This window comes from Crocuta crocuta, unplaced genomic scaffold, assembly GCF_008692635.1.
Source record: "Crocuta crocuta isolate KB4526 unplaced genomic scaffold, BGI_CrCroc_1.0 scaffold67, whole genome shotgun sequence".
In the NCBI taxonomy this organism is placed as follows: Eukaryota; Metazoa; Chordata; class Mammalia; order Carnivora; family Hyaenidae; genus Crocuta; species Crocuta crocuta.
The window spans coordinates 409,532-481,057 of record NW_027531896.1 but is presented as its reverse complement, the minus strand read 5'-3'; the positions used below and the strand labels follow the sequence as shown (position 1 = coordinate 481,057).

Genomic DNA, 71,526 nt, shown 5'->3' with positions numbered 1-71,526 from the left:
TCTCTCTCTCTCAAAAATAAATAAGCATTAAAATTTTTTAAAAAATAGTTCATTTCTTTCTATTGCTGAGTAGTTTTTCATTTTACAAATATACCATAATTTGCACGTTCACTCAGCTGTTGATGGGAGTTGGTTTGTTTCCAGCTTTTAACAATTATGAATAGAGCTATGATGAAAATTCATGTACAAGTCTTTGTGTGGATGGATGTGTTCATTTCTCTTGGTTAAGTAGCTAGGACCAGAATTGCCAGGTCATATAATAAGTATATGTTTAACTTGGTAACAAACTGCTGTAGAGTTCTTCGTACAGCTATACCTTGTTGTATTCCCTCCAGTGATGTGTGAGAGTTCCAGTTGCTCCATATCTTGGCCAACACTTTTTATTTTATTTAATGCTAGATATCAAATTCAGCATATAGAGAGGTCTCATTGTGGTTCTAATTTTCTTTTCTCTGATGACTAACGGTGTAGAGCATCTTTTCATGTGCTTATTGGCCATTCACGTATCTTTTTTGAAGTTTCTGTTCAAATCTTTCATCTATTTAAAAAATTTGGTGGTTTGTCTTATTGTGTTGGAAAATGCGAGGTAATAAAAAATATTTATATTGGTCTCTGCTCCTGATTCCTGGCACACAGCTCCTAAAGCCCTTGAAAATTCCTTGTAAATAAGAGAACTAGGAACATCTTTTGTTCTATTGAGGCTACTCTGTGTGGACTTCTAAATGAGGATTGGCCACTAGAAAGGCTTGTCATGAGAGAGGGAAGAGGAGCTGGAAACAGAGTTCATAACTGATATGCCTATGTGAGGATGCCTCCATAAAAGCACAATAGCTCAAGGTTCTGAGAGCTTCCAGGTGGGTGACCACATCCACACTGGGAGAGTGATGCACCCCAACTCCTTGGGGACAGAAACTCCTGCACTCGGGACCTTCCCAGACCTTGTCCTATTATCTCTTTATCTGGATATTCATCTGTATCCTTCATCATAACCTTTAGTCAACTGGTAAATTTGAGTAAGCGTGTCCCTGAGTTCTGTGAGCCACTCTTGCAAATTAATCAAACCCAAGGAGGGGTCATGGGAACCCCTGACTTGTAGCCAAGTCAGATAGAAGTTGTGGGTAACCTGGGGACCTACTATTTGTGACAGGCATCTGAAAGGAGCAGTCTTGTGGGTCTGAGCCCTTAACCTGTGGAATCCAACATTATCTCCAGGGAGATGTGCTAGAATCGAATTGAATTATAAGACACCCAGCTTGTGTTATAGAGACTTGCTTAGTGCATGTTGCTTGGAGGAGGATTACACTGGGTCTTAGAATCATCACAAAAGAGTTCTGTATTTATTTTTTATTCTTTATCTATTTTGCATACAAGTCTGTTGTCAAATATAATAAGATCTGTCTTGCCACCCCATAGGACTGGTCAGATAAGATAATGAGCAGGAAAATGGGCTGCAAATGGGGCAACACAATGCATATATTATTCATTCAGGGCATATGATCCTTCCGGTTGTGGTCACAGAGCTGCTTCTCCTTGCTTTTTATAGACCAACACTGTGGAGTCACCCAGGCCTGTGTTGGCTGCTGTTAATCAGAGGGTTTTGTTTGTCTTTTCTTGCCATGTCACTCCAATTTGTGACACACAATCAACCGTGATGTGTGTTTTGGCCTCGGAGGCCAAGAAGTGATGTGAAGTGGATTTCCCTGATTTTGCAACAATTGTGTGTCCTGCTGCTCTTATGACACCATCTTCTTTTAACATGAATTCATGGAAGTGAAACATCTGGCAAGATACCTTGAAGATGTTCTCCCCTTCTTCATGAGTCTGATTTCTCATAAATGTAATGTTTCTTTGTTTCTTTTTTCTTAAAAGCAATGAGACACATTGGGAAAATTTGGAAACATAGCATAGAGGGGAAAAAAATGTCCATCCCCCAAACCCCTACTGTCTTCTCACATTAAGTATAATTTCTGGCCTTTTCTGGAGGCACCTGGGAGTCCTGTTAGTTAAGCATCTGACTTCAGCTCAGGTCAAGATCTCATGGTTTGTGAGTTTGAGCCCCTCGGGCTCTGTGCTGACAGCTCAGAGCCTGGAGCCTGCTCTGGATTCTGTGTTTCCCTCTCCCTCTGCCCCTCCCCCACTAATGCTCGTGCTCTCTCTCTCTCTCTCTCTCTCAAAAAATTAAAATAAACATTAAAAAAATTAAATAATTTAAAAGTTTCTTTTCTGCCCTGATTTTCATGTTTGTGAATGTTGGTCTTTTTAAGTATTTGGATTTGATCCTGGTTATCAAAGTAATATAAGGCCTTTGTGGAGATTGGAAAGTATGGAAAAATGAAAGAAAATCATCACAACCCCAACTTTCAAAAGCAACCACTGTTAACATATTTCTAGACTGTTGTATTATTTCTTCCTTCTAGCCATTTGAACAGGAATCCTCAGACCACAGTCACACCTTTGAGTTTTAACCTTTCTTAGATGATAATAATCTTTACTGAGTTGCTCTTGCTAAAGAGAATTGTGAAATAAGAACTTAAAGAGTGAAAATTTACAAAAGAATCATTTTAATTAACACTGGATTTGGGCCTTGTGGCAAGTTACTGACAAGAGGTGCTATTAACTCATAAGGGCTGAAGGAAATGAGGAAGCTGATGTTTGGAAAAAGGCCAGAGATGGGGTTACATTTCCCAAGTGAACCCGAAAGGCAAGTTAGCAGACAAGCAAACTTTGGGAGTGTTCAAACTAGCCACACACCTGGACTACGGTGGGGGGTGGGGGGAGGCGAGAGCAGAGCTCCTGTGCACTGATTGTGGCTGGGATTCCTACACACAGGCCAGAAAGGAGAGAAAGCTCTTCATAACAGCATGTGGAGGAGGCGGAGTCAGCCTGCAGGAGAGTGTGATGAAACAGCAACCTCTAGAAATCTCTACATTTCTGGGGGTGACTTTCTTTGTCACTAGGGTGCTGGGTGGAACGGCAGCCATGCAGCCCAATTCTGGTCTCCCCACCCAAGCCTGGAATCTTCTTACCCCTAAGATCTTAGGTTATGGTGTCCTGTCTACTGGAATTCAATCAATGGATACATGTTGAGTAACTACCATGTACTACACACTTTATTTAGTGAAGCTTCTGGGGTAGGATTTGGTGGCTGAACTCTACTGTATGTCTCTCCTTCCCTCTTGTGTTTCCTGTAAAGGAATCTATATGTGCAAATTATAATGGCTTGACAGAGAACAAAGGACTAATTCTGTAAATGATTGGACAAGCATCCGATGGCACTTGATACAGGGCTCTCTGTGCTGGAGAGGCCCATGGATTGGCTCAAGGCTGGAGAAGAGCCTCACTCAAATTTCCTCCCTCTGAATCTAGGTGGTTCGATGGGTGAAGTAATACAAGCCAGCCACACAGATGAGAGTTGTTATGGAGAAAGTGTGATGGACAGCTGGGCTTCCTTCTAGAAGTCTCTGACCAGGTCCATTTACTACCTGGGAGAGGAAACAGAAAGAAGAAAGGAGGATGGTTGGACCTTCTCTCTTGAGGGAGAGTATGGCTAGACTCTGTCATAGGAACCATGGCCTTCCTCACAGTACTCCGGGATGGCAAGATGGCCCTCTTGGCCTGTTCAGGGAATGAGTGGACATGGGCATAACCATGGGCCATTAGTTCACTCCCTGGTCGAAGGCACCCCAGTGGATGTCAGTGCTCCTGATTAGCAACTTCTCCTCCCTGAGGTGTGGTATCCAGGGATGTGGTGGGTACTGAGCACATTCTCAGGGAGGAGCCCTGTGGGGGCATAATGAGGACAGCCTTCCTCGAAAACCCAACATGTGAGCTGGGACCTGAATGACAAGCTACAGAGGGCTGGGAGATCTTAAGGGTCCCCCAGACCATGGTGGCGGGGTGCTGAGGACTCATTTTAGGCCATCTGGTTGGAAACTGGGTCTCAGTCATTGGCCAGAGGTTTAGGGGCTAATGATGTTGAATATATATTTCATGTGTTAACTTGTCATCTGCATGTTACCTTTGGTGGAATGTCTGTCCATGTCTTTTGCTCATTTTCTTTTTTCTTTCTTAAGTTTATGTGTTTTAAAGAGAGAGAGAGAGAGAGAGTGTGTGTGTACATGTGAGCAGGGGAGAGGCAGAGGGAAAGAGAGAATCCCAAGCAGGCTCTGTGCTCTCAGCGTGGAACCCAAAGCAAGGCTCAAACCCACAAACTGTAAGATCACGACCTGAGCTGAAATCAAGAGTTGAACACTTAAGGAGCTGAGCCACCAGGCACTCCCTTTGCCCATTTTCTAATTGCATGGTTCATATTTTAAATGGTGAGCTTTGAGAGTTTTTTTGTAGATTCCAGATACAAAAGTTCTTTATCAGATATGTGATTTGCAAATATTTTCTCCCAGGCTGCAATTTGTTTTTCATCCTTTTAACAGGATCATTTGCAGATAAAATATTTTAATTTCGATGAGTACCAAATGACCAGGTTTTCCTTTTGCGGATCATGTTCTTGGTGTCAAGTCTAAAAATTCTTTGTATAGTTCTAGGTACCAAAGATGTTCTCCATTTTTTTTCTAGAAATTTTATAGATTTATATTTTCTCTTTAAGTCCATGATCCATTTTGAATTAATTATAAATTTTTAAAATGTTCATTTATTTTTAAAATATTTATTTATTTTTGAGAGAGAGAGGCAGAGCATGAGTTGGGGAGGGGCAGAGAGAGAGAGGGAGACACTGAATCTGAAGCAGGCTCCAGGCTCTGAGCTGTCAGCACAGAGCCCAACAGGGGGATTGAACTCACACACTGTGAGATAGTGACCTGAGCTGAAGTCAGATACTTAACTGAGCCACCCAGGTGCCCTGAGTTAATTTTTACATATGGTTAAGGTTTAGGTTGAGTTTAATTTTTTGCCTTTGGATGTCTAATTGTCCAGCACCATTTATTGAAAAGAATATCTTTTCTCCACTGAATTACTTCTGCTACTTTATCAAAAATTAATTGGACATTCTTGTGTGGATCGATTTCTGAGTTCTCTATTCTGTTTCATTTATCTATGTGTCTGTCCCTCTACCAATTCCACATTGCCTTAATCACTGTGGCATTATAGTGGCTTTAACATTGGGAAGAGTGTTTCCTCCTATTTCTACCATTAATCATGATCAGAAAAATTCCTTGGACTGTGTGGCAGTTTTTTTGTTGTTGTTGTTTTGTTTTTTGGGTTTTGTTTTGTTTGTTTGTTTGTTTTGGTAGGGGGAGGTTTGGGGAAAGAGATTCCATTCTTATGTTCACAAACTAGTTTTTTTCCTCCAAATTATTTTCATCCCTGAACAAGAAAATCTGATTGGGATAAAAGCTTATAGAACTGTGTGTGTGAAATAGAAGTAAATTGGCCAAGTGTGATGCCTTTAGCTGGAGGAGGTTGCATGGACTTTATGTCCGTTCTCTTGGCTTCTTGGAGGCCTTTTCCATGCCTATCAGGTCTTAGAGGATCTTCTGGATAGTAGAGGTTATAGTAATCCTGACCTGTATGTAAATGGAGTGACTTTAACCTTAGTAAAATAGCTTAAACCAAAGGAGAGGCCTTTAGGATCCATGAACTTTCTAAACAAAGGCTGTTGTAGCCACCCAGGCCGAGATCAGTGAACAGAATACAGGAACACAGATTGGGGTCATATACATTTCTTTATTCAGCGCTGGGCATGCTTGGGGAGCACCCAAATCAAGCAGCCCCAAGTAGCAGCAGGGGAGAGCTTATATTCTTGAGCTTATCAGGCTGGGACTAGGTTCCCAGGCTTCTGCATGACTAGGACCTGTTTCTCTAAGATACAAATATTGCCTATAAGGCAAGTAGGCTACAGAGGCAGACAGCACAGTTATTGTGCTACCCTCTGGCTTCCTGCCTTTTTGGTGTAGTTCTTGAGAAACTTACCTTGCAAGGGTGAAGCTAGCTTGCTGTGTGCAGTGTTCTAATCTCCTAGTTCTTTATGTAGTGGCCATAGGTTATAAACAGGGGAGGGGGCTATAACATTGTTATACAAATACAGCACCTGGTAGGCATGACTGGTGATATAATTGAAAGAAGTGGGTTGGAATAAGAAAGAAACCCAAGCACCATCTGAAGGGGGTATTTACCACTCTGCTCTAGCCCTCTGTGGAAACAAAGCCTTAGTATTGCCAGAGTTTTAAAAAGATAGCCAAAAATCTAGATTTTTAAAAATGTGAACCCTCTTGGCTTTGAACGTGGGAATCACTCCGTATTTCATCTGGGTGGGCCAGATGAACTTGTCTGTGACTCTAATCTTTCCCAAGGGCGGCCAATTTGCAACCTTTGCTACTCATCTGGGTCAGCGGACAGTGTTTTGTTTGTATTGCCAGCCATGAAGGGAATGTGTGATTGGTCGAGCAATTATGTGTTCAGTGTCTAGTCTGTTTCCAAAGAGTCTGAGGGTGCGTAGAAACAGTTTATTTGCCCATGCAGATCTTGCAGTCTTGTTTATGCTGTTCATTTACTTTGCGAATCTTTCATGTTTTGTTTTAAGCAGCCAGAGCTGAGGAAAGCTTTAGCCCAGTCTCTTTCTAATGATCCATTTATCAGACTGTGTGGAATTTGATTGTCTTGTATTGACTGAGAGCCAATGAGTGTGATTCCTTTTCTAGATGTGGTGAAGAGCCAGGGATGGAGGCTGACAGGGTGTGTGTGTGTGTGTGTGTGTGTGTGTGTGTGTGTGTGTGTGTGTGTGTGTGTGTGCGCGCGCACGTGCACGCATGTGCGCATGCAATGTTGGGGAAAGGGGGGTGCAGAGGGCAATACTTAGGTGTAGAAAGCTTAGTCTAAGGCAGCATCAGGAGGTCCATGAAGTCAAAACTATTTTTATAACAATTTAAGACATTGTTACCCTTTCTCCCTCTCATTTTTAAATGTGTGTCCAGAAAGTGTTCCAGAGGCTCTATGACGTATGATGAGATCATTGCTCTGATGGCTAATGAAAGATGTGTATATACGTTTTTGTGTTTTAAAACAATTCTTTATCATCTTAATAATATTTGTAAAAAGAGGTCTTGGGATTCAAGAGTTTAAGGGCTGCTGGTCTAGGGCAGTGGTTGGTCAACCCTGGCTCTGTATTAGACTCATCTGGGGAACTTTAAAATTAGGACTTTAAACTGATAAGAAGAGATACTGCACTTGATCTTAGCCAAAAGGCTGAGAAGTGATTAAATTTGTACTTTAAATTAGTACTTTAGGTTGCCTGAACCTCATCTCAAACCAATTGATCAAGAATCTCTGTAGATGGGAAGTTATCATTATTGCCATCCCCACACCCACCCCCTTCCCCATCATCATCATTATTACTATTACCATTACCATCACCATCATCATCATCACTATTTCCACCACCACCATCATCATCATTGGTATTTCCATCACCATCGTCATCATTGCTGTCATCGTTATTATCATCCTCAACATCATCATTATCATCATCATCATCATCATCATCATCACCATCATTCCACCTACGAACTGTCCACCATTGCTCAGGCCCTGTGCTACATGCTGTACCTCTGATACAATTGCCTGGAGAGGCCAACGTGATCTTACTTTACAACAGGAGAAGTTTGGGTTGGAAAAGCTGAGGTGAGTAAGTTCACAGAGCTGAAGCAGAAGCCAGGATTCAAAACAAGTTCTTCCTGCTTTATCCGTGTTCCCTGTCTTTGCACTACTGAAACTTGTTGAATTATGCTTTTATTCCTCCAACTCAACAGTATATTGTGATAGATTTTTATAAACAGACTATGAAGCAATAATTAGTTTATGTTTCAAACCATGTGTTAAAACCATACAATGGTCGGTCATGACTTCTGCTTGGTACAAGATCATCAGACCACACAGCACAAAGCTGATGCAATTCCACCTCAAAACAGACAGATATGATCTCAGGATTCACTTGAAAGGCCTTCATGTGGTTGGTTAAAATATGTATTTTTCCCTGACATTTTGCAAGACTCTACTCAGTATCATGACACCTCCACCCCACAGCTCCTACCTTGATGGACGATGTCAAGCTGAGCACAATTCATGAGTTGATGAAGGGAGAAATAGGAAACCTTATGCTTTTTGCTGAGCTCTGAGCAGAGAATGCTCTGGGTGTGCCCAAAGCCTTGCCTTGCAAATAGATCTTCAGGAACAATTTATTTTAGTTTCTGTCAGGGAGCTGGCTTTATGGATGCCAGAGAATGGAGTGGGGGAGGAAAGAAGGTAGGCGCCACGAGCTCTGTCTCTGGGGCAGCAATCCTTTGCCTCTATGTGGAAGGAGAGCATGGTGATTAAAGGCACACAGAGGAGGTGTCAGTAAGACATGCTAACCTGCCAGATACACAGACGCAGTGGTTCTCACGGTCCTCATTTCTCTGCCTTTGCTCTGCTTTTGCTTATTCTAACATTCACAGTGAACATTATGACCCCCCAGAGAGTTGCTACCTCCTCTCTTGGGCTGGCTAAACCCTGTGTCCTCTTTAGATCTCAGTTCAAGAGTCGCTTGCTCAGAGAAGCGTCTCTCCCCTGGCCTAAAATCCCTATGGTAAGCTGGGCCCTTCTCCCTCACAGCACTTGTCCTAGGAGTTGTTCATTTGCCTGGGTGGAACGTTGACTACAATTCCCCCAGGGGTAGGGGTGGTGCCTGCATGTGTCACCATCTTTATTTCCAGCAGTTAGCTCGGTGCCTCATGCAAATAAGTTTTTGAAAATGAAATGAATGAATGTGTGAATGAATGAATTTAGCAGTAGTGAAAATGCAACTACGGTTTTTTGTGTTGTTGTTTGGTTTTGTTTTTAGTATTGGATTCCTCCCTGATGCTGTTGTTCTCCATGTTCGGGGTCATGTCACATGTATAATGGTTTCAAGGCTATTCACTTGTGTTCCATACTCCATGGAATACTTTACCATCTGCGTGCAGGGCCCGTGCACAGTTTCTTTGCCTTTGGTCTTACACACTTCACTCATTTCCAGAGTTGCCTCAGACCAGCCGCTTTCTCAATCACTCCATTCAGTGACGTTATTTCATACCTTCCTAATACACTTGGATTCTTTTTACTACAGTGTGCATTCCAACCTGGGATCTAAAATATAAAGTGAAATAAATAAAATAAATTTAATTAATTTAAATACTTTTATATGTAAATTTTATGTCTGATAAATTTAATTTTATATTTATTTAATTTTACACTTTAACTCCCTCCAATATAAAAAGACGTACAGCTTTGAAATCATCGCCACTCAAGCAGTTAAATTTTTGAGCACACATTTTTTAATGCTTGCTTTTTTTAAAGTTGTATAGATTTGGTACTTTCTTACTGTTATATAATTAGACATTCTAACAGTTTCTTCCCATCTACCTGCTGTGTGTGTGGGCCCCTCTTAGGGAACAAGGGCTACAGGCTCCCTGAAGTTTCCAAAAGCTCCTATGTGAGTGAGTTTGGAATGTAAGATGCATTTTCTGACAAGAAAAAAAATTTAATACATGATGATTGGCTTCCCAGTCTCACCCACAAAATCCCACTCACTTCCTTATTTATTCCCAGCTGCAATAGTGGCATTTAACTCCAACTCCATGGAGAAGACTATCTCTGGGAGGAAAAATCCAAATTCCACATGAGTTTTTAAGACTGCCTTTTGANTGATGGGTATGGAGGAGGGCACTTGTGGGGATGAGCACTGGGTGTTATATGGAAACAAAGTTGACAGTAAACTATTAAAAAAAAAAATACTGCCTTTTGACAGAGACTGGATGTTCCTTGAGGCAAATGGTAGGACATTGGGACCTGCAGAAGTATCTTGATACAGACAGAGAACACGCCGGAGCTTCCCTTCTGGTAATAATGAACTTGGCAATTTGGGAATGAAGGCGAAATAAGCGTATTTCCAGCTAAAGGAAAACAGAGGGTGTTCACTGCTGTACGGCCTGCAGGAAAGGAAACTGGAGATAAGCGCTATCAATATAACTTTCAGAGATGAATAAAATGTCCTCTATATTTGCTGTGCTGTAGCCATTAGCCACTTGTGGCTACCAAGCACTTGAAATGTGCCTCTAATGAGGCCAAGGAACTGAATTTTAAATTTTATTCAGTTTTACTTACTTTATATTTAAATAACCACATGTGGCTGGTGACTATCATATTAGACAATGTGGTCCTAAACATCTTCAGGTATAAAGAAAATAATCCCAGGTGGAAGATATAGAGATAAGAAGAAATGAAGAACAAAGAAGATTACTAAATACATGGGCAAAAGGAAATTAATGCTCATGCTATGAAATAATAATAATAATGATAATAAAATATCATGTAGTTTTGAAAGTATATGAAATTAAAACATGACAGTAGAAGCATATAAATTGGGAAAAATTGGGATGTGTGGGTGGCTCAGTTGGTTAAGCATATGACTCTTGATTTCTGCTCAGGTCATGATCTCACAGTTCGTGAGTTTGAGCCCCATGTTAGCCTCTGTGTTGAGAGTGTAGAGCCTGCTTGGGATTCTCTCTCTCTCTCTCTCTCTCTCTCTCTCTCTCTCTCGCTCTCGCTCTCTGCCCTTTCCCTGCTCACGTGCTACCTCTATCTCTTTCAATATAAATAAATAAACTTAAAAAAAATTTAAATTGGGCAAAGTTGAGGTAAATGGAGGTGTTCTGTCATCCTTGAATTGTTTGAGAGGAGAATAAAGTTATTCATCAGCAGTAATCTTTTTTTTTAATTTTTTTTAATGTTTTTATTTATTTCTAGGAGAGAGAGAGAGAGAGAGACAGCATGAGCAGGGGAGGGTCAGAGAGAGAGGGAGTCACAGACTGAAACAGGCTCCAGGCTCTGAGCTGGCAGTCAGCACAGAGCCCGACGCGGGGCTCGAACCCACGAACCGCGAGATCATGACCTAAGCGAAAGTCGGACGCTTAACCGACTAAGCCACCCAGGCGCCCCTCATCAGCAGTAATCTTAAGGATACATGGGGTACTTCTAGGATAAGCACCAAAAGAGTTGAAATAAGTATAGAGGTATATACATTTCACACTAGTAGAGAGAGAAATTGGATGATAAAAAATATTCAAGCCAAAAGAAAGCAAAAAGGGAGAGGAGAAACAGAAAGGGAGTAATGAAAAAAGCACCATAACAGCAGCAGGTTTTTAAACCCAAATGCTCTATTTCATTGATTTCAAGACATACAAGGGGTGCCTGAGTGTCTCAGTCAGTTGAGCATCCTACTTCGGCTCATGAGTTCTCGAATCTCATGGTTCAAGAGTTCAAGCCCCATGTCAGCCTCTGTGCGGACAGCTCAGAGCCTGGAGCCTGCTTCAAATTCTGTGTCTCCCTCTTTCTCTGTCCCTCCCCTGCTTGTGCTCTGTCCTTCTCTCTCTCCCAAAAATAAATAAACATTAGGGGTTCCTAGGTGACTCAGTTGGTTAAGCATCTGGCTTTGGCTCAGGTCAAGATCTCATGGTTAGTGAGTTCGAGCCCCGCATCGGGCTCTGTGCTGACAGCTTAGAGCCTGAAGCCTGTTTCAGATTCTGTGTCTCCCTCTCCCTCTGCCTTCTCCTGCTCACTCTCTGTCTGTCTTCCTAAAAAATAAACATTAAAATTTTTTAAATAAATAGATAAATAAACATTAAAGAAAGACACACGTGTACTCGTATTTTTACATTTCTGAAATTGGGAAGCATGTGACAGGCTGTGGCATCATATGAGCTCTGTCAGATTGTGCTAACTTGTCAGAGTTCTTTTTCTTGGTCATCAGTTGAGTTTTGTGGATCATTGTTATTACATGTGTTGAGTTTAATTTCGGCTGAAAACATTTCAGAAAGATGCCCTCTGACTTGGCATGGAAACTGAGTAGTGGGGTAAACAGGTCATTTTAGTGAAGCAATTTTTCTTTTTTGGAAAATACCAAGAACTTTCAGAGACCCAAAAAAGAAGCTACCCACAAGTAGATGGAGCTCTTTATATTTTGTTTCTGAGATATGTGTAATGTAAAACAAGAGAAATGCCAAATCCCTTGGAATTAAAAGAAAATTTGATATGATTGATCTGTGCCCTTGATAGGGCTGTCACTGAGATGTTGTGTCATGGTTTAATTGGTGGCACTTCTCTTATTGATCTATAAAACTTTGGCGTGTCTTATAATCCATGATGTTTTAGAGTTGACATAAGTGGTTTCTACGATAATGTTGATTACGCAAAGCAGAGAGAACTGAATTATATGCTGTTTGCAAGACATACATCTAAAGCATAAAGGTGGAGGGCATTGAAAGGAGAAGGATGAGAAAGGATACACCACAAATACTAATTAAAAGGCTTCTGTAGCTGACAAGGTAGACTTTAAGACAATAACCATTCCTAGAGATAAAGAGGATTTCTCCCTAGAGATAAAAGTCTCAGATCACCAGAGAGATATAAAAATTATACATTTGTATGCACCTAATTAACATGGCTTCAAAATGCCAAAATCAANATCTCTCAGGTTTTGTAAGGTTTCCAATGGCTTCAGATCTTTTCTGTGTGATGTATGGGCGCGAGTGCAGGTACGGAGCTCCTTACTTCTCCGCCATCTTGCCCTCTCAGGCATAGTAGGAAATCTTAATATCCCCCTTACATAACTGATAGAACAAAAGATATCAGTGAAGGTAGAGAACATCTGCTGAATAGAATGAATACATCTGACCTCATGGTCATGTGTAAATTACCGTACATACATAACAACTCCAGAATACATGTCAAACATTTATATGCAGACATTGGTGGGAAAAACGTCCCATCTTCCCCCCGAAATGCTTACAGACACAGTGCATTCCCATGCTCCCTTGGCCACTGTGCCCTGGACTGCAGGCTGAATATGTCCTGTGGACATCTGCAGTTGGCTCTGTCCCTCTAGCACTGTCCAGCTCCACAGGCCTGGCTAGTTCTATAGCAGGGAATCCCCTGGCTGCCTCTCCTGCTGTATGGGCTTGGGAAAACCATGAGAAGTGCCAGCATCCTGTGGTGATGCAGGTTGGGGGAATCAAGCTGATTTCAGTAATATTCGAATCCTTTGACTGTTGGATGACAGAATTTATACTCGCTTGGGTTTCCCTTTTTTTTTTAATTTCATATTTTCCTTCACAATCTCATCCCTATCTCAAAGGCTTATGAAGAAATTCTCCAAAGATCTCTCTTTATTAGGCATTTACTAGACAAATTAGAGATTTCTATTCCAGCTATCAAGGGAATAACATTTTTCAGATCTTTAGACCAATAATGAAATACCCTGCGACAATTAAAAATAATGTAGAAAAGTAATGATGAGATGAAGTGCTACTTGAGATATCACCAGGACTAGGAAAGGCAGGATGCATTGTAAATAGGAAAGGAAAATAATCTGTCAGAAATATTTCTGTCATTGCAGGTTATGTAGATATGAGCATAGAAGACGATCTGAAGATAAGACCCTAGTTTGTGCCCACATTAAAAAATTTTTTTTGATATTTATTTATTTACATAGAGAAAGACAGACAGAGTGCAAGGAGGAGGGGAGCAGACAGAAAGGGAGACACAGAATCTGAAACAGGCTCCAAGCTCCGAGCTGTCAGCACAGAGCCAGATGTGGGGCCCAAACACATGAACCGTGAGGTCATGACCTGAGCAGAAGTCAGATGTTCAACCAACTCAGCCACCCAGGTGCCTCTGTGCCCACATTTAAAAGATGGAGCTGCAACGTTCTCCGAAAGGCCTGGGCTGCCCAGAACTTGGTCTGTGATCTCCGGGAAATTGCTTAACCTCTGTAGACTGCCTTGACTTTTGCAGTGGAAGCTGGGAGGACAGCCCCAGCCCCAGGATCAGCACAGGATTTGGGGCCATAAGGAATGCAGGGGGCTTAGCCCAGCCCTGGAGTATGGAGAGCACGCTGAGGGCCACAGCGGCCATGACTGTTGCTCCTGTGTGTTGTGCTGTTGCTGGTGACCAGCAGCTATGACCTTGCTTGGTCATGTAGATCTTCCTCTGCCTGCACCAGCTGTTTTTAGCATTGTAAAACACAACCATACTTATTAGCTGACAAGAGCAAATGCAATGCAATGCAAAAAAAGCAAGTAAATAGCCAACAGGCTGTAGGAAGAAGCCGATTCTTGGTGGCTTGATCAAGGAAGGCCCCCTGAGATGTGTTGCACATCACCATTGAAGAAGAGCTAACAGAAGATGTGGACGGGGTGTCGGTGATGTTCTGGAGTGCTCTTTAAGGAGAGATGAGAGGACCTTGCTTTTCTCTGGGACATGGGGCCCCAGCTGGCTGAACTCTGTGACTGGGGTCAAGAACCACTATGAGGACAGGGGCTTGCCCACACCTCCCAGGCTCGGTGTCTGGCCCGCATGCCACATCTCCCCTTTCCTTTCCTATACCTTCGCTGTTGGACTGGACTGGCAGTCACACAGCCTGTCTCAAGTGCCCTGAAACGTGTTCAATAGATGTGGCACGGTCCTTGGCAGAGTGACACTACTCCACAGGAATTTGTTTATTCCCTTGGGTGGAAATGGCAGGCCATGAGTAATGACCGACACCTAAGATGCTGCTTATTATTGGATGAAGGAATGAGCTGTTACATTTGCATATACACTCCCAAACCGATCCTTCAAAATGAGGACCAGAGCTGGCCCCTCCACCTCAGAGGTACTGAAGGGAGAAGACAAGCAGAGCTCTGGGAGTCACAGAGCGTGGGGATCCTTGGCTCAGGTAAGTGGTACTGACTCCGGTTCATGAGGCCAATTGACAGAGATGCAGAATAGCATAAGCTTGCCTTGCTTTTTTCCACTAGAAGCATGCCCATCTATGGATTTCTTGACTTTCTCAATGTTATCTCTGACACCTGCCTAGACCACCTTGCTCTCAGCCCCCAAAACAGTCTTCCAAGAGGGCTTCTGCCCATCAGCAGGGCATTGCTGGAGGGCCATGCACACACCGTGCTTAAGAAACTTGCCAGCCTTGCTAGTGCCAGCCTTCTCCACTTTCAGAGTCTAGGGAAGAAGAATCTAGAAATTACTGGATTTCAGAAAGGAGACTTTGGAACCCTCAATATTTTGAGTGTTCTCAGGTGAAAGGAGATAGATCTCAGATGGCTAAATGCACTGCTTTTCTCGGGAGCTCTGGGGAAGCCACGTGCATTTATGGTGACCCAGGTGGCAAATTCCAGTAGCAGCTCACAGGGATCTCCCAAACACGTCAGCCTGTGGGCATCATTCTGCCCCCCATCAGGATTACCACTGTCTTCATGTATTTTAGTACCTACATTTGTGGTAGGCATTTCTTATTGTGGTATCATGTGGATGCCAAATTCTCTAGCCTCTCAAGTGCCACCCATTCCCTGTGTCCCTTGATGTAGCCCCAAACTGCTAAGAGATTTGTGCTTGGTAGATGTGGGGAATGCAGCCAAATAGCAAATAACTTAAACTCAAGTAGTGGCTATCCACGCCCTTAAGGATCTGTCAGGTGTCCCCACTCCCTAGAGCCACCTAGTGGCCATCCTCCCCTATCATCCTCTGTTCTTGCTGCCAAGCCCCAGAGCCATTCCTCACCATTTTTTATTTTTGCAAAACCATTTAGCTTTTTGTCCCGCTCCTAAGCCCTTCTCAAGGAATTGGGTCTCCACACAATCTGCCCATCTCTGCCAACTAAAAGTGGTGTGACCTTTGAGAATTCACTTACCTTTGGGGTTTTCATCTACAAAATGGGGATAACAGTTGTTGCCTCACTTCCTTCTCTGTGTTGTCCTGAAGTAATGTTGGGAAAAGTTCTTTGTGAAGTGAGATGTGACTTGCAGAATTGAGGGGTGTTTAGAAACCCCTCTCCTCCAAGTCCTCCCAGTGAAGAGCTCCTGTGTCATTCTTTCCCCAAGACACTAGGAGTTGAGCCTCCTGGGACCTTTGGAAGCTCCATTTTCTATGACAAGAGGCTGCAAAGAAACTGCCTTTCTTTGCAAAGATTAGACTACAGCAGAGGGTTGGCAAACTTTTCCCATATATGTTGGGACAGCCAACATTTCAAGCTTTGCTGACCAGATGATCTGTCTTTCAAATATTCATCTCTGCTATTGAAGCTAGAAAGCAGCCATAGACAACATGTAAAAAAGGACATGGCTGTGTTCCAATAAAACTTTGTTTAAAAAAATAGGCAGTGGGACAGATTTGGCCTGCGGGCTGTAGTTAGTTTGGTAATCCCAGGAGTAGAGCAATACACTTTGAGCTTTCTGTTCCATTTTTATCAAATGTTGTCAAGATCCATGAAAATGATATTGTGACCCACAGCTTGGAAACTGTTGCTTTGGAGGGGCAAAAATCAAAGAAGGAGTGATAGAAGCATGGTCCATTCTTACAGGGCCTTTCTGGACATGGCAAACATTTCTGAGCTGAGAGCAAGGCTGATGGCCTACTAGGCACTAGTGCCCAGCAAGGTTTCCTGGGTTCAGAAGTGTCATAACTGATCTCTTTCCTGCCTTTCATCCCAGGCTCCTGTTGAATCATTTCATTGTGTTCAAAATGTCATTTTTGGAGGGCTCAAGTGTGAAAATGGAGTCTGAAGACCAGGAAGGAGACGGGTCCCAGTGCTGCTCAGAAAGTAAGATTCTTGCAAGCATCCATACTGGGACCAAAAGATAACTCCTAAAGCAGGACCTTGTAGGTCTGTGCACAGACTGGTTCCTCTCTGTTGACCTTGCATGTTAAGTGACCTTTGAGAACTTCTCAAAGGTAAATGCTGGTAAATGCATTAGACAAAAGAAGTCCTAGAAGGGAAAGTGAAGCTCTGTCATGTGGGTGTAGGTGCATCAGGCATCTGATGAGGTAGAGAAACAGATCACCTTCACCCGAAGATCTGGGGCTTTGAAGTCCTGACTCACCAGCTGGGTGGTTCTGAATCCTCCAAATGTATCTTTTTCCTCCCAGCCTTCCCAGGGAGAGAAGGGCCTGCGGTAGAAGGGGTTATCTGGGTCTTGGGTGGGAAAAGGACCCCGGCTCAGGACTTTTGACCACCCCATGGAGACAGGCACTCTGGTGTTGGCTCAAGGGGTATGAAAAGAGGAGGCTTTTGACCCAAATGACTGTCTAGTGCATGGAGTCTGAAGGGAGAGGCCCATGACAGGGGACTTCAACTCACACATGGCAATCAGAATTCCCAAACTAAAAATAAGACATTTGTTTGACAAATACAGGCCAGCCAACAGACAGGTTTGGAAAGCCCTGCTCCTGCTCTTGGAACACGGGCTGTGTGGTGGCCACCATGCACCTTCTGTCCCTTAGACAGCAGGAGTGGACACCAGGAAGGCCCAAGCACCAAATACTGTAATTACATGCAACCTTGGGGAACTCCAAACGGTGATATCAACTCCTAACTCTGTCTCGTTGTTAGTGGCATGTGTGGAAGTGGAAAAGGCTTCCTCTGGCTTCCAACACAGTCCTTGAGAGTCTCTTTCTGAACTGAGCCTGGAGTCTCCCATCTTCTGCCATCTTTTCTCACCAAGGTGCAGTCTTCCTGCTTCTTAGAAGTATCGACTGTCAGAGCTGGCAGGACAGACAGGGAAGAGAGGGCTCAGAGCAGTGATAGACAGTCAAGTACACTACAAGTGAAGTCACTACAGCCAAGTAGTGAGCATGGCCAAGACTGGCTTCATAACAGAGCACAGCATTTGGGTTTTCTTCTTTCCTAGGTGCTATGTACTCTCCATGTGCAAAGGCTGTTTGGATTGTGACTGAGGATCTCATTCAGGCATTTCTCAAACTTAATGTTTTATCAGATAGAAGCTTCCAGATTACTCTCAGAGTACTGTGAGCAATGTATCCTATAGCCCCTGAATTAATACAATGCATGTGTTTTTAATAATTACGGCTTCTAGTTCTGCATTCAGAAACTAAGTTCTATTTCATCTCCATTTCTACCATTTTTGACCAGGAAGGCTATTTTTTATGTCATTACTATCTTTAGTGTTTCTCAAAACATACAAAAAGAAGTGAAACAGGGGTGCCTGAGTGGCTCAGTCGGTTAAGCATCCGACTTCCGCTCTGGTCACCATCTCACGGTTTGTGCGCTCCAGCCCCGCATCAGGCTCTGTGCTGATAGCTCAGAGCCTGGAGCCTGCTTCGGATTCTGTGTCTCCCTCTCTCTGCACCTCCCCTGCTCATGCTCTGTCTCTGTCACAAAAAGAAATAAACATTTAAAAATTAAAGCAAAACAAAACAAAAATAAGTGAAACATTAAATGGCCCCTGATGTTCCTAAATCCCTGGGAAATCCCAATTACCATGGGCTAACCTCACTGTCTCTGATTCCAGACTCAGACAGAAGCCCCCAGGATCCAGACATGAGCTACACCTCAAAAAGCTTTCCATATTCAAGTAAGGCCCTTGGGTGAACCAATGAGGGTGGCAACGGATGAGGGTGGGCACGAGGCTGGCGCCACGATGTTCTCTTAGGGGAGTCAGAGGATTGAAGGCTGGGGGTACCTAAGGGTGCTGGGATGAGGCCGAAGCTTTTCCTTGTGGAAACGGATCTCCAGAGCGTCAATAAGAAAGATGAACCCTGGGGGGAGGGGGGAGGGGCTCAGCTACTGAGTGGCCCAGGAGAAGAAAGGTTTTGAGCCTTGGAATCTTCCTTGTCCTTCTGACCTTTGCCATAAGGCTGGCAAGCCTGGCCTCCTCAAATGATTTGCGAAAACCAGAAACTTGGCCAGCAGAGGGCGCACACGAAACCCTCCCCTTGGAGGGTGCCTTGGCAGCCCTCTCTGATCTGGATCACAGGCTCCAGCCTGAACCTGACAATAACCTTAAGAAAATTCAAGTGCAGAAACTGAAGGAGTGAGGGAGGCTGCCTGCCCCAGGGGACACAGGTGGTACCGGTGACAGATGCTGGAATTTAAAGGTATGGAATTTAAACTCTGCCCAAGTCAGGTTTAAGGCTCCCCTGTCACCACCCTCTGCACAGGCAGAGTCGGGAGGCCTCAGCCTGAGCCCCAGGTCTACTGCGGGTGACCTTCCTCCCTGGCAAACTGGCAGCGAGTGCACACAGGGGCACGGCAAGCCCCCCGCCACTCTGTGAGGGAGGTTGCCTCAGGCACTCCTGGCCGCTGCCATGGCTGCTGTTGCTCCCGCTGTTGTGATGACGGACTCCCCAGAGGAGATGGTTACCAGCACGTTAAACACGGACACCTCTGCTGTGGCCTTGAGAAGGCAGTCTGAGCAATGCACGTGGGGTCAGGAATGATGTGCGAGAACACCGGTTAGGAGGATCTGGCACAAGCCAGTCAGGGTGTGATGGGAGGGAAACAGGAGTAAAAGAAGGACAGGTTTGGGAAATATTTAAGAGACAGACATCCCAAGGCTAAGGCTGGAAATGCAACTTACACAGCATATGTGGGTGTCGCCCCAGAACCAACCAGAACCTCAAGGCAGTGGGGACCAGGCATCCATGGCCATAAAATGTCACCTATCAAATGGTTTCCTGTGTATGGTACTTGGCTCCTAGGTACTTCCTACCTAGTTTCTCACTGTCCCCCTTACTTTTCCACGGGCCCTCCAAGGGTCTGTCCCACCCAGGCTTTGCTGACAGCATGATGCCCCCAGTGATAGGCTACAGGAAAGAGCATTACGAAGAATAAAGGTCAACGTGTTCTGAGTCTTTTATACAGCTCAGATACCTGGCAAAGTGCTACTCGTTTGAATAAGCCTTTTAATCTTCCCAATACCCACTCCAGGTAGGTGCTGTTATTACCCCCTTCTCACAGATGAGGAAGTTTAGAGAGATTCAGTAATGTTTCCTAGGTCCTAAAGCGGTAAGCGATAGGAACTTGGATGGAACCTATCTGTGAAAAAGGATAACCCATGTGCTTACGTTCATGCTAAGCTGCTTGTCCAGAGCAAGGTGGAAAGCCTGGAGTAGGAGAAAGCTTGAATGGTCTGTGATGTTTGAGACCACAGGAAAGGGGAGGGCTGGGGCTGGGACCCTCGCATGTGGGCTAGAAAGGATTGCCTATGAAAGGGCAATCTCGGAATGTAATCTGTAGCAAGAACAGGAACACCCTAACCAGAGATTCCTTTCATAGCTGGTCACTCCTCCTGCCCCCATCCAAGATCCTGGGGTAGGGTGAGTCAGGTGAGGCAAAGAGGAAGGTGTTTTGGGAGTAGAAGGAGAAGACTCTTAACTGTCCCGTATTCTGCTTGGCAATGAGTTACCTGCACAGAGATAATAGCCTTAGGAGTGGTGTGCTCCAAGCATTTTGGATCCCAGTTACCCCAGTCTATTAAACAAAACTGAGGACACATCTTTGAAATGTGGGCATTAGTCCATTATGAAACTTATGCAAATGTAGAAAGTTCACAAAAACTAAATAAAATAGGAACTGGCTTTTAGTGGTTTCTTCCGCCATTCCAGTGGATTCTCTGGCTCTCCCAAGGGCAGCGCTCCACCCCCATCCCAACAGACCCGCACCTAACGAAGTGCTGGCAAGAGTTTGGCAACCAGTTCTCTGGGGTTGGGTGGGAGTGAGAGGGAACTCTTCCTTGGACATTTGGGAAGAGAAACTGCTTCATTCTTTACATGGCCCCAAAGCAGAACCGGGCCCCTGATCCGCTTTCTGAAACTGTAGCCATAGCCTACATATTACCAAAGACTGCAGAGGAGAGGAAAAGCAAGGCAAATTTCATAATGTTAGTATGTGCTAATTCCTTCCTGGCTCAGTCAGCAAAATCCTTTAAGAGAAAGATGGACTCAGACCAGCACTCACCGGATGGCAAACAAAGATGGCAGGAAAACACTGCTCTGCTAAGGAAGGGGGCTGGTCTGCTGCCTGCAGTCTAGTTCATTGCAAATCACCCCCACCTCTTTTTTTTTCTTTCTTTTTTTTTTTAAATATTTTTATTTATTTCTAGGAGAGAGAGAGAGAGAGACAGCGTGAGCAGGGGAGGGTCAGAGAGAGAGGGAGACACAGACTCTGAAACAGGCTCCAGGCTCTGAGCTGGCAGTCAGCACAGAGCCCGACGCGGGGCTTGAACCCACGAACCGCGAGATCATGACCTAAGCGAAAGTCGGACGCTTAACCGACTAAGCCACCCAGGCGCCCCTTTTCTTTCTTTTTTTTTAAATTTTATTTATTTATTTTTGGGATCTCTGCAAGGCCGAGAAAGCCAACTGCTTATACATGGAGCATAGAAGCTGCAAAGTGGCAGCTTTCATAGTAGATAGGATTGGGGCCCCATATCTATATGAAGCGTGGTCCTTGAAGAATAAATTTATAGGTATATTTATTCCAATGTATCAAGTATGGCCCCATAAGAGTTAGGTCCAGTTGGTCTGCCAGCCAGTATCAGACTAAGGAAATGTATGGTCTCATCTGAGCCCATTCTGAATTATCTCAAGGCCACATAATGAAATTGAAGGACCTCTCACAACACACATCAGTGGCTTGATGCCACTGCCAAACAAGAGGTATCAGTCGTTAGAACTCCCAAATTGAAAATAAATGCAAACAAAACACATTAAATATTAGTTAAGTACTTATGCAATCATCAAAGTGGAGAATTTTTGAAAATATTGTTAACTACAAAGTAACTTTGATTATACATTCTCTTCGAGTTGTAGTCAAAGAAAAAAGTTAGCTGAATTGGTAAATATTGCTGTTCATCAAGTCACTTTATTTTTAGATATTAGTCATGTTGTTTTGGACTCTATATCAACAGATAAATCAAATGAGTAAGCTAATTTTGTAAGGACCAAGATTTGCAGTTAGACAGTAATTGTGTAGCTCACTGAATTATAAAGGAAAGGCATAGTGTTTCAGTAAACTGGTGACTTTGGTCTTAAGATGACACAAACAAGCTTTGTCTTTCTAAAGGATATGAGGTGAAAGATCAACAACAGAACAAAAGGAGTCATCAACCTCCAGACCCCAAATTTTCACTAGGTTTTCCCAGTGCAGATCACAATTTCTGAGCAGGTAAGGATCACCCAGACTTTAACCATTAGATCTGTTACATGCAGCCTAGAAAAAACAAAATCCGTATAAGCCTCCAACTCCCTCCACCTCCAAATTTGTACCTGGCTCCTGAGTTTCTATCCTGATTGCCTACCTGACAGCCTGACCCCACTTTAGCATCTGGACCTTGCCTTGCTTTGGACCTAAACCCAGATGAGTCATGAGGGCCCTGTGCCTGCCTTCAGGTTTCCCAGATGCAGCTTCTCCGGGTTCTTTGTTATTGGTTCCTCCTACCTGTTAACACCCGCTGCCCCATCTTCCTCCACGAGGACTCATGGACAGTACCTTGCCATACCCCTTGGACTCTGGACCCCGTTGCACCTCTCTCAATGCACCTGCAGCTGGACCAGCTTTCCTAGAGTTCATCCAGCATCTACGCTATCACCTATTACAGAGGTTGCATCATCCAGGCTGGCCTCCTGGAGGAGATAACCAGTATAGCCTGGCTGTGTCTTGAGAAACAGAAGCCCCTGCGTGAGATTGGGCATGTTTAGGAAAGCAGCAAACCCACAGGCACTGAGATCATCACTTCCCAGAAATTTATTATACCTAGAACTTTGTAATTAACCACAGTCTACTTTTTATAGCCCAAATGACATACACTTTACAAAAATGCTGATTCAAAGGGGTGCATGCACCCCAGTATTTACAGCAGCACTATCAACAATAGCCAAAGTATAGAAAGAGCCCAAAAGCCCATTGACTGACAATGGACAAAGAAGATGTGGTATATATATATATATATATACACACACACATATATATATATATACAATGGAATATTACTCAATGACCAAAATGAATGAAATCTTGCCATTTGCAACAGTATGGATGGAACTAGAGTGTGTTATGCTAAGCGAAATAAGTCAGTCAGAGAAAGACAAATACCATATGCTTTCACTCATATGTGGAATTTAAGAAACAAAGCAGATAAACGTAAGGGAAGGGAAGGAAAAATAAGATATAAACAGAGAGGGAGGCAAACTGTCAAAGGCTCTTAAATACGAGAACACCCTGAGGGTTGGTGGAGGGGTATGAGGTAGGGGGATGGACCAAATGGGTGACAGGCATTGAGGAGGGCACTTGTTGGGATGAACACTGGGTGTCATATGTAAGTGCTGAAGCACTGGGTTCTATTTCTGAAATCAATACTACACTGTATGTTAACTCACTTGAATTTAAATAAATAAATTAAAAGATAAATAAAGGGACAAATGACACTGAGAGCAAAGCCCACATGCTTACTGGCTGAAGACAACATGTTATGGGAGAAGATATGTTCTTAATTGCTATTGTCAATAGAATAAACAAATGTTGACACAAAATGAGCAAACCTTTCAGAATCTCTAAAAGAAAGAGAATTTTATTTGAGCCCAAGTTAGGACAGTTGCCTGGGAAACACCCTCTTGTAGGGAAAAATGTACTCTGGAGGATGAACAGTTTTTACAGGGTTATATTCTTTTTATTTTAGATTTTTTAAATGTTTTTTATTTACTTCTGAGAGAGAGAGACAGCTTGAGCAGGGGAGGGTCAGAGAGAGAGGGAGGTACAGAATCTGAAGCAGGCTCCAGGGTCTGAGCTAACCATCAGCACAGAGCCCAATGCGGGGCTTGAACCCACGAACCGTGAGATCATGACCTGAGCCGAAGTCGGATGCTTAACCGACTGAGCCACCCAGGCGCCCCGAACGGTTTTTTATAGGGTTATATTCTTATTTACAGCTTGAAAAAGCTCAAAAGATAACAGATTAACGTACAGGCAGGAATCACAAGTTTCAATGTCAAAGAATGCAGGGAGATGGAGATCTTAAGGACAAGGTGGTTTCCTTTGGGCTACATATTTACAGGCAGGTGTACAATGTATATTTGGTGGGCCATAAATCAGGCTTTTGGTTGAAACAAAGTTTATGTACAGTCATGCTGACTTAGAAAGAAAGCTAAAACGGCTTCCTGTGTATATCAGGACTTTAGAGAGGGTCTCATCATGAAGGCCACTCAAGGGAGAACATGCAGCAGCTATTGATTCAGAATTTGCTGTAGCAAAGGAGTCTAGCCTTCATCACTTGCACTTGGCAGTGATTCAAAGGCAGACAGAGGAGTGGGTAAGCTTTATGGTGAAAAAGGTGCCTATTGACAGGAGTTGCTGTGTGGGAAGCTGGAGTTGGGGCATCCTAGGTGCTTGGTTTGAAGAGCATACTTGGCTTTCTCTGGTTGGCCCTGAGTTGGAAGTGAAGACAGACATAGAAAAGCTGGGAGTCGCTGAACATGTCTGACTCTGGGCCAGTTGCTACAGAAGCGGAGGGTTAGAGCTCTGGTGTCACAGGTGGGCTGGCCATTTCCATTTGCATATTCAGTCTCCTCCTGTATTGAGAGTCACACAGTGTTTTCACATTTGAATTGAGTGCTTTTTTCTTATACTAGAGCTTTCCTCGCTCCCACAGTTTGTCAGTGTGTGTTGGAGGTATAGATGAAGTATCTGGGATGCACAGCTGACTCCAAAGTGAAATAGGAACCACAAACTCTTCCTTTAGAAAGGCGAAGGGATCTTCACTGTTCAGTGAGTTCAGTTCTTTGGTGTTCTTTTTCTGAAATACGATGGAGAATTTATTCGGTGGTCAGGCTACATTGTGAAGGAAAGAAGGAAAGACCAGGCAATCTTTGCTCAAGTTTGGGTTTTCAGCCTTAGCAGTGAGGCTTCCCCCCTCCCTGAATTGGGAGGACAGGGGACAGATCTGTTACCCAGAGTCCCAGATCTCTTACCTTCAGTTACAATGAGAGATGCTTTAGGTCCTTGACTCTATCACAGGAAGGACAGGGCTCTACTTTAGAGACAGCCAAAAAAATGTGATCTTTCTTGGTATGAGCTTTTCTGAAGTATGAAGTTGATATATAAAAGGTCTCTGGAAAAAGTCAGAAAACTGGGTCAGCCATAGTAGTAGAAAAATGATTTTTTAAAAATATTTTTTATTTATTTCTGAGAGAGAGAGACAGCATGAACAGGGGAGGGTCAGAGAGAGAGGGAGACACAGAATCCGAAACAGGCTCCAGGCTCTGAGCTGGCAGTCAGCACAGAGCCCGACGCGGGGCTTGAACCCACAAACTGTGAGATCATGACCTGAGCCGAAGTCGGACACTTAACCGACTGAGCCACCCAGGTGCCTCAATTTTTTTTTCTCTTGACATTTCTGGTCCAACGCGCTCTTTCCTTTATCACCATCGTCAAATTCTTACACCTGGGTTGGCCCAGGAGCCAAGAATATCCCCATTCTTGGAATTTCCTCCTCCCTCTGGCTCCTTCTTTCTTCCAACTCTTCCAGGTAAACTTTTTTTAGATCCAGAACCCCCTTGGGGCCATCGCTGTTGCCCACTACCAGCTGGTCTTTGAGGCTGTTCCCCAGGAGGCAGCCCTTTGCCCATTCCAGAGAAGACAGAGGGTGAGGGCTGCGTGGGGAGAGGGGCTCTATACAGGCCAGGTGGGAAGTGAGAGAGAACAAGAACCATTTCTGCTGAATAAAACAAGGTGGAGAGTCACCTGGGGTTGTGGTGCTTTTGTCTGGAACTGCTTTGAGGACCCAGACTTCTAGAAGCAGAACTTGCTGGTTCGGGTCTCGAATGGTATGCATCTCTAAGGTTATGGATTTTATTTTTATTCCTGAAAAACAGTGCCAGAGATTGTGAACAGTGAACATGCCTCAGTTCACCAGCTTTGGGTCCCCACTTTGCCCATTGGGCTCAGGAAGTATGTATTCCTCTTATTGGTTTTTATTTTACCCCAACTCATTAACCCATTCTTAAGGGAACTGTGGTAACTAACCACACCACTCTGGAGTCAGACTCAGTTGGAGCCAAATCTCTGTTCAGTCACTTGCAATTTGAACAAGTCACTAAACTTCTCCAAATTTCATTTTGCCCACCAGTAAAATGGGGATAATAAAAGCTATCTTACATAGGATTGATGTGAGGAATAAGAAGGGATTCATGAGAGTTCATTAGTAGTAGTAGTAGTACTGACAACATCCAATGGAAGTTCATCATCCATCAAATCATTATTAGTAATCATATTGATAACATCTACATGAAAGTTCATTATTATCAGTAGTAGTAGTAGTAGTATTGATAACCCTCTCTTCTGCACCCTTTCACTGATGGGCCCATGACATCAGCAATTCCCAGGTGGCATGGGTCTCTGCTGTGTTGGGCACCAGCTAGACTGATGGTGAGGACAGTGAAAGGGTATGGGTCATGGGGTGAGGCAGGAAGCACCCAGGAGCAGCAGCTTTGTGTCAGGAAGGGTCTGGAGAGGGAAGGAGTCTTGAGGAAAATGCAGAGGGGTTGTGCCCACGCCAGTGGAGCCTGTATGAGTGAGGAGAACCAGACACAGCATTGGCCAGGGATCTGCCTGATTATGGGGTGGGGGCGCGATTAGGGATTCAGTAGATCAGCCCTGCTTCTGAGAAATGGGGGGTGCCGGACAGTTCTAGACAAGGAACTTTTCCCTATGCCACCTCTGATTGGAAGGTGACCAAATATCAGTAGTTGAATTCAGGCTTTGCATGGGGGAGGGTATGAGCCCACATATAGGACTGATGATTGAGTCTACTTCAAGCAACACATATAAAATGTGATTGATGTAATACATTATCTTGTAGATTAGGATTTATACTATATAATTATACATAAACATAAACAAACATAGCCTTTTTTCTGACTCCATGAACATGACACCTTTAGCAGGAATCTATGGTGTGTGTCTTCATCCATGTTACCTACTGACCTTAGATCACCTGAGGAGTTTCAAAATTATAGATCTGGGTCCCATCCCCAGTGACTGCCTCAATTGGTTTGGGGGTAGTGCTCAGGCATTGGTATTTTTTGAAAGCTCCCAAGTGATTTTAATGTATGGCCAGCATGAAGAGTCATTGTGCTATAGGGTTGGGCTCCTAATTAGAAACAATTTGCATGATCAGGCAATACAGTTTCTGATAGTAGGTAAGCTCCCCTCCTAGATTTTCTGATACAAGATGAGTCATGTTTACAAGTGTGTATCAGCAGAAGAACTACTTTCCTGAACTTGTGTTTTTCTCTTACTATCCTAACTCCAGATTTCTTGGAAATCTCATTGGGAGATGATTTAGACCAGGGATGGGCAACTTGTTCCATAAAGGGCCAGACAGTAAATCTTTCTTGTTTCCCAGGCCATACAGTCCCTGTCTTGGCGACTCAGCTATGCCACCGTAGCACAAATGCAGGCATACACAATGTGTAAATGCTTGGGCAGGCCATAGTTTCCCTGATTGAGATGATGAGGTCATCATCAAGCTGATGGATATCAAGCTGATGCCTTAACTGGATGAGACTTTGGGAACCCTTGGGTGGATATAAGTGTATTTTGCGTAAGTGAGGAAGAGAAACAAGGCAGACTAGGATAGATTAAAAATCAGTGCAAATTCCTTGACATTTCTTTCACGGAAAGATTGCATTTATGTGTACTCTTCTTGAGTCAGTGCAGGTTCTGTGATTGATCAATAGAGTATGACAGAAACAAAGTATTGCCAGTTTCTGGGTCCAGGCCTTCAAAGACTAGCAACTTCCACCGTCCTTCCACTCTACTAGAGGTCAGAATACTTGATCTTGGACCCCAGCTGCCATTCTGTAAAGAAGCCCACACAGTCACAGTATGGGATATGTGAGACTTGTGGTTCGGCACCATTGACTTAGAAATGGGCCCATGGGACACAGTCTGTTCCTAACTCTGGGATCATGTGTGCCTTTTTATTTTTATTTTTTTTAATGTTTATTTTTGAGAGAGACAGAGCATGAGCAGGGGAGGGGAAGAGATAGAGGGAGACACGGAACCCGAAGCAAGCTCTAGGCTCTGAGCTGTTAGCATGGAGCCTGATACGGGGCTCAAACTCATGAACCACGAGATCATGACCTGAGCTGAAGTTGGATGCTTAACTGACTGAGCCACCTAGGCGCCCCAGTCTGAAATGAACATTTTAGCTTAATATTCTATTAGTAGTTGTTATTTGAAAATGGAACCTTTTCTTTTTGCTCCATCGGTCTACAACAGTAACAGTTTTCATATAGGCTGGTTAAGGGACTAATTCTACCACTGCATGAGGGATTTGCCCTAAATAGTTAACTGCATCATTTTGTGACGAGCTCTGGTTGTAACCAAGCTCACAAAATCATTGTTTCTTATTTTACATTTGTGGACACTTTGGGAATCTCCATTCACCTTACAAGGTGTCCCTACAGTTTGTTTCCTGCTCCTGGTGGTATCTCTTTCATGCAAACAAGATGTTTAAACTAAGGAAGATAATTATTTGGAGCATGAATCCAAATATGACATAATTGTTATTATGTCTCCTATAAAACAAGATTTAGGCCCAAAATGGAGTTGTTCATGCTAAGCCGCAGGTCACCAAACTGAGGCTCAATTACAGTCTCAGCTCTCTATGAAATGGAATCTGAAACCTGTGGTAAAAAAAACCCAGTGAGTCAGGAGTCACCTGATCAACATTAGGTAGCTAATCTGCCTGAGACCCCTGTTGTCCCCTATGGGAAAGTAAACTTGCAAGAATCAATCACCCACCCATTTCCTGCCAACTTTGACTTCCTTGTTTCCATTGCCTTCTGCCTCTGAAATTCTCATTTTGCACAGCTCCTCAGGGCTCCTCTCTATCTGCTGGATCGGATGCTGCTTGATTCGAAGTAATTTCTGCTCAAATAAATTCTTAAAAATTTCAATATGCCTTAATTTATCTTTTAACATGTTGCAGAGTTGATGACAGTTTTACTCCTACAAATCCCTACAGTCATTTTTATCTGAATGACTCATAAATCAGATACCTTTCTAGTTTTAATTAAAATGTCACACTCCCTTTTCCCCAGAAAATAAATAACTCATGAAAATCTGGTGTTTCATTTTAAGGAGGCTGTAGGCCTTTATGACCTTACACAGTCAAATTGTCTTAATATTTTATGTTACCTACATTTTTAAAAAGTGTATTTATTGATTTTCAGAGAGAGGGAGACAGAGAGAGAGAGAACAGGAGCAGGGGAGGGGCAGAGAGGGAGAGAGAGAATCCCAAGCAGGCTCTGCATTGACAATGCAGAGCCCAATGTGGGGCTTGAACTCATGAACTGTGAGATCATTACCTGAGCCGAAATCAGGAGTCGTAAGTTTGACCAACTGAGCCACCCAGGTGCCCCTGTTACCTACATTTTAAAGAGTGTTTCAAAATCCCAAAAAATTAAATGCAACAAGTAAAATAAGATATGCCGATGTAGTAAATTTCATGTATTCAGTAACTAAAAATCTGAATATTTCGCCAAAAAAGCCTTCAGTTTTATAAAAGCAAATTATTTAAAACACTAATTTGCTGAAGGTATAAACACCAAAAGTCCGCTTTAATTAGCTAAATTTAATTTTGTTAAATTATTTTTTATTTTTTGAAAATTCATTTCATTATTGAAATTCCATCAGTCAGGTTTTGGTGAGTTTACATTGCAAGTCGATAATAAATTTACACGTATGTATGAACTGGGTTGCAAAGTAAAATGTATTTCCAACTGGACTGCAGTAAAAAAGAAGTTTGGAAGCAGGATTCTAAGCTTTCTGCAAAGGTCTTGCCTTCAGGCGCCACGCTGAATTCAGCGTTCCAGCAGTCCCCCTCCCGGGATGTGGTCTCCAGAGGCTTGGCCATTCGATGGCTTTCGATGGCATTCGATGTCACGCGCCCTCTGCTGGTCCCAGGACGCACAGCTGCCAGCTCAAGCAGAGCCTAGCTCCAAGTTCTTGAAGGTGTTCTAGGGGGACAAAACGTTGGTCTTTGGGTTCCTTGGCAGCCAGGCCCTCTCTGTGGCAGCACCAGGGACAGAGGACGTCGCTTGAAGGTGGTTGTGATGAACCAAACACTTGCATTCGTGAAGTTATGGTGAGCGAGGTAGTGAGCTGAGTCAGCTCATAACAGGTCTTGGGGTCTCACTACAGAGCTTACTGGGTAGAGAGTGAAGAGGGTTTTATTAGGGGGAGTGGTGTCATTGGGTCTGAGTTTTAAAGAGATTTTTAAACATTTTATTGATTTTTAATGTCTATTTATTTTTGAGAGAGAGAGAGCTGGGGAGGGACAGAGAGAGAGGGGAAGACAGAGATTCCAAAGAAGGCTCTGTGCTGCCCAACCTGATAATTCTCCTTTTCATTAGTCTAAACACCTTATTTGTGTGGAAGAATTATCAAAGAATCAACAGTACCAAACCAACCACTCTAGCAGTTTACCATAAAACATGTATGAGTATGGTGAGATCATGACCTGAGTCAAAGTTGGACACTTAACCAACTGAGCCACCCAGGCGCCCCGAGAGAGATTTCTTGACCAGTGAGGTGGACAGCCTGGAGCGGGAGAGCCTGGAGGTGGGTGGGCAGTTAGGGGCTGAGGCAGGAACCCAGGTGGGTGTGTCCCACGTCTCCACCTGTTCTGGCTGCAAGACTGACCTTGTGGGCTGCTTCAGCGGTCTCTTGTCCTCTGTCTCCTGCTTAGGCTGAGGCAATGGAAGATCAGAGGGAGGGGGAGAGTTTGGTTAGAGTAACCCCCCTTCCCCACAATTCTCAGTAGCTGCTTTCCATCCTGATATAGAAGCCACAACTTCAGCTCTGGGTATACTAGTCACTGGCAGGTCCCCCTGCCCCTTCTCCTCCTGGGGGCATGGGGATAGGGGGTTCCAGCTGTTGGCACACCTTTCCCCCCACTCCCCGTGATTCACTGTCTCCTGTTGCTTTCTCTAAATCTGCCTGCAATTTTCTAAATACCGCCTTGCTTACATTCTCCCTGGTGTGCACCTTCTGGGTCTACTTCTATCCCTTGTCAGGTCCCAAGCCATGCCAAAGAGCTTGAACTTTATTGTTTAGGCAATGGGGAGTCATTGAAGGTTTTAGAGAGGACAGTAGCAAGAGCAGATGTGTATTGGGGAGAACCTGTCTGAAGGGAGCAGGACCGACCTCCCAATCAGTGAGGGTTTGACGCAGGTAAACGGAGCCCCTGAACCCCACGTGGTTGGGTCTGGGAATGAGAGAGGGAAGCTGAGGCATTAGATGTTTGTGCCATTAGATTATTTGGTAATCAACTTTAAAAACCTGTACATTTAATGTTTGGGTTTTTTTGGGTTGGAAAAAATGAGTATGTCAAAAGTATTACAACAAAATGTTGTGCTTTGCCTTGCTTGGCTCTCAGCCCCTGCCCCTTCCACGTGGGCTGGACCAGGTGGCTGTCCCTTCATTGCTGCGGTACCTCGGTATTTCTGGCACCCAAGCTGCATCTTTAGACTAGTGTCCAACCAAAACATACTGAATGGTGAGCCACAAATATGGCCACATATGGAATTTAAAATTTTCTAGCAGCCATATTAACAAAAGTAAAAAGACATAGGTGAAAATATGCAAAGATCTCTTAACATTCAATAATCTGAGAACAAACAACCCAGTGAAAAATAGGCCATCTCTCTCTCTCTCTCTCTCTCTCATAATAAGTAAACATTAAAAAAATTAAAAAAAAAAAAAAAAAGCCTGGATGACTCAGTCGGTTAAGCGTCTGACCCTTGATTTTGGCTCAGGTCATGATCTCATGGTCCCTGAGATCTAGCCTCGTGTCAGATCAGGCTCTGTGCTGACAGCTGGAGCCTACTTGGGATTTTCTCTCTCCCTCTCTCTCTCTCTCTCTGCCCCTCCCCCCACTCATGCTCTCTCTCTCTCTCTCTCTCTCTCTCAAAATGAATAAACATTAAAAAAAATTTTTTTAAACATAGACCCCAAATCTGAACAGACACCTCACAAAGAAGATATACAGGTGGCAAACAGGTATATGAAAAGATGTTCCACCACCATATGTCATTAGGGGATTGCAAGCTAAAACAACAATGAGACAGCGTTCCACACCTATGGAAATGGCCAGATCTGGAACACTGACAACACCACATGCCGGTGGGGATGTGGAACAGGAGGAACCATTGCTGGTGGGAATACACAGTGGTACAGCCTCTTTGGAAGACAGTCTGGCAGTTTGCTTTTTGTTTTGTTTTTCTACAAAGCTAAATGCAGTCTGACCATATGATCCAGCAATTGCATTCCACACAAAATTTACACCTGAATGTTTATAGTAGCCTTTAGAGCTTCAGAATATCATATCCCATCCCCCAGTATTAACCAAGATGTTGTATTTTTATCTTGTGAATATTTTAGAAATTCAATTGTTTAATAAAACAAATTTGTTACCAAGTTTTTTAAAGGTTTATTTATTTATTTTGAGAGGGAAAGGGGCAGAGAGAGAGAGGGAGAGAGAGAATCCCAAGCAGGCCCCGTGCTGGATCTCATGAACCCAGAGATCATGACTTGAGCTGAAATCAAGAGTGGAATGCTTAACTGACTGAGCCACCCAGGCACCCCTATTACCAAAATTTTAATTTATTAAGTATTTCACATTATTTGTTTTGAAACATCCCTAAACACAAAGGTGACCTAAAGTTTTAAGAGTTAACTCTCTGGACTCATAAGGCCTTTATGTATTTATATATAAATAGATTAATACTCTATGGAGTTTCATTTTTGGGGCCAGCATAATAATTTTGATTAAAGGTGAGAAGTCTCAGACTGACAAGACAAATGTTTGTTTTGTTTGGGGAAGTGCAAACAAGAAACTAAGTTTAAATCACCAGTTAGGCAATGTGCTAACGAACGCCTCAGTTTGGATTTGCCCAACCTGCTAATTCTACTTTTCATTAGTCTAAACACCTTATTTGTATGGAAAAATTATCCAAGAATCAACAATACCAAACCAGCCACTCTAGCAGTTTACCATAATACATGCATTTTTTTACTTTTCTCTTTAACTTTTTGTTAGAAAGAATAATAGAAAATGTTGAAAAAATGTACAGGGAATTTACACATTTCATTAACCTAGCTTCCTCTAATGTTAGCAACTTGAATAACCATCATCACCAGCCCAGCGAGATTAGCTACCAGTGAATTCTTCTGGAGACTAGAGTGCCCCTCACCACCCCATTTGCTATTGGTCCCTCGGGTCATCCTCGGGGAAGGAGGGGGGAGTAGATTAATGGGCAGCTAACTAGGTTAAACAGTAGATGTATTCCAACACCCTCACCATCTTCCCCAGCCTCCTGCACAGTAGTGGCTCATCCTGGGCGCCATATGTATGTAGAACATCAGCACACTGGGGCAGGGACTAATTCACCCTAGGGTTTCTAGAAATGAAATAGATGGAGATGCTTCTGAGGTGCTGCTTCACATCTATGAGAAAAAATATCTTGGTGTGATATTCATTCTTACCCACTTTCCAGATTTAAGGAAGACCACAGACCTGAAGCCCTTTGAGGCAAAGGCCAGTTCCCTTTGAAGAAGAATTTTGCAAAGTGAATCATAGACTGAACAGCTCTCATCCCACCCCCACTCATATGTTCAATCTCTAACTCCCAATGTGACTATTTTTGGACATAAGGCTTTTAAAAGAGTGATTAAGGTTAAATGAAGTCATTAAGAGTAGGGCCCTAATCTGAATATGACTGCTGTCTTTCTAAGAAAAGGAAGAGGCACAGGGATGCGAGTGCACAGAGGCAAGGCCATGACAGGGCACAAGCAAGAAAGAAAGAAGCCCCAAGAGGAACCAAAGCTGCCCAAACCTTGATCTTGGACTTCCAGCCTCCAGCACTGTAAGAAGTCAGTTTTTGTTTTTGAGCCATCTACTGTGTGGTACTTTGTTATGGCACCCTGAGCAGATTCATACAAGGTGACAGGTAAACAGTAGGACTCTTCCCCCAAGCCTTCCCCAGAGACACTTGTGGCCATTTATCAGAGGACTGTACGCTGGGAAGACAGAAGGACTCCCCAGGGCTCCATACGGATGTTGATCCCTAGAGATGCAAAATGCCACTGTGGTCCATCAAGCCATGTAGAAGATTATAAAAGTCAGGAGACAGAGGGACTTTGGACCTGTGTCTGTCTGAAGACCCAGCCTTAGATTATTTGCTCAGGCTTAGAATTTATCTCATTGAAATCAATACATTTAGTGATTGGCAGCATGCCCATTTTGGGTTCCTTCTCATAGACTGAAGGTTACTATGAAGAAAATGCAAAAGGGAAGCCCCAAGAATTCTTCCTCACCTCTGCCAAGATAATAAAGCAAAACCCAAAAACAGTACTACACACCTGGGGGAATTACTAGAATTAATGCCATATTCAAAGACTTGAAAGATGCAAGGGTATTAATTTCAAATTCCCATTTAATTTGCCTTTTTGGCTGATACAAATACTACATAGGTTGCAGAGAATGCCAGTAGCTCATCATAAACTTAACCAGCTTGTAAAGCCAATTGAAGCTGCAGACCAGCACGTAATATCTTTACTGGAACAGACACAGCCCCTGAGACCTAGTATACATTGAATTTAGTAATGTAGAAATGTAGTAACATAGAAAATGTCTTTTAAACCCCATGTCTAAGAGCAAAGATGACCAGAAGCAATTTGCCGTCACATGCAAGACTTTTGGCCTCACATCTAGATCAACTCTCCAATTCTTTATCATAGTAAGACCGGGGACCAGGTGCTGGTCCATTATATTGATGACATTAATTGCATCTGGTAAGCAAGAAATAGCAAACACACTCGATGCCTTAGAATGATAAATGCATGCTAGTGAAATGCATTCAGAGGTCTCCTATATTGATGAAATTCACAGGAGTCCCGTAGGCTAAGACATCTCAGAATGCCCCTTAAAAAAATCATAGACAAATTGTTGGACCTTACATTTCCCAGCAGGAAAACAAACAAACAAACGAAGAAACAAAACCCAAATGCTTAATGGGCCTCTTTGGATTTTAGAGTTAACACATTCTTTGTCTAGGCATGTTGTATCAGTCCACATACCAAGTAACCCATAAAGCTGCTAGTTTTGATGGGTCCTAGAGCCAGAAAAGATTAGGCGAAAGGTCCAGGCTGGGATGTAAGTTTATTTGCCCCTTAGGCCTTAAGAATTAACAAAGCCCAGGGGCATCTGGGTGGCTCAGTTGGTTATGCATCCAACTCTTGATTTTGGCTCAGGTTGTGATCTCACCATTCATGGGGTTGAGACCCACATCGGGCTCTGTGCTAACAGTGTGGAACCTGCTTGGGATCCTCTCTCTCTCCCTTTCCCTCTGCCCCTCCTGTGCGCGCTCTCTCTCTCTCTCTCTCTCTCTCTCTCTCAAAATAAGTAAAATAAACTAAAAAAAAAAAATTAACAGACCCACTGGTTTCAGAAGTTTGTGGCAGATAGAGGTGCTGCATGGAGCTCTTAAAAGCCCCAGGCTGAAGGATGACAGGGAACATCCATGGGGTTGTAGAGTAAGGCCAATTCCTCTTCTGCTTTGCTGAAAAATCAGCTTCTGAACTGCTATTTGTTTATTACAGAGTCTTAATTCCTAACTATGAGACATGAAATGACTAACTTAACTGCCCACCATGAGCTTGGAATGACCTGATCTACCAAACCATAAAATTGGACAGGCACAGCAATATTCTATTTTTTAAAAAATAGTATATAGGAGACCAGGCCCAAGCATATGTGAAAGGCAGAAGTAAATTTCATAAAGTAGTAGCTCAGACTCCCATGGTATCTGCTGCTACAGCTTTTCCAACTCTTAGTTCACAGCAGAATCTCATGGGAGATCTAAAAATAAAGGAGAAAAAGTGTAGGCCTGATTGGATGTATGTATGAGTCTGCATAGTATGCTGGCCCCAGCTGGAAATAGAGGGCTACTGTCATTTCACTATAGCCCCTTCGAGTTGCCCTAAAAAATAATGATGAAGAGAAATCCTCCCATGGGGCAGAACTTGAGGTAGCATATTTGGTTATTCATTTCAGGTCGGAGGAGATGTGATACAGATCTACACTAATCTGTGGGCCAGTGAGTTGGCTAGCTGGGCAGGGACTTGGAAAGAAAAAGATTAGAAAGCTGGCTGAGAGTGGCATGCAGATGAACCTCTCAGAATGGACATGGAATATGAAGGTATTTTTGTTCCAGATAAGAGCCTACCAGAGGAAATCTGCTACAGAGGAGGTTCTCAATAAATGAGAGGTTGAAGTATCCCAACCTGTGGATGTCAGTCTTTCCCCAGCACTTGCCTACTCAATGAGTTCATGTACAAAGTGACCATGGTGGCAGATATGGAAATTATGCATGGACTCAGCAGCTTAATTTCCTTTCAACAAGTTCAATTTGGTTATTGCCAATGAAGACTGCCCAAACCACCAACAGCAGAAACTCCTGATATGACACCATTTCCTGGTGAAACCAGCCAGTGTCCTGTTGGCAGATTGGTTATATTGGACTGTTCCATTATGAACTCAAAGCTTTCTTCTTGGATACATACGCATATTGTCTATTGGTTTGTCTTCTCAACTCATGGTAGTTCTGCCAGGAATGCCATTTGCAGACTTACTGAATGACTTTATCTAAGATGTCCCATACAGCATCACTTCTGACCAGGGGTGACATTTTTCAGTAAAGGAACTGTGGCAACAAGCTCACCTTCACATAATAATAATTCATTGGGTTTACCATGTGCAGCTGTGTTGATAGAATAGTGGAATGGTCTTTGAGGAGTCAAACACAACACTCAAGAGTTCTGTCTTGCTGAAAGCAGTGTATTCCTTAAACCACTGGTTTGTAAATGTTTCTGTCTTCCTCATGACAGGAATGCAGAGGTTCAGGGAATGGGGGAGAGCCCCTCTTACTCTTAAACCAAATGACATACTGCAGGGGCTTTTTCTTCTTCTGTGACCTTAGGCTCCATGGAAAGGAGGTTCTAATGCCCAGGAATGAAATGCTTCCCTTAGGGAATATAGTCAAGGATTTGAAGAATTGGAGTTGAGATTGCCTGATAGCCATCTGGCCCCACATGTCATTGAATAAACAGGTCGAAAGGAGTCATCGTACTGGTGGGGGTGATTCATTCTGATTATTCAGGGAAAACTAGGTTGTTGCTACTCAATGGAGGCAAACAGGACTGTGTCTGAAGCCCAAGGGATTCCCTGGAGCAGGTCTTACTACTCCTCTGCCCGGTAGTTTCAGACAATTGAAAACTGTCTGAAAAGCTCCAAGGACTTAGAGTTCTTAGAAACAAAGATTTGATTCACACTCAAATTGAAGAAGAAGAGCATTACACTGAGGTAACTGAAGAAGGCAAAGGGAATATGGGGGGAATAGTGGAAGAAGGCAGCTATGATTATCAAACTAGACCTTGTAAAGAGCTATAGAATCAAGTAGCGTATCAATTAACTTTTTAACTGTTTCCTCCTTACTCCTACCTTTTCCTCTAACCACCTCACCTGAGTGACAGCTGGGAATGACTTGTACAAAGTGTCACTTGGTATTATGACCACATTAACCTAACTTGGGATAATTCAGAAGCTACTATCTTTTTATATTTTGCTTGGGATAGGGAGTAGAGAGTTCTCACCCATGGAGGAAGAGCATGGACCTGAGGGGCAAAAGGCTTAGACTATGCTGGATAACTTCCAATGACCCTTCAAGATCCACTGAGAAGAAATTGGGGGATGGGAAGAGAGTGAGTTCAGGGTATTCCTGGTTCCTTCTCTCTAGGGTCACCTCAGGCTATTTTTCTTGAGGAGGATCATGGCTCCTATAACGCTGTCATTTCCACAAAGCTGTCTCTGTGGGTTCTGGTAACCATTTCCTCCTCTTGTCCATCAGGCCCATGGGTAGTAAGGGGCATATCCTGTTGTTACTAGCCCTGGGGTCCGGCACTATGCCTTGGGATTTCCCTACACTCTGCCCATATCTTTATAAATAGCTCCTTTATCACATTTAACTCAAATTGCCCAATTCTGAATGTGTCATCTGTTTCATGTTAGGACCTGATTGGCTCAGCATGCCTCCCAAGTTCACCCAAGCAGACTTGAAAGACTTTGATGTGGGAGAGACATTCTCTTTCTTGCAAAGATGTAAATGACTGAGCATGCAGTTCTGATTCTCACAGAAAATTATCTTACAGACATGAAGGAACCTGGCCCTAAGTAATGAATGTCAGTTCAGAGAGAACGAAATACATGCTGATCCTTGCTGACATTGTGGAATAATTATATTGCCCATTCTCATCCTACACTACGTGTAGACTTCCAATGATGGGATCTAGTAAATATTTTGATCACTTCGAATTGGATTTTTCTAGCTTTTGAAGCTGAAAGTAAACTTAACTGATTAGTTCTTGTAAGTAGAATTGAGGAGTCAAGGGGTATACACATTTAGTTTTTTTCATAGCTCCTGCAAAATTGCTTTCCAAAAAGGCTATGCTAATTCTCACATACATCCATACAGTGAGTGAATCTTCACCACCATTGCCTACCATCTTTTTTTAAAAAAATATTTATTTATTTATCCTGAAAGAGAGAGAGCAAGAGAGTGAGCACATGCATGAGTGGGAAAGGGGCAGAGAGAGAGAGAGAGAGAGAGAATTACAAGCAAGCTCTATGCAGTCACTCCAGAGCCTGATGTGAGGCTCGATCCCATCAACCATGAGATCATTGCCTGAGCCAAAATCAACAATCAGACACTTAACTGACTGAGCCACCCTGGTGCCCCACCTACCATCTTTTTAATTTGTACCTTCCTGATGGGTGGAAATGGAATTTCTTTGTTGCTTTGATTTGCATTTTACTAATTACTAGTATGGTTAACTATAATTACTTCTATTTGTTGGATACTTATATTTTCTTCTCAGTGAAATGCTTTTTACATCTATTGCTTGTTTTTCTATAAAAATTACTTGCATTTTAAAATTGATTAGCAGGAACTGTTTAAAAACTTTGAATATTAGGTATTAGCTTCTTAGATGTGTTGTAAAAATTTTCTCCCACATACTTTTTCTTTAACTTTCACCTATGCTGTATTTTGTCAAGTTTGATGACCTTCAGTTTATCATCATTTCTTTCATGGCTTTTGCATTTTGTGTGATGTGGACCATTGGGCTAAAAGTTCTCTGTCATTTGGCTCTTTGTCCAGAAATTTCAAACTTTAGGCATTTAACCTAAACTTTTCCTTAAATGTTTTACCACAAGCTGTCTGATGAGGGCTTGAGCTGTTTGTTTTTTATTTTTTCATTGCACATGAATATACAATTTGGTCAACAGATGTTTTAAATGCAGAGAAATATACCTTGATGTTGGTCCTATATAGTTGGGTTCTTTTGTCTTGATGCCTTTAATATTTCTATTTATTATTTGGTGAGGAGTGTAGGTGTAATTTCTGGTAGTTCATCTTTCATTTTTATGTGGAGGAGAGGCAGCTGTTGGCCCACAACCTAAAGTCTGGGTTTTCATGGAGGACCCCGTTCCAGGAAGATGTGATGATGGGTCAGCCCACAAGGGAATAAGTCTTAGATAATGGGCTTCTCTGCTTAGAGGAGCAGAGGTTTGGGCAAGTTCAACGACATCATCCCACCTACATTTGGTAAAAGCTGTACTGCAAAGGTCACCCTGGAAATTTCCTTGACATTTTCCCATTTTCTCAAATCTACTCAAGTACAAATGGCCTGTGGTCCATGGTACATATCATGTAGCCCCATTTGTTCAACCAAGGTGAGTGCCAGTAGCAGGGTCCAGGCCAGACTACCAGGCCTGCTTATAAGTAGCCCTTGATGAGACGTGAGCTACAGTGGCCCTGGTCATTTCAGGAGTCCCAAGGGAGCTGGTGAGCTTGGTAGCAGAGAGCCCTGTATTAAGAAGTTGGGAGTTATAGATGCCAAGCCCAGTTCTACTTCTAATTTGATTCTGTGTATTTGTTGACTGTGGGAGCCAGATAACCTCTACTCTCTACCACTTCTTAGTCCCTTCTGCTTTATTCATTGTGAATGTCAGCTTGCCTATGTGAATAAGTTTTTATGGAGATTGTGCATCTGTGAAGAGATTATGGAAATTCTAGTGGTGTTGAATGACCAAGCTCTCTCACCCTACCTGTGCCCATTGGTGTTCCCTCCACTTATCAAGATCATGGGCATGTTTCCTACTTTGTTTGTTTGTTTATAAATTTACCTCCAAGTTAGTTAGCATAGAATACAATAATGAGTTCAGGAGTAGAATCCAGTGATTCGTCCCCTACGTATAACACCCAGTGCTCATCCCAACAAGTGTCCTCCTTAATGCTCCTTGCCCATTTAGCCCACTCAAATCCCCTCCAGCAACCCTAGTTCGTTCTCCATATTTGAGAATCTCTTATGTTTTGTTCCCCACCCTGTTTTTATATTATTTTCGCTTCTCTTCCCTTATGTTCATCTGTTTTGTATCTTAAATTCCACCAAAAAACTGCTAGAACTGATCCATGAATTCAGCAAAGTCACAGGATATAAAATCAATGCACAGAAATCTATAAAGAACTTATCAAACTCAACACCCAAAAAACAAAAACAAATAATCCAGTAAAGAAATGAGAAAAAGACATGAATAGACACTTTTCCAAAGAAGACATCCAGATGGCTAACAGACACATGAAATAATGCTCAACATCACAAAGCATCAGGGAAATACAAATAAAAAGGACAATGAGATACCACCTCACACCTGTCAGAGTGGCTAACACTAACAACTCAGGCACAACAGATGCTGGCGAGGATACAGAGAAAGAGGAACCCTTTTGCATTGCTGATGGGAATGCAAATTGGTGCAGTCACTCTGGAAAATAGTATGGAAGTTTCTCAAAAAATTAAAAATAGGCCTTCCCTACAACCCAGAAATTGCACTCCTAGGTATTTATCCAAAGGATAAACAGGTGTGCTATTTCGAAGGGGCACATGCTCCCCAATGTTTATAGCAGTGCTATTGACAATAGCCAAAGTATGGAAAGAGCTCAAATGTCAAATGTCCATCAACTGATGAATGGATAAAGAAGATGTGGTGTACTCCACACCCGAAAAACAAACAACCCAGTGAAGAAATGGGCAGAAGATATGAACAGACACTTCTCCAAAGAGGACATCCAGATGGCCACCAGACACATGAAACGATGCTCAGCATCCCTCCTCATGAAGGAAATACAAATCAAAACCACNAAAAAAAAAAAAAAGAAGATGTGGTGTGTGTATATATATACATATACATATAGATATACATACATACACACACATATACAGAATATTAGTTAGCAATCAAAAAGAATGAAATCTTGCTGTTTGCAACAACATTGATGGAACTAGAGTGTATTATGCTAAGTGAAATTAGTCAGAAAAAAACAAATATCATATAATTTCACCACATGTGGAATTTAAGATACAAAAAAGATCATGGGCATGTTAAGTGAACAAACTAGCAGGGCTTGCTTGTTACCAAACAAGCATGGATGATAATATCTTAGAGCTTAAAAACTGGAATCTGGACTTAGTAACTCATAAAATTATTTCCATGTCTAGGATCTTTGGCTTTATGAGTACTTACTTGAATTCAATTCAAGCCACAATGAATGGTGTGCATAATTTTCATTGTCGCAAGTGACAACAAAACATCAATAGAAAGAATCTGGCAAGCTGGGTTATGTTTACATAACAGAATCACATTCTTTACTTTTTATAACCAGCATAAATATTGATAGTCCTCTCAAATACACCTAGGATAACATGTAATCTTATTATCCATCCCTTCTACTCTAAGACAAAAGTTCTGGTCCATTTCTTCAGTAGATGGGGTCTCTGTTCCTCAATTATCTACCCCAGTGGTTCTGTTCTTCTCAATTATCACCATCATTCCTATTCTAATTTCTCTGATACTCATTCATACTAAAGTTTAAACCAGGAACTTCAGAATAAATACTGATTGCTGGGAATTCTGGAAAGTACTGGATTCTCTGAATATTGAGAAGTGAGGGAAAGGTCAGGATCAAGTGGAATAAGGAGGACATATGTCATCATAAGACATAGATTTTTGCAACCTTCTTCTGGGCATGGAAAATTCAAGCTAGATCCAATGGCTTTTGAATCACTGAAAATACAGCTTTCTGGGTTGTGTCTCTTGGGCCCTCTGAGGATCTCTTGGGTTCATGCCTCCTCTCCATATTTGTGGCTCATGCACCCAACAGATTACACTCTCTTTTCAGGGGTCTGAGCATCAGTTTGGCAAAAGGTCGTCTCCTGAGGTCTGGGCATCAGTCCTACAAGGTCCTTCCTTTGAACTCTTAGGTTCTTTTGTTCTCTCTGGTTTCTTTCCTGCAATTAACTATCTGGGATACCTCAGCACCTCCTTGTTACTCTTTAGCCTTCTAACATATTTTCTAACCAATTCCCTTTGTTTGAAATTCCTGGTGTGGATTCTGCTTTCCACACTAGATCTTGATTGAAACAGAAGCCTAAAGAATTTGGGGCTCAGATGATAGGACTATTTAGATGCCATTTTGTGGTGAGCCTCCCCATAAAGGTATGTTGACTGATGCATAATGGAGAGGCTCTTCAGTTGGGCAGAGGGGACCCATGAGAGGTGACACTGGCTAGCCTGGCTTTGAACACAAGTGTGTCTGAATTCATTGTCACACTCTCTCCTGGGGTGACAGATACACTGGAAGCCAAAAGTGATGGGATTGATGCCTCAAAAGGAAAGGATCATGTTCCTCCAAAGCCAACGGGGATATGGGGGTGAAAAGTATGAGAGGTTGAGCAAGAAGACTCCTTTCAGGGCTGGGAAGAGGGGCTCATGGAAATGCTCGCCTAGAAGGTTCTATTTAGTCCTTCCCCCAACCCCCCTGTAGCTAGACAGGTAAATATGAAGTTGTTTCCTTTCTATCTTTTGAAATTCACCTCAATTAACTTGTGCCTCAGAAAGTTTTCATGCTTGATCTCAGCAGATGGGGTGTGGAGGTGGGAGTAGAGGCATAAAAAACATGATGATGATAATAATAACAATAACAGTTGTTACCATTAGTTGAGAACATACAAATGTCCTGCATTTCTAGAACAGAGAGGGTAAGACAGAAGTTGCGATCTGGGCTCTGTCGTTAGAGAAATTAGTGCCAACCATTTTAGTCCTTAGGCAGTTCTGGAGTCCACCGCATTTTGGGGGCACCAGGGACCAGGCTTACCTCAGTTACGGGTACACCACTCAGTACCTGTGACTTCCCAAGGAAAGGAAGTGCATCTCTTAAGGGCTGAAAGAGTAGAGTATGCTTTCAGCTTACCCTTCCTTTTTCAGGAGTGGCCTGAGGTGGTTCAGGGCTGGTTGGATGGTCAGGAATGCCATGTGAGGACCCTCCCTAAAGTACACACAGCGAATTTTGCAATTACAAGACTCCCTTAGTGAAACTGCAGAGGGCAAGCTTGACTGCCCCAGCGAATGGACTTCCTTGTGGACGGCCTGGCATTTCCAGTTGTAGCCCAAGTGACAAGGCAGGAGAATTGAGCTCTGGGGAAATCCCACAGTCTCCCCTTGCTGAGCAGGCTGGGGTCTGTCATCAGCTCTATTTTCCTGTGGGCGTGGTTCGGTACCTCCTTCTCAGGGAGCTCGGACTGGTCATACTCATGCTGATGCTGTGATTTCTTCATCTGAGTCTCACAGGATCTTGTGGCATATGATTGCCACCCCCAATCAGGTAGGTGGGGCCTCTCCATACTTCCCAAATAAATGACAGTCTCAGTCAGAGCCTGTCACTGCTCTTGGGAGCTTTTGGAGCTGCAATTCAGTCCCCTGCCAAAAGTCCTTCCTTGCCAGCTAATAGAGGGCAAGTCCTCCAGCTTTTTTTTTTTTTTGTGCTTTAGGGCTCAAGGAAGACATGGGGCCATGCCAGGCTCTGTGTTTTGTCCAGCGCAGGGCTAGCGGTTTCTCACTTCTCACTTACCAGGGAATTACTAGGACCTTGGCAGAGCTGCCCTGACCTAGGGCCGCCCCTCTGCTCCCAGGCAGAAGCAGACGCCAGTGGGAGGAAGGAGGAGGAGATGCAGGCATCAGGTGGCTGTGGGTATTTAAGGTCAAAAGTCATGCCTGACTTAGGATTTGTAGGGAGAGATACGGTCACTGGCTGGATCTTTGGGTGGAGTAAAGTCTGCCCATGATCCCCTCCCTGACACTACCTTGAAGTTTTTGTCTCAGGAGATAGCTCAGATTTTCTGACCAGGGCTTTGTGTCAGGCCAGGCTTCCCAGCTCCCTGTCCAGAAAGGGGGCCTCAGTAACTAGTGTCCTGGAAGGGTCTTGGAAATGTCTACTGACACTCCTATCTACTATTGCTGTCCCCGCAGGTGTTGAGACAACCCCATTATGACATGCATTCGAGGAGTCCCTAACTCTGGAGAATCCTATTCAGCAGGTGACGTTGAGATGGGGCTCTGGAGGCCTGGCACACCTGTACCATGCCTGTCTCTTCTGGGTGCCCCAGCATTCTCTGTCCCTCTTTGTGCAAGGCCCTTCCCACCCAGTGTTGTCTGTCTTCCCCTGACGGTGGGGCTTCCACGGGGTGGGGAGTGGTGTGTATTCTCTGCCCTAGCTCCAGACTCAGCACCGAGCCAAACACAGAGTAGACATCAGAAGGAGTACCTGGGCCTTGATGCGCGTGTACTGTGGGACAGCTTATCCTCTTACACCAGCCACAGCCTGGCCCTCCTCACCGCCACCCATGGCTTTCCTGGAAAGAAGGGCTGAGGGTCATGACAGTGCTGTCAGTTTTGGTGTGAAAACTCTGAGCCTGCCTTCCTGAAGGGCCTAGCATCTAGTAAAGTGGCCTAATTATAACGTTTCCTCATTATTTTTTTCTTTTTAAACCGTAGTGAGAACACCTCAGACTGGGGAGGTCTCTGATTTGAATCAGCAGGTGTGGATCCTGCAGGATCAGACCATTGTGACAGTTCCACGGACTGACAGTGTAACTCCAGGTGAGTGGTCATCCTGCAGCTGCTGCCCTGGATGCAAGGGAGGGGTCACGTCAGCTCACCAGGGATGCTGGCACTGACCTTGGTTTCAAGGGTGGCTTTACAACAGGGCCCACCTGGAAGGAGGAGACTGTCACACCTGCCTGGGAAGGGGTGTCAGGGAGAAGTTGGCCTGGACCAGGATAAAGAAAGCAGAGAGTAAAGCAGCCTCCTGGGGAGCAGGAGAGCTGCTTTCAGTGACCTGATGGCCTGTCACTTGGAAGAGGGGTATCTTATTCTGCCTGACTTCCGGGTGTTCTAAAAGGACTATGGAGCCCTATGGAGGGCTACCATAGGAAGGGAGATTTCAACATTGCATGAGGCCAAACTTGCTGATGGACAGAACTCTTCAAGGAGCAGAGGGGCAGAGGGGCTGCTTGGGGTTGGAGCTTCCCAACCCCAGGTGGTCAGGCAGGGTCTGCCATTTGTTTAACTCTGTGTTTGTTCCATTTCCTAGGGCAGTGACTGGTACATGGTGTGAATGAATGAATGAATGAATGAATGAACGAACAAGTATGGTGGTTGGCCTTTTGGTGGGCCTGGGGTAGCAGGGATTACATTCAAGATTTCTTCCTGCCCCACCTGAACGATGCTGGTCTTGTCCTGATTCAAGAGGAAACTGACACCATCTCCCCTTTTGTCCTTCTTAGTCACTGTCACTGTTGTCCCATGCAAGTATCCAGAGTATCTTGAGCAAGGCAGAGGGATTCCCATTTATATGGGAATAGAGAATCCAGAAATGTGTCTCTCTTGTGAAGACATTGGAGGGCAACCCACATTGCAACTGAAGGTGAGTAAGCAAAAATAATGTTTTTTTAAAAAAAATACCAACTTCTTCCTTCCTTCCTTCCTTCCTTCCTTCCTTCCTTCCTTCCTTCCTTCCTTCCTTCCTCCTTCCCTCCCTCCCTCCCTCCCCCTCCCTTTCTTTCTTCCTCCCTCCCTCCCTTCCTTCTTTTCTTCTTTTCTTAGAGAGAAGAGCAGGGAGGGGCAGAGAGAGAGGGAGAGAGAATCCAAGCATGCTCTGTGCGGTCAGTGAGGAGCCTGACATGGGGCTCTTGACCCCATGAGCTGTGAGATCATGACCTGAGCCAAAATCAAGAGTCAGACGCTTAACCAACTGAGCCACCCAGGTGCTCCAAAAGGCCAGTTTCTTATATGAGATATTTATTTGGTAGATAATCTAGTTTCAGAATTAAAAAAAGAAATATTCTTCATTCTTAAACATATTTATTCCTAGATATTTTTGAGTTATCTGCATGCAGTTGAGTTATGCATGTTACTAGTTGAGGATCTTTTTTTAATTCTTTTTAATGTTTTATTTATTTCTGAGAGAGAGAGAGAGAGAGAGAATGAACAGGGGAGGGTCAGAGAGAGGGAGATACAGAATCTGAAACAGGCTCCAGACTCTGAGCTCGCTGTCAGCACAGAGCCCGATGCGGGGCTTGAACCCAGAACCGCGAGATCATGACCTGAGCCAAAGTTGGACGCTTAACCAACTGAGCCATCAGGGGCCCCCGAGGATCTTTGTCATTCTTGTATTTTAAGATATTGTCTACCATTGTTTCAAGTATATTCTCTCCTTCATTCTGCCTTCTCTTTCCTTTTGGAATTCATATTCCTTGGTCATTGGAGCATCTAGATCTCTCTTCAGTATCTCATCTCATTTTCCTTACTTTCTGTCCCTTCACTGTTTTTGGTTTTTTGTTTTTTTTCTTGTTGCATCCTGGGAGAATTTCTTGGTTCAATCTTCCAGGTCATGATTACATTTTAAGATATTGTCTACCATTGTTTCAAGTATATTCTCTCCTTCATTCTGCCTTCTCTTTCCTTTTGGAATTCATATTCCTTGGTCATTGGAGCATCTAGATCTCTCTTCAGTATCTCATCTCATTTTCCTTACTTTCTATCCCTTCACTGTTTTTGGGTTTTGGTTTTTTTTCTTGTTGCATCCTGGGAGAATTTCTTGGTTCAATCTTCCAGGTCATGATTACATTTTAAGTGTGTCCTGTCTGCTTACTCGTTCTCCTATTCTGCTTCTTGAAATTTCAGTCTTTCCTCTTGTTTCTTAAACTTCAGTTTAATTCAACTCACTTTCATTTAATCCAATCCAATTCAGCTCAGTAAATACGTAAGTTTTTTAAAATATATTTTTAAAGTTACTTATTTTTGAGAGAGACAGAGACAGCATGAGTGGGGAGGGGCAGAGAGAGAAGGAGAGAGAACATCCTAAGCAGGCTCTGCACTGTTAGCACGTAGCCCGATGTGGGGATCGAACTCATGAACTCACGAGATCATGACCCAAGCCAAAACCAAGAATCGGATGCTTAACTGACTGAGACACCCAGGTGCCCCAAAATGTGTAGGTTTATAGTGGGCACAGCACCGTTGTGGCCATTTGAGATACAAGCAGGCTCTGCACTGTTAGCACGTAGCCCGATGTGGGGATCGAAATCATGAACTCACGAGATCATGACCCAAGCCAAAACCAAGAATTGGATGCTTAACTGACTGAGACACCCAGGTGCCCCAAAATGTGTAGGNTTAAAAAAAAGAAATACTAATTTTACTTAAATGCACGGTATATAAATACACAAAATATACGTCTATATACGATATAGAAGGCATTTTCTGATTGCTCTGTTTACTTTGTTTGTTTAAATATAAATCCTTTGGTTTGTTAGACCCTCTTGTATCTTATTCGGGGCACTGACCTTCCTCACATGTTGGCAGTTGGTCAGAGGCTAATACCAGAACTTTCGTTAGAGGTCTAGTTTTGCAGGCTGGCGGCCCAGACTGCTGTGGCTTTGGTAAGGGAAGTCCTTGGTTTATTGCTGCAAATCTGCAGCTCCTTCCTTACCCCACCCCCCACCCCGGCCCATTGGCCTCTTGTGTGAGGAGAGTTCCAGTGCATCAGTCGAGAGTGCCCACTTGTTCATTAGCCTTTCCTCTGTGTCATTCCTACGTAAGATTCCATGTTCACTGTGCTGTTCCTTTGAAATGTAGTTTTTCTAGCCCTGCTTTAACAGAAGAAAGGCTTTCTCGAACTTTGGGACATTTATTGATTGTGTGCAAGTTCCTCTGAACCGCTAACAGCCTCGCTTCTCCTGCTGGGCGTTCTCTGTCACATTCCAGAAAGAGGAGATACTGGATCTGTACAATGAATTGCGGCCCGTGGAGCCCTTCCTCTTCTACCACTCAAAGGATGGCAGGACCTCCACCTTCGAGTCCGTGGCCTTCCCTGGCTGGTTCATCGCCTCCTCTGAGATCCGCCACCCGCTCTTCCTCACTTCAGACCTGGGGGGGAAGAACAATGTTAACTTCAATTTAAATATCAATGCTTGAACTCAGCCTGGAGGGGGCAGCTTGGTCAGAGGTCTTTGTTACAGTTCCTAGTTCCCAGTGTGCTTTCATTTATATTATCTCCGTGTCATTTCATCTCTGTGCTGAGAGAGAGGTGGCCGGGACCCTGTTATCATCACACTTTGTGAATGACTTCATGGCAACCAAGGCATAAAATGTAAGCTCAGACACAGGGAGGAGGGCTCATGTAACACTCTCTTGTCAAGCTGAACTTGTCCATCCCACAGCCTTCTGTATGAGGGTGCCCTGACCCCAAGACATTAGCGCCTTCTCTGCGGGTGGATACGGAGAAGCCTTACAGGTCATTAATCTTACCCAGGATCGAGTGACTACTGTGGAACTGATCGCTTTGTTTCGCTTTGTTTTCTTTCCTATTTGGACTACATTTTCCACATGCTTTGTTTGTTGCCAGTAAATTTCAAGTTGTATAATGTATCCTTTTAAGGGTTAACGAACGTTTAAAGGTAAATAGTTCTTAAACTATGTTTTTTTCCTAATTCTAATATATAAACACAAACCAAATATAAACTTCATGTGTTTACACAATTGAAAGGCTAAAACTAAGCTATAAAGTGAAATAGAAAACATAGTAACTGAAATTAGCAAGAGGATTGACCCCCGTGCACTATTGACTGAGGATAGCACACAGATTTAGCTGGGGAGAGAAGGACCCCCATCAGCGGTGACAGGCCAGGGTGGAGATAATGCATGTAAAAGAATACTACTATAGGACTACTTTCTCTACAGTCTCACAGCCTTGATTTCTTTGCCTCTTCTAGACTTTTCCTTTTAGGCATATTCACCTTCCACAAGTAAATGTGATGAGAGAGCCTAAGGCAGGCTGAGGCGAACTACAAGCTAGCACGCTGTCCCTCTCCCCCAGGTGGGCTTTGTGTGACATTCCTCAGGCACTCCCGGCTGCCCAGGGACAAAGGATGGGAAAGAAAACAAATGACTAACTTATAGAGATCAACAGTCATGCAGGACAAGAGTCTCCATCAGCTTGCAAATATCTTAGTAAATTACAAGAAAAAGGCAATCTTAACAGCCTAATCTCCAGAAATCTGTAGACTGAGTTTCCTGGTGCCCCAGCATCACCCCTCTGTATTGATGTGAGGAACAAAGGCAACGAGGAAATGGCAAGGAAAATTACATTTCCTTATAACCTGCAGCCCAATGACAAATACTGGAGGCAAATACTGAGTACAACATTGTTCTAGGAACCCCCTACCATCCTAATGCTAATGCCTTACTAGAGGGAAAACACCCTTAGCTCCTCCTTAGCAAGGCTTCAGGTAACTTAGGAGTTCTTTTTAGCATATCAAAGCCCCTCTGGAGGCTTTTGTCTTTGCCTCCCCCAATTCCACGGTGTATAACCACTCACTCTTCACAACCCCAGTGCAGTTCTTCCTGCCCATGGTCCTGACCCCGTATGTGCTGTAATAATATCACCTTTCTGCATCAAAGGCGTCTTCAAGAATTCTTTTTGGCTGTCAGCTCCAAACCCTCCAAACCCCACCATCACCCTGAAACTTCATCGAAGGTACCTTTTCTTGGAACAGAGAGCCTAGCTTTCCCACCAGCCAGGCTTCAGATGATGTATTCTGATGACATTAAATCACTGTGGGTATAATTGTAGAAAGATGCAGCTAAGATCTGGTTCTGTATATTATAGATTTCTTATTTTGGCTCCGATACTACAAACACAGAAATTTCTTAAATACAACTTCCAAAATAGCACCAATCACTTATATTTTTTTTTTCCTACTTTTGGACAATCAGACCACATACTCTACGAAGAAGGCCAGTAAGCAATCAGTAAGCCCCGACTTAATGTAACATCTCTTGATTCTTTAAAGTTTTCTTCCTCTATTAAATGTAGTTTTAGCATTGCAGCTTTATTAAAAAACATTAAAATGGGCACTGAGCTAATTGGTTCTGTGATATTAAATTGGAGAATTGGTTATTGAATATTTACCACTATACACACTGCTCATAAGTGGTGACAGCTTCTTATACCTGACAGTTTACATTGTTACATTGTCAGTTATTACATCTGACAACTGGGACCCAATAACACATTTGCTTGTGACACGATTATGGTCTGAGTTACAGCATCTCCCTTCTACAACAGGCTGTGTGGTGATTCCATTGTCCCCTCTCTTTACCACGAAACTGTGGATGCAAGCACTATGACACTTTGTGTTGTCACTTGGCACAGATTTGAGCTCAAACAAGCTCAAATATGAGTACTGGTGTCATGTAACTGGTTATCCTGATGGTCCAGAGGAGGTTCTGATAACATATTTATTTATTTATTTTATTTTTTTTTTTAATTTATTCCTNCCTATCCATCACGTTTGAGAAAGACCCCAGCATGTGAAATCATGGAAGACTCCTGTGAGTTCTGATGTCCTCATTTTTAAGTGAACACGTGGGTTTCACACATCCGAATATCCACTGCTCTTGCATTTGAGTTCCATGAGCTCCAGGCCAACATTCACTGAAGGATTTGATTTTCTTTATCTTTGGTATAAAGGGCTTGATACACTGTGTTGGGGGAGGTGATGGAGAGGATGTGACCACCAGCTGACCCATGAGCTGGACTCTGGCAGCTAGAGGATCCTCACCCCCTCCCCTGTCCTTGCAGTGTGTGCTCTGCTTACCTTCCCAGCTCCCAGAAGCTGCCCTGAGGACATAGCCCTGAGGTAGCGATGTGATGTTGAGACATCTGGACAGTATGTGTGGCTGAACCCAGTTAAACCCTCTTTATAAATTTTTAATATTCTAGTGGGCGGGTATGGAAATGTACTTGTCTTGCAGCTGCCCCAAACAAGCATCATATATGTTTCCTTGCTTATTAAACTTGCCACCTACTGATTTGGGGTGAATTATCTTTTTCTTTGGTCTCAATCCTGACCTCCACATATGAGGACTGATTTCAGATTACATGGGAAAGCTTCTGAAAAGGCAATCTAAGAGATTTCACTGAGAGAGGGGATTTTTGGATTCCAGGAAGGAATTAAGAATCTTGCCACCTAAATCACAATTGCAGTGAAAACAGTTGAGTGGAATGCTTTTCTGTTGAGCTGCTTTGGGGCATCTTCCAAGGCCAGGATGGCTGAAGGGCAAAGACCACTTCCTGAAGCTGGACTTGAAGATATTGTCCCTGAACTCATGAATGATTGGGCACGGAGACTAAATATGCTGTCCCCGGAATGCTGAGAACAGTGGCTGTAATTAATAATCCTTCACGTCAATAAAACATTACTTCTTATTTCTAGCCTTTAAAGAGTTGTTTAAAAGAAGATTCTTACCAAAGCAATACATGTCTATGATTGAAAGCGGTATTCTTCTGCCCTGATCATATTTCCATGAGGCAACTGCTAACATTTTCAGCTCTTTTTCCTCCATGTGTCTAAGTATATGTTTTACTGCTATTTCTTGAACTACCAACTTTAGACATTATCTTTTATTTTTTTTAAGTTTTTATTTATTTTTGAGAGAGACAGCGAGCACAAGTGGGAGAAGAGCAGAGAGGGAGAGAGACACAGTACCCAAAGCAGGCTCCAGACTCTGAGCTGTCAGCACAGAGCCCAATGAAGGGCTTGAGGCCCTGAAATGAGAGATCATGACCTGAGTCAAAGTCAGATGCTCAACCAACTGAGCCACCCAGGCACCCTGAGACAATATCTTTTCTATCAGATGCCATTCTAACAGATGGCATTTGTATCCCTACTGTACGAAAATCATGTGCTCTTTATCTATTGCTACAAGTTAATAGAAGTAGCAAGTCAAACAAAATTATATTTATAGAGAGTCAAATGACCTTTGGGTGGTCCTGTTAGACCATTGTCTAGTATGACATTGGAATAGCACACCATAATCCTTTTGCCTTTCTCAGGATTTGGGTAACTTCTCTGAATGATATCATTTTCCTTCAGCCTTTTCTTTTTAGGGGTAAGGAAAGCAGGGGTAACTACATGGAGTGGATGTGACTTGCACTGACATTTAGTAATAGGTTTGGAAATGTGATACTCTTGATTTCAATTTCCGTCTCCTGGTGTTGGAGTGTGATGAAGCACTGTTTGAAAAATCAGCAACAATTACCCAGAGCAAGCAAGACAGCAGAGCAAGGCATGATCCACCTCGTTCCCATCACTGGGGCCATCCTTACCTAGGATGTTAGCAGATGACCCACCCAGGGCGGAACATTCTTGGCCACTTAAACATTGTTATGTAATGGTGTAAGTGCTGAAATAGATTGGGTACCTATATTTCTCAAACTTGAAGGAATATCAGAATCATCTGCGGGTCTGAGCTAGAAGTCAGGTGTTTGGGCTCACTCTGGACCTAGTAAATTAAAACCCATTCCCCACAAAATTCCAACTTAGTAGGTTTAGAGCCCAAGAATCAATATTTTACTAATGACCTTAGGGAATAGAATGCACTCCCACTGTTCACATGCCTATAGGGCAACTGAAGGCAAAGCCTGGCTAATGTCAGCTAGCAGAGCGGTTTTATTAGCTTGAGTATCCAGGGACTCTTCTGTGATTGATGTTTCCTGGTGGATTTTAACAAAAAATACACATCTTCGCATTCTGTGCCCTTCCCATATGTCCAACCACATGTCTGTATTCCATATCTCCTTATCTTTTAGTCTTCTGATCAGCGAGTCACGCATTGACCATTGCCCAAGAGTCTATAGGTATTGTTCTTTTGGGACATTTTGTTTTGTTTTGTTTTGTTTTTTTGGGACATTTTGTATTTTGTTTTGTCTACTTGTGTGTTCTTGCAGTTCACTGAATTTCTTTAAGAGGATTATTCAGACTTCTTTGTCAGTTCATTTTTCTCCATTTCTTTAGGGTCAGTCATTGGAACTATATGAACTTTCTTTGGTGATGTCATGTTTCTTGGATTCTTTGTGATCCTTGTGGCCTTTCTTGGTGACTGTGCCTTTAAGGAAGTAGGCACTTCTTTCAATCTTTGCAGGCTGGCTTTGGAAGGGAAAGCCCTTTACCAGTCAGCTTTTCCACAGATTCTGGGTGGGCTTGTTCTGGAGCCCTCAGACAGGAGGTCTGGTGCCTGGATCAGCAGGTGGGCAGACCTGGTGCTTGGGTCCATAGGGGCTGGTCTGGTGTCTGGGTTCAGTGAGACAGGCCCAGTGCCTGTCTGTGGCGGTGGGCCTGGGACCTGGGTCTGTGTGGATGGGCCTGGTGTCTGGGTCTACAGGGGCTGGCCTGGTGCTGGGGTGTTCTTGGACCCTGGATTCATGGGAGCTGCCTGGAAGCTGAGACCATGGAGGCCACCCTAGCAGTTGAACAAACCTGAGCCTGGGGCCATTGGAGTCAGCCAGGAGCCTGGAGCTGCAGGAGCCATGAGGGCCACTCTGATGTTTGGATCCATGGTCGCTGGCCTGGTGCTAGGAGGGTCTAGTGGCCTGGATCCACAGGAGACTGCCTGAACCTTGGCCAATGGTAGCAGCTTGGCACTGGGGGAGGCCAGAACCCTCCTTCCATGGGAGCTTATTTGGGATCAAGGTCTATGAAGACTGGCCTAGGTGCTGGGCAGGTTGGGAGCCTGGGTCCATGAGAGTGAGCCTGATGCTAGGGAGGGCCAGGAGTCTGGATTTGCAGGGGATTGCCTGGAGCCTGAGTTTGGGGGCGTGAGGGGGGCAGATTTGGCCTGCCTAGTGCTGGAGTGGACTGGTAGCCTGGCTTTCTTGAAGTTCACGAGAAGTCTGGGGCCATGGGAACTAACCTGATGCCAGAGTAGGCCAAGAGCCTCAGGCCACAGAAGTCAGTCTGGTGCTGGTGTGGGCTGGTGGTGGAGTCCACTGTGAAGTCAGTTCCTTACTTCACTCTTCTCCTATAAGCTGGATGTCTCTCTCCATGCTGGGCTACCCTGGCTTGGGGGAGAGGTGATGGGAGTACTATGAAATTACGTTTCCTACCCTTTATTCAATGAATTTTTTCGTATTTCTGTGTTCCATTCAGGTGCTGTCATCCCTCACCTGGAATTCTTAGTTCTTGTGAAGGTATTCTTATGAATGGATAATTGTTCAGATTGATGTTTCTGGGAGGCCAAGAGTACTAGAAATTTCTAGTACCATCAGCTTGCTAATTCTCTCTTTTGGTGTCTGTTGTCTATTACCAAATACAAATTTTGGTTTATTTAATTTTATTCGTTGTGTTATATAGTTCTAGAGATGCTGTTTAACGCTTCCCAATCTGCCATTTTCATAGTTTGTTGTTCTAGAAAAACGTCCATGTTTGACCTTTTCTTTTTAAATATGGTTAGGATAGTTGAGGTTTTTTTTTTTTTTAATGTTTTTTATTTACTTCTGAGAGAGAGAGACAGCATGAGCAGGGGAGGGCCAGAGAGAGAGGGAGACACAGAATCCAAAACAGGCTCCAGGCTCTGAGTTAGCTATCAGCACAGAGCCCAACATGGGGCTTGAACCCATGAACTATGAGATCATGACCTGAGCCAAAGTAGGACGCTCAACCGACTGAGCCACCCATAGTTGTTTTAAGCTCTGTGTATAATAATTACAAAATCAGATGTCTCTGTATGTTTCTACTATCTTTCTTTGCCTATTTTTTTGGTTCTCATTCTTGCGATCTTGTTTACTTGTATGCCTGGTAATCTTCAACTATTTGTAGATTGTTGCCTTTGTAAAATTAGGTAAGTGGCTCTGCCCTCCTCTAAATGGGTTTTCTCTTTTTGTTTCTGGTGGAAAATATTTGGTCTACATTAAACCAAAACAGTTTGAGAGTTCCTGGCTCAATCACATTGAGTACTCAATGTGAAAATCCTCAGGAGGGCCTGTCCATGGTCACAGCCTTCAAGGAATTACTTCTTTTCTTTATATCTTTCCCTCATTTCCTTTGTTCAGTGCCAAGACAGTCTACTTTATGGGCTCCAGAGATTGGGGAAAAGTGAGGGTGAGTCTAGATCTGGTTTGCTTCTCCCCCCTCCCTAGTCCTAAGCAACCCCTGAGTCCCAAACTCTCTCTCTCTCTTTTTGTACTGGTATGACTAGCGTATGGCATGGGTGCATGCTATAGCAGCACAGAACATATAGTGACTTTAATGCTCCTTTATTAGATACTGATTCTATATGTCTGGGATAAAGCCCTAGATTCTGCATTTCTGACAAGCTGCCAGATGATGCCAATGCTGCTAGTCCACTGGTCACACTTTGAACTTCAAGGATATATAAAACAAGGACTGTTCCATCTAATAACCTGGCAATATGTGAACAGTAGTCAAATTGAATGATGGGAATTGTGCTATATAAGTTGAGAGGGATTTACAGAACTGAGGTGACTTTGTTAGACCATGACCTGTGTAGGGAAGGATAGATATGGATGGATGAAGTAATGAAATCTTGATTCAGATCCAGTTCTGGCTACTTGAAGAGAGAAGGAAGGCTATATCTCTAGATTTTATTCATCTGAAGTTCTTTTCTTACAGGGAGAGAAATTTCCTTCACATAAGGAAAGTGGCCCTTCTCAGGATCACCCACCATCTTGGTGGTAAAGGATGCACCTCCATTCTAGGGAGACATAAGTTGAGGTCTTGGGTTGTCTGGTATCACCAAAGCCCCCATCACCTCAACTAATGGCACTGTGGACTCAGTGGAGCTCCATGGGACTACATGGAGCTCCATGTGTTTATAGGATGAAATAATGAATCTGAAAGGATCTGCATCTTATTAGCTGTGGTCCTAAATGAGTTTGCATTAGTATATGCAGCATCCATATCAACGTGTCCGGAATGTTGCTTCTTTGTACCTTATGGCAGGACACTGAGATCCTCTCCTCAAGATATCCAAGTGGGTCCAGTTCTATATAAGGAACATGGAGGTGATGTCATTCCTTGAAGTAATTCCTTGAAGGCTGTGACCACGGACAGGCCCTCCTGAGGATTTTCACACTGACATCTGGACTTCCTTCTTAGAGCATGGAAATCAACTTATGCTAATGGATACCTGGGGAACTCCTCTTCATAGCCACAGATTGATTTTGAATCCTAGTTTTGACTCAGAGATACCTACTACACATTTAAGTGTTAGTGCTTCATGATTCCACACTTTTGAGGGAATGGCTATGGAGCTACTCAGGACAAGATCATAACGATCTTTATATCTCACTGTGCAATGAGAAGCCCTTGGAAGACTATATAGTGTGAACTTGAGAGTGTCTTTGTGTGGTTAGGTAGGCTGATAAGGTAGCACAAATATCAAGAGCTAGGACGATCTACTGGTAGTCAAAGCAAAAAGGCTGGTAGAGACAAATAGGCTGATCTGGGGTCTAGTGACAGACATAGGAGACTCAAAAGGTCAGTTGATACAGGAGTGTCAGGTACTGGGGACTTTGCATGCTCTTCTTTAACCGACACAATAATCCAGCATGGTGCAATGCATTTCATATAACAGTCATCTTAGGACCAGAGATGTGAAAGGAGTCTGCCAAGAACACGAGTCCAAAAGTTGCAAAGGCTAATTGTGAACACACATCTTTTGAATACAAGTGTCTGGCTCTTGAACACTAAACTACTGTCTTAGCTAGTGTTCTCCCTGAGAAACCCTAGCATTGTTCCAGAGGCTGGGGAGGCTAACATATTTACCCACCAGTCCTTTCTCCCATTGGTTGAGGTTGCTGTTGAAATGAATACCCTTGAGGTGTGAAGCAGACAGATGCTGGAAACTGCCACAGTGACAGTGAACTCAGTTGGGCTGAAGGGACTGGGGTAGGGTATCAACAACATTGTCTAAGCTTTCCTTTGGGGAAGACCTAATGCGGGTTTGCTGCTTAGAACACTGAAGCATCCGAGAGGCAGACTCCCTTCTCTACTAATCTAGGTCAGTGACTTAGAGACCATGATGGGCAGGGTGCCCAGGAGCTGGCCTTGCCCAGGTGAGGCTCCCTTGAGTGGAGAGGCAGCATGCTTACAGGCTCTGAAAAGCTGGAGAAGCATACACTGGGGTGTTTTTACCTGGTCTGAGATTGGTAGAGAATATGGTGACTGTGAACCAGGAGTAGTTGTAAGCTACCCAGATCTTAGGGGACTCATTCTTTTCTTTGTCTACCTTGAACTTGCTGAAGGCTTCCATTCCTAGAAATAACATTCTAGTGTGTCATTTTGTGGCAAAAGAGTCCAGTCATCAGCCCTGGGGCAGTCCCATAATGTTTCTTTCCTCAAACTCAGTATTGATGACTATATTTCCTGGTCGTTGCTCTTAGGGGCTTAGCATGCCCTACTTTTTCAGGGTGAATAGACAAGTTGCAGTCATACTTGGCTGGCATTTACATAAAGACTCACTGAATCTCTGGCACCAGGAACCAGAAAGTATTGAGTGGTAGGCAGTCCCAACCCAAGTGAGGCAGAACCTCCTTCCTTCTCTGTGTGCATAAAAAGCTTGGAACTTGTTGGATTCACTCAAAGCACCTAAGTCTGGAGGGAGCCAAAGTGTATAGTAACAGATTACCGGTGTAGTCTGAAGCCACGAAATCTGCTCACCTTTGATCTTCTCTTGCTTCTGGATCTATGGTATCTCTTGCCATTTCAGCAAAGGAACTGGGAGTCCTAGACAGCTTTCCAGAGTCCTTGTATGCAGATAAAGCCTTAACTTTGGATCCAGGGACAAAAGCATCTTTTGGACAAGGTAATTTCAGCTCAGAAGCCATGTGTCTAAGCTTTCCTTTGGGAAAGACCTAATGGGTGTCTGCTAGCTTAGAGCACTGGAGCATCTGGGAAGTAGGCTTCTCTCCCCACTAATCTAAGGCAGTGGTCTAGAGTCCATGATGGGCTTCGTTCACTGCTGTCCTTGGGGAGCCTTGGGGGACCTTGGGGGAAGGCACAGGATACTGGAGGAGCTAGGGTTACTTCCAAGAATACAGGTGATGATTTGCTTACTTCCTGTCCATGGATAACTATTGAACTGAGGATCCTGAGGCAGGGGTGGGGGGGATGTGAACAACTGGCTCTCACTGTGGAGAGCTTATGGCCTTCTTAGGGAACTTTCTTGGTGCCCTAACCAGAAGCCCAGGGACAGATGACTCCTGACAGTCAAAACACCTAATGGAGCTTGTGATGTCTACATGCAAGATCCTTAGAGATGCCTCTTCGGATGAAGAATAGGGGAAGATGGGGATCAGAGAGGCAGATTTGCTGACAGTATTTAGTAGTGTTCAAGCTTGAAGACAGGATAAGAGGTGACTCACCAGATATGCAGGAGACTAGAATAGAGACAGATGAACACCCTCTCCTCTCCTCTCCTTCCTTTAAATCCAGAGCCCTGTTGCACTGAATGGTGCCTGAGGTGGTGCTCTGGAACCTCCTAACAATCACAGATATGATGGATGGAGAGCATCCCAAGGCCATCATAGTCTGGAGAACCAGGACTACCAGTCATAACAGAGATGGGAGTTTCCATTTGGGGGTTTCTGGCCTTGGAAACTCCCTTCCTTAGTCTCAGATGTGCCTCTGGGACAGGAGCTTGGGAGCAGCTTTCTTAGAATTTTTACACAAAATTCCGGGGTTGGAAAAGGGAGAGAAATGGATGAGACATTTCTCTTCTTCCCTTTTCCACAAGACCTGCTGCTGACAACCTCCTCTCCATCATCTGATTTACATTGTCCTCTTCACAGGAAGCCCTGAAGCCAAGATGGCCACCTCCCAAGGTGAGTGGTGAATCACAAACCAGCTTGCAAATATCTCCATCCTGCCTCACCAAAGACAATGCAGTACAGGGGCCCCTATCATTTACATAGCTACAGATGCATTTGCTCTTGCTAATATAGTCGGATCATAAAACTTGCATCTGAAAATCTCAGAGCATTTAGATCTTTCTTATGTATATTCAGAATTATTTATATATTTTGATAAAGAGCATAAAGGAAAAAACAAGAAACTGATGACCAACTTAAATATTTTTGGTTTTGTTACTACCCAGAGACTATCAATTAAAAAAAGACAAGTCACTGATGTCCCTAGAAAAAAGACAAACCTTGAAAATCTCTGGGGGAGTAAAAATGCAGGTAGATCCTTACAGATGCTTTGATCCACAAACCAGCTCCTGGCTTATTTTCCCTCCCTTTCTCCTTATAGCCACTCTTTCTCAGAGCAGTAAGTCTACCCCTAAGGATTCAGAAGCCATTATTACCAGGATGCAGCGAGAGTCCTGAAGTTTATAACAACCTCCTATGTGTTCTGTGCTTTTCTGTCTTTTGGCAGCGGTAGACTATTCCAGAATCTTTGGTGTTCATGATTCTCTACAGATGGTGTGGGTCCTGAATGGAAATTCTTTAATAACAACTCCATTTAACAATGAAGTCAGTCCTGGTGAGTGACAAAAAGCCACTGTTTCTTCTTAAAAGGGCACCAGTTCCCCTGGGGATGGGGCTGTGCTTGCATGATCCTGGCCTTCGGCTGTCCTACTTCTGGGACCAGCGTTCACAGGAAGGGCAAGCAAGGACAAGATGGTTCCCTTCCACAGAGGAAACCTTGCACCTAGAAATGACGATATGAGGTGTTGACAGCTCTTCTTACCAAGAGGAAATGTCTTCAGATAAGAAGGAATTGTCCACTCAAGCAGCAGTTGACCTTCTCATTGGAGTTTCTCTCCTTTAAATTTCAACAATTGTTACCTATGCCCTCAGAATCAAACTCAATCATCTTTCCACTACATGCTCTCCTAATTCAGTGTCCTCTCTTCTAATATTGAGGGATATTCCTTCCTCCCATCAAAAGTCAGTCTATCTCAGCTTCTTTTCCTCTTGCTAGGACTTCAGCATTTGATTTATTTCTTCTCTTCCCACGTGTTCCACCTTTGTCTATCTACTGGATCCTTTCCATCACTGATAGACATGCTCTAATATAATATTTCTAAGTTTAATACTAAACAGAGTTCTTTTGATTCCAACATTTCATTCCTACTACCACTCGTTTTTCCCATCTGCCAATCTCTATACAGTTCTATGTACAAGTCATAGCCAAGTTTCACAGAAGAGCTGACTACATAACTTGTCTCCACTCACCTTCTGCTTTTGTTTGCATCAAACAACATGACTTCTGAACTGTTCTCTTAAGTTCCTTTTCCCAAGCTCACCAGATACACTCTTCTGTCCTCATTTATTTGGATCTTCAACTGCAGTCAGCATGATTAATAACTCTTTCTTGAACACCCTTTATCTTCTCCTTCTGTAAGAACATTCCCTTGTGGTTCACTGGCTTCTTTTTGGCATTCTCCTTTCTGATTTAACTTTCTCTATACAATCTCCAAATACTGGGAATCTTCAGATCTCAGTCTGCAGTTATTATGCAACCCTGCTGAAGGTACTGGGAGCTGGTCTCTTGGATTGATGGATCACCTCTATCACTCTGGCATTCATGCTTCCAAGCAGAAGTCCCCTCTGAACAATTTACCCATGTCCTCTTGATATCCTCTCAGACATCTCTAACTTCATCTATCCCAAGCAGAACTATGGATCTGACCTCTCAAAACTGCAGATCAGCCCAGTCTTCCCTATCTTCATTAGTGGCACTACCATCACCTGTTTCCTCCAGCCAGAAATGCTAGAGACATCCTTGATTCCATCTCTGTCCAATCCAACAGCAAAGACTGATGAGTCTGTGTGTAAAATATGACTTATTTCTAAGACAAGATCGTATCTCACCTGGACCACTGCCATTGCCTCCTCACTGCCCTCCTTCCCACCTCATTTGTGTAGCTTCTCATCCATTCTCTACAAAGTAGTAAGAGAGACCTTCTGAACTATATTAAATGAACAGTGTCTTTCCTATGTGTTTGTGTTTTAGGGGTGGTAGGTGGGGGCTAATGGGGAGTTCTCAGGGACACCAGTCTTCTTTCAGAGCCACATAGGGGACTTGATCCAATCCTTTCTCCATAACACTCTCCCTCCAGACCCCCTCCACCACCCTATTCCCATGTCTTCATATACTAGTTTCCTCTTACCTTTAAGGTCTTGGTTTGAAAGAGAGATCTTTCTTGACTCTTCTGTGTAAATTTGGTCTCCTACTTTCTCAAGTTTTGGTCCCTTTCCTCAAAGCAGACCTTGCAATTTATTGTGGTTCTGGTCATTTTGCCACTTACATCTTTCGGTCTCATTTTCTGTGGGGAGAATGACAGTGTCTCTTTTATCATCATCTAAATCTCTGCGGCCCACTTGCATCCTTGTCTGAGTGGGCATTCAATAAAGAGTGCTGACTGGAGAATTCTCAGTATGCTGCCCAGAAGGATAGATGCAGAATTCCCAGGTTCCTGGGCTAACTTAGTTGGGAATTAAACTTAGCTGATAGTGACAGAAAACCCACATACCTGGGACTTAACTAAAAAGTTTACTTAAAAAAATAAGTTTATTTCTTTCTCATGAAAAAGAAGCCTAAGCAGGCAGGCTGAGGTTGGTATGGTGGCTTCCACGATGCTTCCATAGTCCAAGGATTCTAGCTTTCTGATTTCACAAGTTCAAGTTCTCCTCAACCATCACCCAAGTATTTGAGGCAGGCAGTAAGAAGACACAAAGTATAAGAAAGACACTTCTCTGGCTGAGTCAACTCCTTTGAAAGAACATTCTTAGAAATCCCACACAACACTTCCATGATTATCTGATGGGCTATGACTTCAGCATATGATCAAACTTAGCTGCAAATGTGATGGGGAATTTTATTTTTATTTTTGGATTGCAGAATGTCCTGGTAACATCTGGGGTTCTGATATTAAGGAAGTGAAAGAAATGGGCTTCAGATAATGATGAAGGGTCTCTGCTACATGTGACTAGGAGGAAACTGCTGGGGGATTCTGGCTGCTCTACATTCCCTTCACTGGGAGGAGTAATGTCAGGTCAGAAGGACTGTCCTTTCTGCTCCTTGGAGCCTCATACCTGTTTCCATTTTTCCTTGTGTTTCCAGTCAGTCTTGATTTAATGACATGTACAGACAAAGAATTCCATCATGCAGGGAAAGGCAATCCAGTTTACCTGGGAATCAAGAACAACCATCTTTGTCTTTTCTGTGAAGAAATTCAGGGCCAGCCTACTTTACAGCTTAAGGTGAGTGGTTGTACAGTTAATGAGAAAATCACTGTAAGATGTACTTTTTATTTCATTTAACATATCACTGAATAAAAATAACATTTTTTCAATCCTGGGTTGTTGAGGGTAAGGAAGGAAACGTGACTTGGCTGTCCCCCAAGTCAATAAATGCTGCTTTTTGCATGGGCATAACACTCATGGTAATGTATAAACATTCTCCAAGAGCCAGAGGATACACACACGAGAATGTTTCAGGAAGGCCAAGGAATGGTGGTTTCTCCAACCTCAGTTTTCTTTAACTGTCTCCCAGAAATCCTGCACAATGCTGGGCTGCTCCCACTTAAACAAAGGTCGCTGTGTGAAAGAGGAGACAAGGGGGAGATCAGTAGTCTGAATTTGGTGGATTATATGCCTATGGTTCCTGTCCTGAGGTAGCATGTGTAGTTATGAAGCCAATCTTTTTGGATATGATGAAAGCTTTGAGATTTAAACCCACTTGGAGGCTGATAATCTTGGGAGACACCGGCACCTGTGGATGGGTGCCCGCCAAGAGCACCCACAAAAGATGCTGAAACCCCTTTCTGTTCTCAGGGAAGACAGGGCTGTCTCAGAGAATCAGAAGCACCTTGTATCATAGGATCCTGGGGTGGAGTCAAGCTATTAGGAGCCAGTGGGTTCTCTCTTCTGACACCTTGTGTCCTTGCAACTGTTTGTGTCCCTGGCCCCTGGCCCTCCCTTGGGGGAAAACAATCACTCTCAAGGGCTATGTTAGTTTAGACTCTCTCTGAGTAATCTTCTCTAATAAACCCTTTTCCTGATCCTAGGAGAAAAAGATCATGGATGTACACAATGAGAAGAAAGGACAGAAGCCTTTTCTCTTTTTCCATAATAAGGAGGGCTCCACCTCCACTTTTCAGTCCGTCTGCTACCCTGACTGGTTCATAGCCACTTCCAAAATAGCAGGGCAGCCTCTCATTCTCACCAAGGAGAGGGGCAAAAATTACATCACCAACTTTTATCTAGAGCCTCAGGACTAAATCCAGCCTGGGCTGTGGGTAACTGATTCCAGGAAAGAGGATCAAGCTTTCAGAGAATCTTCCATTCGGAAACTTAGTAGGTTATCTTCATAGACCAACGTGCACTGGTGCCCATCCGTAGCCCACCTCACTCTCATCACCCAAAACCACCTCTTCCTCTAGACAGCCATTTGTGCTCTATGCTTCCTCATCTGAACATCATCCCAGTATGAAATCTGAATCACTTTTTATTCTTTCCTGATCTTGTCCTACCATCCATTTAGCTGTCAAGTCCAGTTAAGTCAACATCTCAAATGCTGTACACACCTCTCTATTCCTTTTCCTTCTGACAACCCATGGCCTAGAGATGTGAGTTCCAAACATTTTTTCATACAACCGTATCAATAAAAGAGTATTATTTGTTAATTCTCTGCATGTTTATTATAAATATTATAATATGTATTCCCAAAGATGAATCTAACGTTTCTATTTGAGTAATCTCTACACTCCATGTGGAGCTCGAACTCATGACCCTGAGATCAAGAGTCATATGCTCTTCTAACTGAGCCACCCAGGCCCCCCACCAAAGATGAATCTAAGGATAAATGTGAAATATAAATGAGTGGAAAACTGTGAGCTGTACATTTATGATGTAGCCACTTTTCTGTGTGTATGTATGCATGCTTCAATTAAAAGTTCACTTTTAAAAAGAAGAAAGATAAGGATGAAATAAAAATTTTAAATGTCTTGATCATCATATGGATTCAGAATATCATTAGTCAATAATTTGACATCTAATAATACTTTGATTAAGATTAATTATTTACTGTAGTGAATTTAAATCAATCAGTATTTCAAAGAATCACTTATAAGGGTGCCCGGGTGGCTCAGTCAGTTAAGCGTCAACTCTTGGTTTCAGTCATGATCTCACAGTTTGTGAGTTTGAGCCCCGTGTCGGGCTATGTGCTGGCAGTGCAGAACCTACTCAGGGTTCTGCCTTCCTGTCTGTCTGCACCTCCGGAGCTTGCTCACTATCTCTCTCTCTCAAAAACAAACAAACAAACAAACAAACAATAACAATGAAAAACCCAAACTGCCCATGGGTCTGAGCTAATCCTTGAATCCCCTCTTACATCCCGCTGGCATGCCTCTTACTCCAGTCATTGCTGTCCAACCAGCTCTGAGAAGGTATAAATAACCTGACAGCACGTCATCCCAGCTGTACCAAGCATCTGTCTCTCTCTGCTCGGAGGCTCCTAGGACACCATGGGGAAAGACTTGTAGGAACCCACTTGGTGCTCACACATGCACACACTTGGAAGTAAGAGGAAGCAACACCATGAGGAACCCTTGACCGTTGGGGGAGGGTGTGGGAGTGGATGGAAACATGCTACTTGCGTTGATCATTCAAGTGTACAATTCTGGGATGCATTCTACCTGTATTGTACCTTGGAGGGTCCCAGTAGGATTGAGTCATAGTCACCCATGGCAGTGCTGAGCTCAAGAACATAGCCTTGCATTGGCTTACCTCATTTCCTTGCTATGGTTTCTCCAGACTTCAGTCCTGTTGCCTGGGTTCACTTCTCATCATCTGAATGCAAACCCTTGTCTCAGGTTCTGCTTTCTGGTATAAACCCAGAGTAAGACAGATTCAGTCAAAGCAGGCTTCTTTTGTCTACCAGCTACGCTCAACGCATTGGATTTCTTCCCTCGATGACTCTGCACATGCTTTTGCAAACATTTCAGACACTTTCATCACTGTGTATCTTATCTGCCCCTTCTGTCTTCCTACATCTGTCTAAAGTGTTCAGAAGCTGCTCCTCGTCCTCCCAATGAAATATGACATCCTTATCTTCTTTGAGGTCTATAGCACTTTACCTGATCACGTGACATTTCTTTTGTTAGACTCTTGCAGGAGTTTTTTCTCCTTGTCTTGGCCTCTTTGCTCTGTTTGCAACCAAATTCCAGGTACATGAGAAGACAGACAGAGAGTGTATCTGTAATAGCCCTATACTCCTTAGGTGCCAAATCTTGCCTCCTACATAACAGCTGCTCAAAAAATATTGTTAAAACAAATGAATTCTCACTGCATGTTCTAGCATCTTCCACTGATACCCAAGTGTGTCAGAGTGGAGTTGCTTGATCATGGCACAGAAAGCCCTAACTGCAAGAAGAGTGCAAGGAACATCAAAGCTCCTCAGAGAAGCTGGGGAAGGAAAGCACAGAAAGGCTGCCTAGGAGCTTCCCTGCCTCCTTCCTGTATGCCAGTCTGACCTCAGGGGACTGTATTTATGTTAAGATATCCTCTCAGGATGGGATGAATATAGAATCAAAGCACAACCCCGAGTTTCCCAGAGAGCCTCCAACCAATGCCCACTGAGTGCACGGCCTCTTCTTCTTGGATTTTGTCCAAACCATCACCAACGTACATTCATGCACTCAGAAATCATTTAGGGTCACTGGAAAAGGACACCAGGGGAATTCAGTGTTTCAAGTTTTTTCTCTGACAAGGTCAGGATGCAGCACCCGATGACTCCAGGGATGACTATTGGAGACTTGTAGCAGCAATGAAATGGACATGTAGTGAGCAAGTTTTCTGAGGAGGGCTGAGAAGAATGTGAGTTCTGTAAACAGCTGAATGTGTAGAAAGAATAGTAGACAGTGATGAAAAAACACAATGTAACCCTTGGCTGTGCTTATAAATATTAGCTTCTCAGAAATCCCAAGAGCACTGGACATGAGCAGGGGGTAGATGGCCAGCCTGCCCTACAATGCACCCTGTTCTCTCTGACAAAGGTGAGGAAGTGATGGTGGTGAAGGAGGAGGAGGAGGAGGAGAAACCATAGAAGGAGCCAAGAGGTGTTCTCAGATATTTTACTGGCTTTCTTAGTTTGAGGGAGGTTTTAGTCTATTTGAGCTACTATAATGAAATTCCATAGACTGGGAGGCCTAATAATGGCAAACATGCCGTCTCACAGCTCTGGAGGCTGGAAGTCTAATATAAGGGTGCCATCACAGTCAAGGTGAGGGCCCTCGGTGGATTGCAGACTTCTCATTGTGTCCTCACATGGTAGAAGGGGAAAGGGAGGTCTCCTAGGCCTTTCCTAAATGGCTATTAGTCTCATTCATGGGGGCACTGCCCTCAGGATCTAATCACCTCCCAAAGGCCCCACCCCCTAGATCTGATCACATTGGGCATTAGGATTTCACCATAGGAATTTTGAAGGAATCAGACATGCCTATTCCCACACCCCATCTTCTCTTCCTCAGTTACTCAAGACAGAAACCTAGGAGTCATCCTTGATTCCTCCTTTCCTTGGAATCCTACCTCTGATTCATGAAGTCTATCTCCAAAGAAGACTACCTTCAAAAGACATCTCCAATCCACCCATCTCTCTTCAACTTCTCTGCTACTCACCACTCCATGCCAGGTAGCAACCATAGCTCACTGGTGCTGTAAATCAGACTCCCGACTCGTGAGTTCTGTCTACTCTTCCCTCTGCCCATTCAATCTGGTCTCCTCAAGCTGGACAGGGTTATCTCCATAAATGGAGATCTAAATTATGTCGTATCAATGTTTACCCCTTCAATGCTTCCATTTGCACTTAGAAGGAAATACAAATTCCTTACCATATGTTCAGGGTTACCTGGATGGCCTGATCCCCCATCTCCAACCCCTCTTCCAGGTAATTCTTTCTTTCCATGTCTATTCTCAGTCATGCCAATCTTTCAGTTCCTTGAACGTGCCAAATTCTTTATAGCCTCTGGACCTTTGCATATGATGTGCTCATGCACAGCCCTATACCTGTATTGTTTTACTCTCATTCTCTGCTTTTCTGGCTCCTTCAAGTCACTTCTTTATATGTCACCTTCTCAGAGAAGCCATCCTTAACCACCATGTCTGAAGTAAGCCCCTTTTTCTACCTCCTGAATTTTCTGTCTCTCGTTTTTGACTGTTTCCTTCACACAATTGGTAATGACTTTATCTGTTTTTATCTCTACTTCCCTCCTTATATACATTACAGTCCTTGATTGCAGGGAAGTAGTGTTTGTCTAGTTTACCACTATATCCCTAGTCCCTAGCACAGTGTCTGTATTTAATGAATATATGTTGAATAAATATATTGCTAATAAATTAATTAGTGAATGAGTGACTGAGAAACTGACTTCCTTCCCAGGCAGCCTGCCCTCTTTTGTGAGATTGGCCTCATTTAGAATAAAACCTTCCTTCCTGTTCTGAAGCCACAACATCATGGAGAAAGGAGCTCTATGTCCACAGAGTCCTTCAGCTTTGTGAAGACTACTTTGGCTGCCTTCCTCAACCTCTCTTTCTCCTCTGACATTATCCACCAAGGAGGGAGAACTGTTCTTCCTCACTCCTGATGTCTCCTGCCATCACACACCTGCCCTTCCGCTCTCCCTCCCTCTACCCAAGTGGGGGCAAGACCATATGTCCCAGTGCACACCTACTGTCTTGGTGTGACTGCCCATACCACCTCCTTTCCCTTCAACAGTGTCATATTATATGATAAATTATGTGGTCACCCTACCTATTAGAAAAAGGGATAGTGTGGCTCAGTTGCTATTCGCCACTTTCCACTGGGAACCAGCTGAATTGAAGAAAGCATCTTTATAGATGTGAAAGGACAGAAACATTTTGTGGAACTGTCCTGAGTCAGATGCCTGGACCATGTTCTATCTGAACATGGGAGCTCCCTGGTGTCAGTGACAATACTTCCCAGGGCTGAGTGAAGGAATTCTAGTGAGGAGCACTGCCGCCTGACAGGTCCCCAGCTTCTCAGAGTCTAGGTAAGATCACCACTGTGAGTATCCTGGTCCCTCAAAACAGATTTAAAACCCCTCTGTTACAAATCCAGAAGAAAGAGGCACTTTCTCCAAGGCCGAGACTCTGGCTTATAGCTTTTCCCAATAACCTCTTCCCAGGTCCCAGTGCGGGGAAAATGTGGGCTTTTCTAGAGATTTGTGAAGACAGAAGACTCTTCTAGCATTCCCTCTGTCAGCAGATTTTTTTTTTTACAAATACTTTATTGTCAAGTTGGTTTCCATATAACACCCAGTGCTCATCCCCACAAGTGCCCTCCTCCATGCCCATCTCCCCCATCCCCCTCACACCCATCAATCCTCAGTTTGTTCCCAGCATTCAAGAGTCTCTCATGGTTTGCCTCTCTCCCTTTCCCCCACCATTTCCCCCCTTCTTCTCCCCCATGGTCCTCCGTTAAGTTCCTCCTAGTCCTCCTATACGTGCAAACATATGATATTTGTCCTTCTCTGCCTGACTTATTTTGCTCAACATAACACCCTCAAGGTCCATCCATGTTGTTACACATGGCCAGATTTCATTCTTTCTCATTGCCATGGAGTATTCTATTGTATAGATAAACCACATCTTCTTGATCCATTCGTCTGTTGATGGACACTTGGGCTGTTTCCATGTTTTAGCTATTGTTGAGAGTGCTGCTATGAACATTGGGGTACATGTGCCCTTATGCATCAGCACTCCTGTATCCTTGGGTAAATTCCTAGCAATGCTATTGCTGGGTCATAGGGGAGTTCTATTGTTAATTTCCTGAGGAACCTCCACACTGTTTTCCAGAGGGGCTGTACCAGTTTACATTCCCACCAACAGTGTAGGAGGGTGCCCGTTTCTCCACATCCTAGCCAGCATTTACCCCTGTGTCAGCAGATTTTTAAGGGACAATGGGGTAATAGTCTTCAGAAGCAGTTGGTGGAAACTCCCACCCCAGCTCAGAACTTTGAGATATGTAGGAGGGTAGAAGATAATCCCAGAGGCCCTCATGACTCATGTAAAGAAGACAGGGTTGGGCAGAAGGCTTGGAACCATGAGATTTTTCTCTAAGGGAGCAATGGGTCAAGTGATGAGATGCTCAGTCCCAAAAAGAGTTTGAACCTGGGAGCTACTTAAATCTCTCAGAGGGTACTTAACAGTGGGTAGAGGCAGGGTGACACCAATAGTCATATCCTCCCTGACAACCCACACACCCCACCTACTGAAATCTGATGAAGCCAAACTACACCCAAGGAATGCCTTCCCTGCAGACCCGAAGCCAGTGTCCTAAGAGGGGGCTCTGCCTTTCCTATTTTTGCTCTTGGCTTGCAGCATTTTGACCCTCGGCCTGGTAAAAAGGTTCCAAAGCCAAAGCATCATCTCCTCTTCCCCCTACCATTCTGAGAAAAATGACAAAGAAGTTAGGACACATTGACTGGGATATTGCTAGGAGGCCTGGTAACAGGTGAGAAAGGGGAGTGAATACTGCAAAATCTAAAGAAATGGCTGCTCTAAAGGAAAAGAAAAAAATGAAATATTTTGACGTTTATACCCAGATGATTAGATGGCCTCTTATAAATGGGTTGAAAAGGAAACAGACCAAGGAGTAGAAGGACCCAGCAGTCACAGGATGGGGGCTCAGCTCTGGAGAGGGGCACAGGGATTCTTGGGAAGGCATAGAGAATGCCTTTCCTGAATGGATCTGAAGATTGGGCTAAGAGAAGGAAGATGGTGTGGGGCAGGATTCTATTGTTTACAGTTAAACATTTTAAAAGTTCTATCTGGCTTTTAAAAAATATTTATTTATTTATTTATTTTGAAAGAGAGGAAGGGAGAGAGAGAGAGAATCCCAAGCAGGTTCTGTGCCCAACATGGGGCCCAATCCCACAACTGGGCGGTCATGACCTGAGCCAAATTCAAGAGTCGGATGCTTAACTGACTGAACCACCAGGTACCTTCCATCTGGCTTTTTAAAATAATGTGTATATGGGGTACCTCTTTTCTCTAAAGAGGAAACCCAAACTTCCAGTAAATACACTTGAGAACATCAAGTTCATTTTTCACATTCATTTTCACCCGGATGTTGGAGTTTCTACCTCAATCCCTGTCTTGGTGACAAAGTCAATGATAAACTAGAACTTCCATCTCCTGACCCTTCTGTGGGGGCCCAAATAGCTCAATTCCTGGATAGGCCATTCTCTGGCCTTCAGAGGCTCTTGAGCCATGGAATGAGTAAGCACTTGATCCTGCCCAGAGCGCCTCATCCTGATTTCTCAAAACCAGGAGCCCAGAGATGTCCCTCTCCTGCTTTAGAGTAAGGTGGATGCTGTAGGAGGCCCAGCCTTGGTGATTCAGTCAATCAGAGGAGGCTGTGTCTGGGCAAGACAAAATCTAGGGCTGTACTGCCCTGCCTACATTCCACCTGAAGGCAATTTGCCCTTCCCTGCGTTTCTCCAGTCTGGAGAACATAACTGAATCACCATAAGTGTAGCAAAATAATTGCTAAGACTAAACCTGAATCTATAGAGTGGGAGGAGCCCTGGCTCTAGATTCCTTCTTCTGAGCCTTAGGTATGGTTATAGGTGCTTGAGAAACAAGTGGCATCTCTCTGTGTCCCTCTCCGTGATGAACATGGGTGTCTGTAGGCATCTATGGCCACAGATAGAGGCTGTGTATCCACCATGTCCAGGTTCTTTCTGTCATGAGCTGTCACGGATATTCCTGCATCAATAACGCTTTGCTGTTTCTGAGTCCCTTTGCGAGTCATTTATGGATTCTCTCAATAGACCAGAGAGTGCAACCGTATGCTGTTTTGGAAGACCTGGCTCCTCATAGAAGACCCAGCTGGTCCATATTTCTGGTTTTTGTACATTCTTCAAATCATTACATTAATAATGGGATTCTTCTATATCCTTTTTGTTGTCTTTTTATTTTGTCTAGTTTTAAACACATTCAAGTACCCTGTAGGGTACTTGGACTTCGTAACTGCCAGATATGATGTGGAGGCAAATTCTCATCAAAATCGAATACTAAATTCTATGAGCTGATTTGACTCTTTCATTGACTTAGATCAATTAAAGGAATGTGTGTTTGGTACTACCAAATTTGCATGGATAATTTTGTGTTTCTTAGTCCAATTTAATTTATGCCTCATAATTAGGGTAGTTCTGCAAAGAGAGAATTTCCTTGGGCACTTCTCTCCTTGAGAGAATGAATAACAGGAGTTTCAGTGAGCCTTTGATGCTGACATTTGAAGTTCAGTGGTATTCTTCCTCTTCAGGTTAAATGACAGCTTGATAGGCACCTTCCTCTCCTCCATTA

The 71,526-nt window shown here is 43.6% G+C and overlaps 2 protein-coding genes and 1 non-coding gene across 5 annotated transcripts; 2 read left to right on the top strand and 1 right to left on the bottom strand.

Moving 5' to 3' along the window:
• Positions 1-7,013: 7,013 nt before the first annotated feature.
• On the bottom strand, positions 7,014-7,209 carry LOC144239459 (U2 spliceosomal RNA). Its single transcript, XR_013337436.1, has one exon. It is a non-coding gene; the product is annotated as a U2 spliceosomal RNA (small nuclear RNA).
• A 7,464-nt stretch (positions 7,210-14,673) lies between these two features.
• On the top strand, positions 14,674-50,237 carry IL36G (interleukin 36 gamma). Of its 3 annotated transcripts, none has more exons than XM_077773453.1 (5): positions 14,674-14,740; positions 18,327-18,389; positions 44,823-44,927; positions 45,614-45,753; positions 48,096-50,237. In XM_077773453.1, the coding sequence occupies exons 2-5, from the start codon at positions 18,356-18,358 to the stop codon at positions 48,303-48,305; spliced, it is 489 nt and encodes a 162-aa protein (XP_077629579.1). In that variant the 5' UTR covers positions 14,674-14,740; positions 18,327-18,355; the 3' UTR covers positions 48,306-50,237. The 3 variants fall into 3 exon arrangements, with proteins under 3 accessions (XP_077629579.1, XP_077629577.1, XP_077629578.1); XM_077773451.1 differs by lacking the exons at positions 14,674-14,740; positions 18,327-18,389 and adding exons at positions 43,722-43,782; positions 44,298-44,365; XM_077773452.1 differs by lacking the exons at positions 14,674-14,740; positions 18,327-18,389 and adding exons at positions 43,958-44,009; positions 44,298-44,365.
• Positions 50,238-57,909: 7,672 nt separating this feature from the next.
• On the top strand, positions 57,910-63,419 carry IL36B (interleukin 36 beta). Its single transcript, XM_077773454.1, has 5 exons — positions 57,910-57,995; positions 58,981-59,013; positions 59,567-59,674; positions 62,261-62,400; positions 63,207-63,419. The coding sequence occupies exons 2-5, from the start codon at positions 58,998-59,000 to the stop codon at positions 63,417-63,419; spliced, it is 477 nt and encodes a 158-aa protein (XP_077629580.1). The 5' UTR covers positions 57,910-57,995; positions 58,981-58,997.
• The last annotated feature ends 8,107 nt before the right edge of the window (positions 63,420-71,526 follow it).

Coding starts and splice junctions, on each gene's coding strand:
- IL36G (XM_077773451.1), top strand. CDS start 44,317: ATGACATGCATTCGAGGAGTCCCTAACTCTGGAGAATCCTATTCAGCA. Junction 44,366..44,822: donor TGGAGAATCCTATTCAGCAG/GTGACGTTGAGA, acceptor TTTAAACCGTAG/TGAGAACACCTCAGACTGGG. Junction 45,754..48,095: donor AACCCACATTGCAACTGAAG/GTGAGTAAGCAA, acceptor GTCACATTCCAG/AAAGAGGAGATACTGGATCT.
- IL36B (XM_077773454.1), top strand. Junction 59,675..62,260: donor TAACAATGAAGTCAGTCCTG/GTGAGTGACAAA, acceptor TTGTGTTTCCAG/TCAGTCTTGATTTAATGACA. Junction 62,401..63,206: donor AGCCTACTTTACAGCTTAAG/GTGAGTGGTTGT, acceptor TCCTGATCCTAG/GAGAAAAAGATCATGGATGT.